Here is a 64,263-nt window from a genome sequence, read left to right as displayed (position 1 = left end):
ATAGCAGCTTCTCAGAGGTATCCTTGGGCACAGGAGACAAGGTTAGTCTCATCTTGGTTGTACCTTTAGCTGGCCTTCTTAGTTAAGCAAGCTTCACTTATTTCCTTCCAGGCAAACAGAAATAATTTATTATGACAGTTAATCCTCTGCTGAAGTACAGAAATTATCATTCACATTAACACTGTATTCAAAAGGCTACGGACTTACTATGAACTGTTTCACATTTTTCAGTGTTCAGTGTACCTTTGATTCTTTTCTCCACATTTAAAAATCTTATCAATGCTAGGAAATAAATCAGGCCAACTCTGTTTAAAAGGGAGTACCTTTTCAGAGTGAACGTGCATCTAGTTACATGGAGGGGAAATACAATTGGATGGATATTAGAGAGACAAATAGGATGCTCTGGTAATCAAGTCAAATGGAATACATGATGAGGCATATTAGCATTTTCACACCCCTTCACAGACTTGGTGACAGCATTAGTTTAATTAATAAGCATTTTGAAAGGACAAGAGAAGAAAATAAGATCTGCTGGAGAAGGTCTGGTGCCAAATAAGCCTACCCACACTAAGGTCAAGGGAGACTGACTCATTTATACTGGATGTGAATCTAGTCTGTTATTTTTAGAAATCCAGGGGCCCATTACAGTGAATTAGCTGTGTCTGTTACCTTTAAGAAGAAATACTTTTATTAGACTGATTTTCTGTCACAGTGGTGAGTTTTGTGTTGTCTGGGTTTCATGTTGCGCTTTTCTAGGCAGTGCTAGCATGAAATGGGGCATCGTCGACTTGTCACAGGAGGCAGACAGGATGTCAGCCAGTTGTGCCGATGGGCCAAAGTCGTGGCTGTGTCTGTCACATTGGCATTCTGCTATAAGGCTGGCAAGGCTGCCTTTTGTCCAAGCACCTGCTTCCTTTGAATCAGGTTTGATATGTTACTCTTTATTTTCTTGAAAACATGTTCTGTGAAAATTCCTCCTAAGGCCAATTTACAGGTGCTTTTTATTAGGAAAAGATTTTCTTTTTTAATGACAGTATTTGCCTCTAGTGTAAATCTTTCCTCAGCCCATAACGTTCACTTGCATCCCACAGCTCAAAAACTTCTGTACACTTCATTAATCTGCTCTTGTATGGAGGGTTCAGTGATAGCAGCACCTTAAGTGATGTTAACGTACAGACAGTTTTTAAAGGAAACTTTTGAAATATAATGCGCTTTGTCTTCTGTCTTGTAGAAGTAAGAATAAAACCTCTAGATGGCACCAGAAGAACAAGATAGAAATAAGCAGATCTTAAAAAATTCTGCCAGCTATAGCATATCCGTCATTTTGATGCAAACACATCACTTAGGGAATGGGAGATTATTAAAAGCATTACACTTATGCCAGTGACAAGGACAGGTCCAGCAAATGGCTGTTTCCCGGAAATAGCAGGTGATTTTGCAAGCAATAACGCTGCCTCTTAATCTTTGCATGACACACATTAAGAGGTTAAGCATGCCTTGTAAAATATTGCAAGACTCATGTTACATCAAGTTTCTCCTTAGGATACGAAAACCCCAGCATATTGACTGTATTTACAAAGGGACATTTGAATTTGAGCTCTAAAGGCAAACCTCTCAGACTTAGCAGCTTCCATAGGTTTTCAAAACACTGTTTCTAATACTGCAAGGACCATGCCCTACAATTTCTGTTCAGTCTTTAAAGAGGGATGATTCCATTTGAAATTAACGGGAGGTCTGGGAGCAAAGAGTGCAGGGTCTGGCTCTCAGCGCTGCCACTGCAAGATTCAGTGATGTCGAGACCTGTAAGAAACTACCAGTAGCCTTCTATATTAATATTTAATTCCCCATTGAAGTGTGCCGTAACTCAGTACCAGCTTTGTCCTTGGGTATTAGCTCAAGGTTTATCAGATTGTTATATTTTAAAAATAGCACACTTGACCTCACATCATTTCCTTTATGAACATTTGAACTTTGTGTGGGTGCATTAAAGAACTGTTAACTTGTAATAAACTTGTCTCATTTTTTAAGTTAATGTAACTTCATTTTCTGTTATTGTTGCTCCTCTGTTACATTAATATTGTACAGCTGAGACTCTGATAGGAAAAAGAGACTTAGATATCCTGCTGCAATTAGAAGTAATATGGTTAACAGCTGCATCTAAAGCCTTTCCCGTGGTATCCTAAACTATCCATCAGGGTTGTCCCATGCAGATTTAACTGGGCACCAGTGTCCCCCAAGAGGGAATTTGCCCTCCACCCTGCCGCGGGCCTCTGCAGGAAGCCATTATCCATCCGATGATGTTGGTGCACACAGCGTGTAGAAGAAAGGCAGATGGAAAGAGCTCCAACTTCTGTTAAAGACAGAGCCAGTGTAGCTCTTTACCATTTTAAATCATGGTAAAAATGATGAACAAAATTGTAGTCTGCTGACTTAGTGATCTCCACTGGACCATTTTGAATGAAGTGCACTAAAAGCCAATCCAACAATTGTAAATCAACCCCAAAGCCAGCCCTCCTGATTGCAAGATAGTGTGTGAAAAAGAACCTCACATAGTCGTGTGCCACTTTTGCTGTCTGGGTAAAATGCCTTCCACATATGAAAATGGCAATCAACCTCCTGCATGGTGCTTAATGGGAGGTAAAACACAAGACAGCTCCCTGGCTGGGAGTTATGAGGCCACATGCAGATGTCTCCATCTGAGCTAATCACTGAAACTCCCTTCTTAGAAAATGGAGGGAAACAAGGACTAGTAGGGCACAAGTCATGTCATTCTAAAGCAGGTGTCTCAAATAAATGAGATGAATCATGTTTATTCTTTCCACTGACTGTAAAGAGAGCTTAGTACAACCAGATTGGATGGGAGACATCTACGTTGCTGATGTCTGAAGTTAGGTGTGATAAATTCTGCACCATGTTTCTCTAATTTAGTTATCTCTTTAGTTGAAAAATCTATTTACAGAGATGCTTCATAATAGTTGGAATTTTTGCTATGTTTTTACAAGCTGTCTTCCTCTACTGAACTCTTGTGTTTTGAAGTCTTTGCTGCCTTCTCTGACATACATGTTATTTTGAAATATCTGTGTAACCATTTGCTGACTTCCAGCAGCCACTTGGTCCCAACTCATAGCTGGTGCTTGTGATTTGGTCTTTACAAAGACATTGTGTTAGGCCTTATATTCTTTTAAATATGTAAGTCTTCATCACGGTTTTTAATTGGCTGTGATGCTGCTGTTAGTGTGGGACTTGCTTCTGCCTTTGCTTCTCTCAGTGCCATCGCTCTGTTTCAACATCTCAATCAATAGATGCTGTAAGCCTTTCATGGTCAGTTAGTGCCCTTTTGCTAAGCCCATAGGATATGACTTGCGCGGTTTCTCTGTTGTGCTGGCCGGGCACACCCTCTGGCTGCAGAAGCATGATTCCGTGGTTCTCATATGCCAGGCTTCTTCCAGTGTGCCCAAGGCAGCTCAGCGACTGGCCAAAGCTCTGAATCCTCCTGCTTTTGGGCTTGAACCTGTCTGCTTTTGTCTTCTGGTTGTCTCTAACTGGCTCCCAGTTATCTTTCTGTTCAGCTCTGTTACTCTCTAGACTTTGTGGTTTGTTGATATGATCTGTTTTCCTCTGTCATTCAGTCTGCTGTCTTTTGATACTGCTTTACTGGCAGAATTTCAGGCTTGATTATCTAGTCCTTAGGCCAACACCCTGTACTCATCACATTAACCTCTTCTAGCATCCACCACAAAGTGTAACGTCATCTGAATTGCCCACTGGAGACAGCACCTACCCACCCTAACTTCACAACAGGAGTGTGAGACCTGACCTGCACCAAAACTTGGCTAAGGTCAGTCTGAACAAATACAAGTACTAGCTAATTAAGTTCAGTGCCGATGCCTTAGCGCTGTTCAATTTACTAGAAGAGGTTGTAACTAAAGTGTCCAAGCACCAGTAGCCATATGAAATGTGTATGTGATAGCATCAAGACTTAGTGTCCTGTTAGTAAGTAAATAATAGAGCCTACGTAGCCTGCTGTCTCATAACCACTTTCAGCAAGGAAGCCTATCCTAATGAAAACAAAATGTTTGGTTCAGCAGCCTGTGTGTCTCTGTACTGTTGGTAGCTGAACCCAGCATTTCTGGATGTTGACCCTTTCCTGTTCATGATGCCTTTTTATCAGCATTTGCCACTGATTGTCTTCCCACTAATTTTAGGGTACCTTGGGGGAAAAAATGGGTTATGATTAACTGGCACATTAGCACTTGAACTCCTCTGTAATGCATACAGCACTTTGCAGGTTTGGACCTTAAACTTCCTGACTGGCTCTTTGATAGACCTCCAGGTCACGTACAGTAAACACTTCTGGCAGCTTTTGCTGTTAAAGGTTATGTTCTGACCTTTCAGGAACAGGTTGGACTCTCATGAGACCTTTCTTCTGATCTCCAGTCTGTTTGGCATTTGTGCCTGGTCAATGGGCTTCCAGGTTGCATCATACGTGTCTTTTTTCTCCAAGTGTGACATGTGGACCTATTTCACCAGGTCTTAAAACAGCTTTTGTGTTCCCTTTAAACACGATCGTGTTTTACATGCAAAGCCCTCCTTTTACTAGTTTCAGGGAGGTAAATTCCTACAGATCTTATTCTTTTCAGGCTTGTTCATCTGAAGGAAGTCTGTGTCCTATCCTGTGTGACTGTCTGAAGTGTCCCGTCGCAAATCAGAGGTCCTGCAGACCTCTCTGTTTCCTGCATCATCAAGTCACCTGTATTATAGTCCATTTAATTAAACGTGATTTCCCTTCTCAGAACCTTATCCTTACCTCATAGTACCAAAGATAAAAACATAATTTCCATCACTTTGAGAGCTTCACATGATAATTTCTGATGCACTCTGGTCAGGCCTCATGTCCATCCCATGCCAAAACATGAACTGATATGACTGTTCTATTCCAAAGAACACAGCTATTAATTCCCTTTCCATCTGAGCACAGTCTCTTTGGGCCTGACAGGCTTTAATTGAAAATGCCATGGGCCAATGACTTTGCAGTAGCTGTGCTCCCAAGTCTCCTCCTGAGACCTTGGGCTGTAATTACAGACACTCCACGGGCATTTCAAGATTGGCATCTTGCTTACATTAATCTTTATTCTTTCAGATGATCTTGTATTTTGATGTTCTGGTTGTTACATCATGGTTTCTTACGTATTCCTCAGCTTCACAAACATGTCATATCAAAGTGTAAAATGTAGAAAAACTGCCTTTTGCACCTGTACAACTGTAGACATTTCCTTGAAGGCTCTCAGTTCCTGAGATTCAGAGATGTAGAGGAGTTGGTAAGTGCTGACTGTAGAATGTTTGTTCCCAACATTTTCTTTGGAATTATTCTAATTTTATAACATGAACTTTTTTTTCAACAGTCTATAAAAATGATTTGGGACAGCAAAAACCTTGGCACATGGGCATCTCTTTATGTTTATTCTCTTTAAGCAGGAGTTGTCTCTAGACAGACAATTGAAAAAAAAAGGAAATATAAGGGATAGACAGACGACCTCTTTCATTGCCAATAAAGAAAGCACGTCCTTGTAGGAGGGCTTTGATTCTTATCATATGTTTGACTTGAAGTCACCCACATCGAGCTCACACCCAAACTTTGAAAATTATTTCAAACATTCCCAAGCCACAGTTGACTTCCTGTTCGATTTCTTTATTCTTTCAGGTGCTTTGTCTTTTCGCACATATTCAGCCACATGTATTCCTCAACCATCTCCTCCTTTGCTGAATCACAGATGTTGGCCATCAGTTATCACAATGGATCTGTTCTCAGGCTTGAACAGGTGTCTGAAAATCTAGGATAAATGCAGAGAACCCCATGGACCTGCTATAGGGTGAAGGAAAGCAGGATATAAGTCAGTTTACTCACAGACAGTAGGAAATGTAGTCACTGAATTTGAGGGAGGCATTCATGGATTTCTGGAGGACAGACTTTGGGCATTCATTGACCCAAGAAGAATACAAAAAATTAGCAGGAAAACAAAACTACTGTGCTGATATGGATGAAGGACTAACTTAAGTTTTTCTTTTTAACAGATTATAGTCTAATTCTTTGCCTTTACTCCATTGCCTTTGCTATTTAATGCACATAATTCTTGCCCTTCTCCACCCCCCTTTTAAGGAGATGGAAAGACGGGGTAGCAGAGGGAGTGGGAGCATCTATGTCCTAAACATCTCTGTGCTATTAATATTCATGGCAAGCTATTGTGAATAGACGGCTGTCAAATAGAAAATTCACATGCAGAATATTTTAATTTCAAATTCCTAATCAAAGAAGTACTGGAAATGAAAACTGAGTTTAAAACAAAACTGAAGATTCTGTTCATATCAAACATGCTTGAAATATGTGTTTCTTAATAATGTTTCCACAAAGTCTGCAAAATCTAAGACCACTGGTAGCATTCCTGTTCTCTGAACATTCCCAGTGCATTCAGGTATTTTGGATCAACAGATAAACAGATCTCTGCAGTGTTTGCAAGTGAAATAGTGCAAAACTGGGTTTGTGCCAAAGAAAGTAGAATTGACTAGAAACACAGACAAACAGAATACCAATTGGCTGGTCTATATTCATTGCCTGAACCAAGAGAAAGGGAAAAAAAGTAGTGAAATTGACAATTACATCTCTTCTTTCAATTCTTCATGCAGAATAATCTATGGTGTTACTATATACACAGGGAATACATATGTTTTATGAAAAAATCCACAAACCCCTGTTATTTTTATTGTTGCTAATATTTTAACTGTGTTAATTTAAAATGTCTTCCTTTTAAAAAAGCATTTTCATGCAATTTTTAGTTTTTATTTTTCTCTAAATGAGTCTATTTTATTAAGGAGAATAAGATAGAAAACACACATGGAACCACACAAACACAAAAGCATACAGTGTGTATAGTATTTGTGCTAACTGATAATAGAACCTCCACTCATTGTTTGAATACTGCCATCCTGATCCTACCTGCAATGCAATAAAATGCACACTGAAAACCAGGTTTAATGATCTTAACATTTTTTGAAATTATTTTAAGTACCAACATTGTGCAAGAGAAAATTTCTCTTTCACTGATCTGCTTATGTGAATAAACTTAAGCATATTTATTTCTCTTTGAAATCTACACTCCCACTGACTAAAGATGGTACATATGAAAGCTCACCAGCAATTCCTTTTTAAAAATCCTATTTGAAGTTGCTTATTTGTTTGACTAGCTATTATATTTTTTTTCTGACATGCTTTATGGTAGATCTCTGTCTTAAAATGTTTTTCTTTTAATATCTTATTTTGGGAGGAAAATGGTAATTTCTTTGAAAACATATCAGCTGTTCCTATGACTGAAATCACGAGGAATTATGTGAAGTACATTACATATATGCACATATGTAATACATGCACATATGTGCATGCATGTTATATATTATATAAAGTCTATCTTCAAAATGTGTTTATTAACCATCTTATGAAGACTAAAGCACTCTCAAAACTCTTTCTTTTCAATCTCCCAGGCATTTGGGACATGGTCTTGAAATTTTTCTTGAGACTGAATGGAGAGAAGCAGGAAAGGGGATCTGCAGAAGAAAATTGCCTCTTGCTGTCCTCTTGAAAACCTGTCTAAATTTGGCCAAGTTGGTAAATTGTAGTTTGCACATGAGTAGAGATTTCCTAGAGGTAAAAGTCTCTGAAGGTTCTGTGCGCACAGGTCAAGCTCCAGCTGACAGCAGCTTGCCCTTTCCCTGAGATGACTCCTCTGGGATGCTAGAGGCAGCGCCTGTTCTCCTAACTAGATGCTGCAGCAAAAAGCATCTCTTCTCTTCCTCCTGCTTCCCTGCAGGATTCAGGCAGGGTAGGAAGAGGGAGCTGGCTGATGCTGGTGCAGAGCAGGCAATGGGAGATGGTTGTGGGAAGACCAGGGAGGAGAGGGGAAGGGAGACCATGGACGTGCCGGGGGGCAGCTGACAGAGTGAGTGAACAGGACAGCTTCAGAGGGAATCTGATCATGGGGATACTGGCCTGGCTGCGGAAACAGACAACAGCAGGGAGAAAGGAGAGTTTTGAAACTACAAGGGGGACCACAAGCTAGAGGGGAAGGAGACTGCAATGAAGGGGACAGGCAGTCAGGCTGAGATGTGTACCCAGATTTGTGTATGGGAGTGGCAATAGTGAAACAGAATACATCTGGTTAGGAAGGCACAAAAGCAGCAAGGCCAAAAGCATGGGCTGGATGACATATATTTCTCTCCAGAGCCTGAGATCATGGACATCTCTGTGTATCTTAGATTAGTACCTTTTATGAAATCTGCTGTTGATTAGCCAAAATTATTGGTGGCAGCTTCTACGGAAACAAATCATGGCAGGTGAGTGCAGTAACAGGGCTGAAATTCTGGAGAATCAAAAGGTCTAAGCAGTAGGATAGGGTGACAGGAAGAGAGAATCTGGTGAGAAACTGAGGGCAAGATGCTGTTGTAACTGGGGAAGTCCATGTCAGACTACAAGCCAGAGTGATATGGAAAGGTACCAACTCTGAGATACTAAAGCAAGACTCAGCAATAACACCAGCCAGAGTATGCAGGGACGAAAGAGAGAAATTAAACACTCAACCAAGCTTGCAAGCTGAGGAGGAGATTGATAGTAGGTATATTCACGGCTATATGAGGATATTTGCAGTGGGAGTGTCAGAATTTCAGTTTGCTGAAAGTGTTAGGTGGCAGAAGTCACAGGCATCAGAAGCAGAGATGTGTGATTGAGCTGCACAAGAAGGTTCAAGCTAGTCAGATGAATGTAACAGTTGTTCTTTTAGTTATGACAGATGCATCCCTGTAAAGCTCTATTCTTCTACATGTGAAGACTACCCGGCTCACTAAGGGACTCAGCTACATGATTCTACATAAGTAAATGAAAGTCTGTGACCGGATCCTCAAGACAAACTTGCAAGATCTTGATCTGAAACTTCCTGGTAGTTAAACCTGTCTCCTTCTCAGATCCCTGTACAGCACCGGACCTGTATAGCTTAACACATAGAGTGATCTGAACATATTATTCTTGATGAGAAGTAGGACACTCTCTTCTGTCTGAGGGGATGCTGGTAGGGAATTCTTTAGTTTGGGGAGTATTTTCTCCTTACCAGCTGTCCAAAAGAAAGTTTATGTTTGGGCTACACAATCTGATTAAATGTTCCTTTCTGGCTGACTGGCAGTAGGATGGATCTCAAATAAGGCAGAGCAGGAACTGCACAGCTATCAGTATTCTCTCTACAGTGATTTAATCTGTCAAGCTGCATACAGTTTTATGCTATGGTTTTACAAAACAAAAATCTTTAATAGAAAAAAATCATAAGAGATACTGTGTCCTGCCAGTTTCACTGATGTGTCCCTGGTTCTCTGTACCCAGCTCCAGTGACACGTTGTGGCCATAACCTTAATGTTTATGACTCTCGTGCCCTTCTGGCATTGTACAAAACAAACCCCAAGAATCTAGCATGTATTTTTCTCACCTGCAGGAGTACTGAGTTTTCAAGGTTTTCTTTTGTTTTCATTACCTTGCCATCGTGGCCATGAGCTATTGTGCAGCACTGCATTTGCAGAAAACAAATTTGTATATTTTAGTTGCCATCTTCTGATTTTTAAACCCTGCCTTGTAGGATTTCTTTGTTTTCCTGAATGATAATAAATGCTTCAGTGATGAACCAACACCTAATTTGGAAGATAAATAGAAGCTACTTCATGTAGCTGTTATTTTCCTTCTTAAATTTTATTTTGGTGGCTAATCCCAGATGGGACATGAGTATCACATCCTTTTTATATAAGGACTTAATTGAGTGCATAAACTCTTATACAGTGTGAATCACATATGAGAAGCTTGATAACAACTGCTGCAATATTCCTATTCAACCCAGAATGGCAACGTCTTAGCTATAATTTACTGGAAGTACATTTTATAGTGAAAATCTTTAACAGACCACTGTTTAAACTCTTCCCAGAAAAACAAAATTATGAGGACAGGATAGCAGAAAAAGCTAGTGCACTTCAGGCATAAGAAATATCATGATAAGCATCATGGGCAAGTGAGACTCCTGGAAAAATTGAAGTTGTGAGCTGGAGTGGGAATGTAGGAAGCTCTGATGAAAATAGGTGTTATGTAGCTTGTCCCACCTGTTATAATTTAAAGTAGAAATTAATGGAAAAAATTAAAGAAGTTGAGCATATCTGCAGAGTGACTGATCCACCCTAAGTACTCAATTTCTCTCTGGGATATCCTTCCCTAGAGGGATAAGTTCTTCATAGGGGCTACAGCACATATACCTCTAGAAACAGATGATCACAGAATCACAGGTTGGAAGGGACCTCAGGGATCATCTAGTCCAACCTTTCTGGGAAGAGCACAGCCTAGACAAGATGGCCCAGCACCCTGTCCAGCCAGCTCTTGAAAGTGTCCAATGTGGCCAAGCCAACCACTTCCCTGGGGAGATTATTCCAACCATTGACTGTCCTCACTGTGAAAAATTTTCCTCTCGTGTCCAACTGGAATGTCCCCAAGAGCAACTGGTGCCTATTCCCCCTTGTCCTCTCCATGGGACTCCTTGTAAAAAGGGAGTCCCCACCATCTATGTAGCTGCCCCTTAAGTACTGGTACATGGTGATGAGATCCCCTCTGAGCCTCCTTTTCTCAAGGCTGAACAAACCCAGTTCTCCCAGCCTATCCTCATATGGCAGGCTTCCCAGTCCTCTGATCATCTTGGTGGCCCTTCTCTGGACCCCTTCCAGCGTGTCCACATCCTTTCTGTATAGAGGGGACCAGAACTGTGGACAGTACTCCAGGTGTGGCCTGACAAGCGCTGAGTAGAGTGGGATAATGGCTTCTTTATCCCTGCTGGTGATGCCCTTTTTGATGCAACCCAGCATCCTGTTGGCCTTCTTGGCTGCAGCAGCACACTGTTCACTCATGTTGAGCTTTCTGTTCACCAGCACCCCCAGGTCCCTTTCCACAGAGCTGCTCTCCAGCCAGGTGCATCCCAGTCTGAGCTGCACTCCTGGATTATGTTTTCCCAGATGCAGGACCTTACACTTCTCCTTGTTGAACTTCATAAGGTTCTTGCTGGCCCACTCTTCCAGCCTATCCAGATCTTCCTGCAGAGCAGCTCTCCCTTCTGGAGTGTCTACTTCCCCACTCAACTTGGTGTCATCAGCAAACTTCATCAGGCTACACTTGATGTGTTATCCAGATCACTTATGAAGATGTTGAATTACACTGGGCCCAGTATTGATCCCTGGGGGATCCACTTGTGACAGGTTGCCAGTTTGAAAAAGAGCTATTTACCACCACCCTTTGGGTGCGGCCTGTCAGCCAGTTCCCCACCCACTGCACAGACCACTTGTCTAGGCAATAACGCATTAATTTCTCCAGGAGGAGACTGTAGGAAACCATATCAAAAGCCTTGGAGAAGTCCAGGTAGATGATGTCCACCGCCTGCCCCATGTCAACCAGGCAAGTCACTTTGTCATAGAAGGCCACCAGGTTTGTCAAGCACGATCTGCCTTTAGTGAAGCCATGTTGGCTTTTCCCAATTGCATGCTTCGTTTGACTTGTGATGGCCCCAGGAGGATTCATTCCATAACTTTCTGTGTCTCGTATGATGCAACATTCATGAAACAATGTGTGAAAATATCAGCCGTACAAAGGTCCAGCCCTCGTTCTGTTGCTTAAACATGACTAACAGATAAACATTCAAACCCAGGTATTAGGAGGAAATAACCCTTCTTAAGGCTAGCAGGATTAAAATTGGAAGCAAGTAGCTGGTTTTCAGCAGTGAGAATCAATTAAGATATGGGGCAAAGCTTTCAGTAACAATTGAGATAGAGGGTCTTTCTGAAGAGTTACACATTAGTTAAATCACAAGTTATTTAATAAATACTGGTCAACATAGTTTGTGTTTTTTTGTTCAGGCTGGTCAATTATTTTCTCCCTGCCTTAAAAATCTATAAAGCAATTGCAGTAGTCCCATATAATCTTAACATATTAAGTGAAACCTTAATTCTTTTTTCACCTCATGGGTTTAGGGACAAGGTCTTGAACAAAAGAACAAGTGACTGTCATCATGAAGGGTGTACAACTCAATAACAATGAGAAGTAACTGAGAGGGGAAGGTCAGCTAGATGTTTCTGTGAGACACCTCCTCCTTTACTGGGGAGGAGAGATGAAGCTTTTCCGAGTGTAAAAGATATATGACAAGATACAGCTGTCTTTGCATTCAGAGATGGGGCTCATTAATGATCTTGAGTTGGGTGCAACTCCTTGTATATCATCAGGCTGAAATTTTGAGTCACAGGCTTGTCATATTATTGAAATAAATGGGGTCATACTAAGTGACATGTTCTTGGGCACTGGGAAGGTTTGGCCCCCAAGGACTTTATTTGCCTGTGCTAATTCTGCTTATCAATCAACTGGTCGTTCACATTTAATCCTGGCTCTAAAACATTCTTGCAGGAGAATCTTAATTTGTGAGCTCTTTGTGTTCTCTTGTGTCAAGAAGTTAAACTAATTTGATATTGCACTCCCTTGATAATGAAAAAGGCTGATGAGAATAAAAGAGAGTTTACAGTATTGTGTCTCATTAAATCATTTTGCATTTCAGTAGTAGGATGGTTTATCTGTCAAGTGGTGTTTGTGATACAGGACAGATTAAAAAAGCTGTCTAATCATACTGAAAATATGTGTTCATTATTTTTATTACAATAACATTCAAATTTCTGCTAAAAATCATGGCTGAATGGTGGTAGAAGTGGTACAAAATGCCTCAGATCCATCAATGAGATGTAAAGTTGCCAACGGCTGCAATTTCTGCTGCACCACCTCATAATTTAGGCTCGAAGTCCTAGTCTGATGTAAGTATCTCAGCTTTAATTTAAATCATAAGAATGCATTTCTAATCTTGTGGTGGTGCAGAAAAGCTTGAGAACACAAACTAGAAAGGGTTAGAAAAATGAGAAGGCAGCAAATAGAAGGATTTACCCTTCGGAGAAGAATAATGCCAAGTGCATTTAACACTTCTCAGGAGAACTGGGCTTATTGTGTCCACTCTAACCACATCTTTCACAAGCTGCCTCCCCAGATACACCCAAAGCAAAGCATCCAGGAGTGGGCTGCTGCCACTGGAGCAAGTTGGAGAACTATCTGCTATGGATCCTCTTTCCTTGGAGGTGGCATGGCGTGGGGAAAGCTCTCCTCAGGCCACAGGAACTGTCCTTGTTACAACTGCAACTGGCTCCTCATCACCATTTCTACTTGTGATCCTTCCCTCACGACACGACAAATGCAAATCAATTTATTAGACTTAACCCCTACTCCTTGGTTGCTGCTGAACTGCCTGAAGAAAGAGGGATGCTGAAAGCAGCTGTACGCTGGACTATTTTTTCTGATGGGCCATATGAAGCCCCACTGGATGTGAGGTGAGCATCCCAGGATTATAATTTTATCATAAACCTGAAGGCGTTTGGCTGATAGTTAATTATGTATGAACACAGTGAAATGAATTTTACCTTCACCTGCAATTAAAATGGTGTGACAATCAAGATTTATCAGAAAAGAACCTGCTTAAAACCAAACCCAAAGCTTTCCTTTGTACAGGAGTCTGATTTCTAGGCACAGCAATGTGCTTATCTGTGCAAGAAGCCTTCATGATCGTATTCACATAATAGTCTACTTACTGCAACGTACAATAATGCAGTGTATGATTCTAATGACAGAACTGTTATCTTCAGCTGTTAATTCATAAATAAGCGTCTTTACCCAACCAAATGTGCTGTCCTTTTCATTGTCGCATCTTGTGCTTGTGCTACTCTAAAGCAAATTTTTATATGCTTATTAACATAATTGTCACATAATATCTCTGCTCTTGACAAGAGAAATACAAGGCCTTATTTTTCGTACTTTTTGTATTAAAAAAATTCTAGAAGTACTTTTATAAAAATTAAGGTTAGTCTGAATTAAGCTCAAATTAAGGCAGATATTCAGTATTTTCTGTTTAGAGGGGAAAATAAAGGCCTAGGAGATACCTAGTCCTGAATGTGCTCATTAAAAAGATGCATAAATCAACAAATTTAACTCATGTTTATGGGTAAAAAGTCCAACTTACCAACATCTAAAATGATTATTTACGACTTCATGAAACAAATGTTCCTTTACCTTAAGGGTGAAGACAAAGAGGAGAAAGAGGAGCTGATTTCTTATCAGAATATGAGTAGAAAGACTCTCATGATGCCAAAGATATGTTAAATGTTACCATAACAATGAAAAGCAGGTCACGTACATAGCTGCCTAAATATGGGTTAATGAATATTTGGCCATGTGTAGCCTCTATGCAGTGCTGCAGTGCTCATGAATCAAAGAATGGCAGCATCTTTGCAGAGTGCTGAATCCTAGAAATGTTAATGAGGCAGTATGCAGAAGTCATAACTGTTGCCACTGTCAAGTGGCCATGAAAACGATTATCTGGTAAGATATTGGAGGCAGAGCTACTATCCCCTAAATTCTCATGGAACTCATCTGATTTACTAACTTCTCATTGCATCAAGATTTTTAGTTTGTCATGGCAACCTCGGAGCAGATAGAGGAGTAGGATGCCATCAGGCAGCAGTCATAATGCAAGCTTAAGTTAAATGACTCTAAAGTTAATGATCCAAATTCTTCACTGCAGCCGTGAGGCACACAGTGTAACTTGGGGGAGGTGCACAGATGCTGTAAATTACTTTGGATGCCATTACCATGACCCTGGGCCAGCTGTGTATCAGACCAGACCGGTGGCATAAGTTACAATATTCTAACTGCTGCTGTGAGTGGTCCTGAATGGCTGTTGTGGCAGCCATGTAATCCCAGTGTCATGCTGAGGCCCTGCCAGGCTTTATTTCCCTTTCCTTCCTTACTCTGGCTGTAGGGTTGAAGGTAACATGGGAACTGGTACACTTTTTCTGCCCCACTAGAAAATTACCCCACCCTGAATAATCCTTCCGTTGCTGATGGCCTTTTTAATTCAGTAAAATGCTGTAAGTCATCCTGAGCTCAAGGGACAAGCTAAGGCAATATGCTTTCCCTTGATTTGCATTTGTTTCTGTTTTACATTCTATTTTATCGTAATAGCAAGGATGTTAATTTTGCTTTAATTGTAAAGCTTAGATCCAAGAAAATGCTTTTAACAGTATCAAAAGACTATTCACCTGGGTGAATACCTGGGTGAATTACCATTTTTTAATGGTAACTGAAAAGCAATGTTATTGACAAAATTATCCATCAGTACAACAGCATCCTCTCTACAGTTTTCACAGTGTGATGATATTAGTGCATGTTAAAGCTGCCTGCCTGCTCTGCTGCCTGCTTTTTAGTGATAAGTATTATCTATTATATTGCAGGGGCTTTTGGTCAGATCCTTGCATATTTTGCAGTTTTCGGCGTATATTTCAAGATCTTCAAGTTTTATCATCTGCAGATAATCGTTACAGACAAACTAACAGAAATTAATCTAGTGGAAGAACAGGAAGAAACATCTGCAGCCAGGGATACCAACAAACAGAAGTTCGGAGGTAGCAACTGAATCATGTGAAACTAGGACAGAGCTGGCAGGGAACAGCCACTGTTCATCTATGCAATAAAATCCACACAGTTTAAGCCACAGCTATAAAATTAATGGGGTTTTGGTGAGCTGCCACTCCCTGGGGATAATAGTCAGCCTGCATGTCTAGATTTCTTACATGCTCCTTTTGTTATCCTGGCAACCTAGGCTGCTGAAGTCCTTTTTACACTGCCCTCCTCTCATTTTTTTTTCCTGTAGAGTATGCCAGGAACTCTCACAAAGCAGTCACTGTATTAGGAGACAGAAACTCCCAAAGCCTGGGTAAATATCAGCACCGTGGAGCAACTTTCACCCCTGAAAGGTCACAGACTGCAGCTCCAGCACATTGTGGGCCAGTCAGCAAGCAACCAGTCAAGCATATCAGTGCAGCATAATACCACATTATTACATTTATCTGGCCAGCATTAAATGAGCTGCAGTCCCATGCTTTGTTTTCCTTGACTTTGAATGAATGAAGCAGCTTTCATAGGCCATCCTAAAGCTGTTCATTCAAAGATTAGAAAAAGGCCACAGTGTCTGATGGGGGATTTAGACTAAATGGAAACACCTAACACCAAAACCATGATCGTCAAACCCTCACCCAGCTTCTGTGTAATCCTCACCATTTACATTTGCTAAATACCTAGTACAGAACATTAAAGTTACCCGGTAGCACCCCAGTTGTGATGGGGCCAGGGAGCTCTTGGGACAAGCTTGTATCTGTCTGAGCCTGCCTCTTCCTCCTGTGTCCTGAGCTAGTATTTGCAGAGATGAGTCTTGGACACTTCCTCCTACAAAAAGCAGTACCTTGAATAAAAGCGGTAATCCCTTCTCTCTTCTTTTTTGATGGGTTTTTTGTTTGGTTAGTTGGTTTGTTTTGAAGGTAGAGGGAAAAGGGTCTAAGAACTTTCCAGGTTACAAATCCCAAATGGACGACTGTGCTGCCTGGTAGTGCTGGGGCACTAACTCGGTGCAAGCTTCCGGGCTTCCCTTTGGGCTGCTCTGTGCTTGGTATACTGGTTTTTGTGGGTCTAGCTGTCTTGCAACGGGGTGCCTAAAGTTAGGTACCACATTGCTTAACATTTTGATTCCTAAATTTTTGTGGGATCTTGTATTTTGTTGATTATGACAGGCTGCTGTGCATATGGGGAATATTTTGGGAGTAACAATTTTCTAATCTATTTATCAAATCTGTCAGTTTGTCAGTTGAATTTGAAAAAGTATGCCAGGAACAGGTGCTTAGTTTCCTTGAATTTACGTATGTGTATATACATACACATATTTTTTTTAACCGTACAGCAGCACTAGGAAAACAGCAGTGGTGTATGCTACTAGACTTGTCACGCTCTTATCGATTATGTATCACAATACAGTAGAGGTTAAATGTTGATTCCATAATATTTTTAAAATATTATTTGAAGTCTTCACAATCACCATGACCAATTATTTAGAAGACTAGTGATAAATCACTCATCTGATGATTACTCACTGATAATGACTTCTTTTCCTTGGATGATTATTCTGTTGGAGATTATTGCACGACCTATAAAAGTTTCTAAAGCTGCTGTTTTGTGTGGGTGAGCCAACACTTTGTAGAAGGGCTCTGCATGTTACAACTTTGCCATTTGCCAGGGCAGGCTGCCTATCTCTGCCTTCACTTTTCTGAACATTATCAGAACATCTAGTTTCTATTCTGCTTTAGGGTCATGCTAAGTTACCGATTTGAAACAGTTGCTGTGATGTTGACAGTTTTAATTTGTTCCACTTGATATGCTAGTAGGCCTATTGTCTGTTCAAAGTAGATTTTGTGGTTCTGAAAGAGACAGTTTCTGTATTTTCTGAATGCAATGCAATTTGTACCCATATTGCAGCTTCAGACATCTCCTTGGGGGCAATTCTAATTGAAGTTGCTTGATTTCTGTTACCAATCACAGCCTTTTCAAACTGGGTTTCTTTTAATCTCTAATGCTTTAAGTTTCTCCTGTATTAGCAGGCCCACTCAGGTGTAACATTTTCTCTGAACCTGTCTGCTTGACCACAGCCCTCTGGTTTGCTTTAGTCACTGTCCCAGCTAACAGCTAAAAAGCACCTGATGAGCTCTGAGACCATCTGATACTTATGAGAATTTATTTGTCCTTTCTTAAAATGACTGCATGTAAATTAAGCCATAAATCTTACTCGGACTCACCTTTCAGCAAGTTGCACCTTAGCTGGACTCCCAACAGAGGCGGGCAGCATTCAGCGTGGATGCAAGGACCGCAATCTGGATCTCTGTCATTCAGCAGTCATTTAAGGCCTAATATTTCACAGTCCCTAAGCAAGTCACTTCAGGGGATCACCATGCAGAACTGTACGTGCATTTTTCTTGGGAAAAGAAGGATCTGTTGTCAGTTTAAACAGTACGCAGTGGCTTATGAAGGAGGAATCATAAGTTTGTATTCACTTGCATTGGAAGTAATGGTTTGTAAAAGAGAGGGTGAGGGTGGAAATTTCCACGGGAGTACATTTTCCCATGGAAAATATACAGATGTAACAAGTGCTGCTTTAGATATTAGGAAAAGCATGTAATGTATTACACGAGGGTTTTGCTTGCATCTTTGATTTCAGCAAGATGGCAAGTGCTTGACACTCGTGGATCTCTGTTATATCAAAGCCTTAAAAAAACCTGTTAAGTGTAATTATCTTCTCATTAATCAACTCATGATCTGGGGTTTTTCTGGACCTTAGTGTAACTTGCATTTTAAATACCCTTGGTTTATGATGAATTTGTGTTAGACTTGCATTGTAAGGATATATCAAAATGACTTTTTTTTTTCTTTCCAAGTAAATAGCTAATCATACAAAGCTTTTTTCTCAGCAACCGATGAGCTGTTTTTTTTCCATTTGGTTTTCCATCCACACACAAGGTTTATCATCCCTCCATTTCCTCTTTCAACATTTGATTTTTTTTTTATTTTACAAACAAATGTTTGAAGTTGGATGTGCCTTTAACTGAATAGCTGTCAGGAAGAAAACCAATGAAGGAGGAGAGGCAGGAAAGACTGACAGGAGAACCAGGATGTGTGTACCAGTGTCTTCAACTCCCCTTAGCTTGAGCAGCCTTTGCAGTTCAGGAAACCTCTGCCCCTGGCTTCCCGTTCTCTCCCCTCAAATGCCAGCTTTTTCCCATTAGGAAAGGTACTTAATGAAGAATTCAGGCAAGGTATTTTGGTCACATAGAAGAAGGGGGACGATGGAGTCTATGAGAGGAGACACTCAGGGTGGTTGGCAGGAGAGTTGTTTATTGCAGTCTCAGCATGGTGGCATGTTCTAGCTGCAAAATACTACCAGGGCAGAACAATACTTGCCTCTTACTCTAGGCTTTTGGTCCAGTAGATTAAATACTTACCGATCCTCTCTGTTGTGTAATCTCCATATGCCAAAACATTGGCCTGGCTATAGAGTGTGTAAGGCAGGAGGCAACTGCAAGCTTCCTGCAAAATGTACAAGGTATGTTTTATCATCCTTGATTTGGAGATGGGGAAACAGGACACAGAAAATTAAGTGGTTTTCTTGTGGCAACAAGCACAGCTGGAGCTAGTAACAGTTGCAGAATTAAAGCACTCCCACTGCCCAGTTTTGTCTCTGTTTCATTTATATTTTGTCGTGTCACTGCATACAGAGAGTTAAATATTAATTTTGCTTGTGAAATAACTTAGGATACTACTCAGGCCTTTACTAGGTTAGTGCATTGCAAAACCTTCACAAATATTTTAGGGTGGCTCAGCAGCAGCTAGATCATTGATTATGAATTAGCTGATGCTTAGACATTATGAACACAGCCTAGACCCAGATCCAGGGCTAATAGAGACCCAGTGAAATCACATCCATTGAAATCACAGTCTCTGAGCAAGTTCAGTGTTACAATATTTCTCTAAGTAGTAATATATACTAGGTAGAATATCTCAGAAATTACAATATGGATATTATGGACAAAACTGCCATGCAAAGAATCATTATTGTTAATCTTTAATAAGATATTAAATGCACAAGGGTCCAACTGTACACCATAACAAATTTTTTATTTCGAAAGTCTTTTTTAATGTACAGTGTTTTTATCCCATATGTAACATTATAAAAGTTTCCAATTAAATAAAATTATATGTAAGGAAAATCTCATTTTTATACAAGATCTAAACTTATAATACCAAAAAGACACAGATTGAGAAAGGCTATTATTTTTGTTGCTGGTAAATATAACAGTATGTAGGGAAAGCTTTTCCCCACGGGGTTGATGACCTTTCAATGTGTTATTAACGGAAAGTGAATTCTTCAATAGAAAATCAGCATTCAGGCTATGGTCCTGAGGATCTTTTTGGATCCTGGTAAATCTTTGCTGATAGAATTCTATCTATTGCATTGTTACCCAAAATAATGATGCTCCATTTAGATTTCCAGGTTAAATCATAGTGCACTAGAAATGCATGGAACTGGTGCAGTTTACTAAATCGTGCTATGAAAGGTTAGAATTGTTCTGCATAAGCCTCAGAAGGCTTGAGGTAGTCCATGAAGCTTTTGTTAAGCTTTTTCTCTTGAATTTGTCACACCATTAACTGATAAAATAGATGTACTGACAGATTTCCAACTATGTTAGAACCCCCCAAATCTAGCCATCTGAGGGAGAACTGTTGTATACTAGTTTTCTTGATACAAAAGTTTTCAGAAGGTTCAGCTTTCTCATTTAAATCAGCTTCTAGCAAAGAAGAATACTTCCATAATGAGTATTTTATACTTTCAACGTGTGGTGGCTATACTAATCCTGCCAGTACCATGGACAGGGAGAACAGTGAACATCATCCATCAAATATCAGACACTGGAAAAGTAGATTTTTTTTCTTACATTCAGCGGAACTTAATAAATTGTTTCAAGGAAGGTTCTTTGCCATTAATATGTAGTTTACATATACTACAGCTGTTTTAAGCCACTGAAACTATTCATGATACAGATATTCATTACTGTATGGTAATCAGCATGGCTTTATTGGGTCAGCACACCAAATTGCAATGTATATTAGTTTGCTTTTAAGAGAGCTTGGAATGGAGATTTTATAGTTAGAGATACTAGTTATAATGTAATTGATTAGGGTTTACATCATCTGTTGACATTTTAAATCTATAGTCCACATTTATTAATTGAGCTTAGCAGCACAGCATCATATTCAGATTACTATTGACTCCTACAATTTATTGAAAAATGATCTTGTTTCACCTTACATATCAGAATCAGTTTGCAGAGAACCTTTCTGCTGCAGAGGTATCTGTATTAAATTAGTACCACAGATTAAAAGAGAACGAAAGGTTTGAAATGTCATTAAAATTGAACAGTAAATTTCTCACTTTAAAAAAAGAGGAGAATGTCTCATTTCTCATCAAAGGTAGGCAACTAATTAGTCTCACTCCAATTAATACTTGGGTTATACAGAAGATGGTTGATTCTGTCTAGATTTTTATCCTTTGAACATATGACAACAAGGAACATGGAAAGTTTTCAACTTTCATGTTTGTGCTGGTACCTTGAAGTGTGAAGGTATGGGTTATGCACAGGCAGTGGTGTGTTATTTTGGCTGCAGAGACAAATGCATGCTATTTAATCACTTTTATTTCCACTGTTTACAACTGATAAAGAACAGATCTTGGCCAAGCAGAAAGCGTGTTAACCTTTCTGTATGGTCTACAGATGGCTTTTGAAAGTGTATCCAGACTGGTGATTCCAGAGAACGTAAAGATAATGGCAACACCTAAAATATAGGCTCGAGGTAAAATGCAGAGTCTGGGCCTAAGATGGCCTTCCGAAAGAACATCTAGCCAGTCTCAGTTTCCTACAGCCAATCCCGTAAGGCTGCCTACTCCCCCAGCTACCGCTTGTTCCCCTTCTTTTAAGTCTGCTCCCACGCACAGCAGGCCTTAACATAGGCTCAACCAGGGAATGCTTTGGAGCTCCAACCTGCTTCCTCAAACAGGAACAGCTTCCATGCACTCTGCAGAAATTGCTTGCCCACAGGCTAGCATAATACAAATTTGCCTTGAGTTGTGTGAAAGGAGACCCAAGGGGAAACAGGTAGAACAAAATTGCTTGCTGAAGACAGTATGTGGGATGATGGAGGAGAACCGTAATGGGTCAAGCTCAGAGCCCAGTGTTTTTAAGCAATCTCTTGGACTGCTCATGGCTATAGCTGGGTCTGTCAATGGTAGGAGGGGTACCGGAGAAACAGTTGTGCAGCTAAAAGTGCTCTAGTTGTGGCTTGTGCTGTTTCTAACACAGACCAATTACTAGTCTCTCCATTTTGGGGAAAATTTTACTCCCCTTTCCATCCCCCCAGCCCCTCATTAGAGATACAGTGATTTAGAAAGAAAGTCTGCTAAGTTGAGGGTTAATTTGTCTTAGAAAAAAAAATAAACGTGATTAGCTTGAACAGGTACATATTTTAAGCTCTGTCATCTTCATTATGGGTTGGAATTCTCCTGGTTGCAGACAAGCTTTTGCCAGGAATAGAGGACAGATCTCTGACAAGAAGGATGCACAACCAAGTTCCCTAAGTAAATTAATGCTGATCTTAGCATGCTGCTCTCTTTCGCTTTCAGGTGCTTTCTATGAGCTCTCTGACTTCTGCATCTGACTTCCTCTGCATCTCTCCAGTGTCCTTTATGCCATTTTTCTTTTTTTCCTTAAACAAAAAAGGGGAGATGGGACTGTTTTCCAAGGAACTGGGTAGAAATCAAGTACAAATACTTATACACAGACTTTCTAGACGGTGAGGTGATGCAGGCAAATGCAAATTTCTCAATGTCCCCGAACACTGGTCTAGTGCAGACTGCTACAAGCACCAGGCCACCTGCCTCATTGGCTTTCTGCATTTCTGCTGTTCAGAAGTGTTTCCTGGCACAGGTCACAGCAGCACATACTGCAGATCTTCGCTGACTGCTACTGTGCTGGCCTGCTACGAAAGAAGAGGATTGCTAAAATGTGGACTTACAACAGGCAGACTTCTTTCCTGTTCTGCACATTCTCCTCTTCCACATGTACGTGGCATGTGGAGGTAGTATAGAGGGAGGCTGTTAAACATGGCTGCTCTTTGAGCCAGCAAAACTGCTGTTAGGCAATAGTACTTAGTGACCCCCCGTTCAGTGCCATCTTTCCAAAATCTAACCTGTCTCAACGTCTCCTGTGTAGCATGAATCAGGCCCATGATGTTTAAGAGTGCACAGAAAATGAGGCAAAAAAATTAATTCATCCTGGAAAAAAAATAAACAGCATAATTTGAATAGTATATAATTGAACAGTGTTACTTCTGTAAGCATTTTCTGGCCTTAGCTTGTAAATTAAATCAATTCCTGATAAATAAATATGTGGAAATCCAATATCATTACTTCACTTGTTCATATTCCTTGCTAGAGAATTATTTCTCTGTAACAAAGCATATTTTCTGCACTGTTGAACTACATCCATCTTAACGGGATCTGCCTCTTTTGGATTTATACATTTACTTGAGTGGGTGGCTTGCCTGCCTGAGAAAGGGAGTTTCCTGAATTATGAAAACAAGAAAATCTCATATCCACAATCCACTCTACAATTTTTATGACACTATATAAATGTTAACAGAAGAGTTATTAATTTTCAAACATAATCATCAGTAACTATTCAGGTTTTTGCTTTCCCAGTAGTTTATGAACTGGCAGTAAATCTTACAGTGCTTTGGTGATTCACTTGAATCTGGGAAGTGAGTATGTCAGTGAACTGGGTATGAAACCACTGTCCTTTCTTTTTTCCCCAGTATTTCCAAAGTACTTCTGCTTTTGCAAACTGCTTCTTGAATGGCACCAACTGTGAGCAGTTTGTTGCTCTGTGATGAGGCACTTTGTTTTCTTGGACTGAAAGGGAGCTTCAGGAGCCAGATCCTCAGCTGGTGTGAATATATGAATAGTGCTGAAGTAAATACACTGCCATTTAGGCTGCCTCCTGATGTTCCCTTTCATTCCCTTAGAGTGGTGTGCGTCATTCCACTCACCCAAACCTAGCATGGCTGACATTATTCAAGATGTTATTTGCAAAGCAGAAGGGCTTTGCTCACTGTAAGGCTAAAGGGGCAGTGGTTCTGTATCCAATTCATTCTCTCTGCTGCTGAAAAGCTGTTCACAGGCTATTGGCTCAAGCAAATCACAACATATTTACTTCCAAAGCAGAAAGCAATAAGCAGTTACTCAAGGGTACATCAGCAAACTGAAGACAATGGAATTGTGGTCGTTTACTCTGGTTGAAGGTCTGCCCTAGTTTTTAAGAGCATATTTTTAATACCTGACCAAGGCTTCATTTTTCATACACTGGTTTCTATTGCCAATAACTTGTTTTCCTGGTGCCTACCAAATAAGTTCAGGCATCATCATGTACCATACATAACACTGTGCAATAATTCTGTTATGTTGAATCTAGAGACTGTGGAGCAAAGACAGCATTGCATAATGAGTTGGAGGGAGGTAAAAAGAAAGAGGGGTCAATAAATAACATGCAGCGGAAAGATACTGACAGAAGCCCCAAGAGAGTTCTTCAAGAAAAACAAAAGTAGAGTAGAAGACAAACAGAAATGGTGAAAGATGAGGAAAGAAGGGACAGGAAAAAGGTGTTTACACTTGTTTAGCACTAGCCGTGGGAAGGCAAACTTTTTTTTTTTTTTTTTTTTTTTGCTTTTTATGGTCAGTGGTACCACCACTCTAACATGAATGTTTTAGTTCAGCAAATCAATCTAGTTTAAGAAAACTTTTGTAGGTCTTCTGGATGTATTCCATGTAATTATTAGTGATACATTTGATTAATAAATAGTCATACTACAAATATTATTTTATTGTGGTGGGTTAATAATAAATTCTTTGCATTGCTTTTAAAGCTATCAAATGGCTTGCACATTGAAAAAATATTAATTTCTTTGTCTATAATGGGCACTTCAGATTACTATCTCAAGTGTAGATGTCTGAGCTGCAGGCGTCAGATTAAGTGAATAGATCATCACTTCCCCTCTGCATCAAAACTGGAAGAAGGTGGTTTGTGTTCTGGACAGTAGTGTAGATGTCAGTGTCTGAGGATAGATGAGAGGAAAGACATGTGAGGTCTCCCATTACCTTTGAAAATTTGGGATCTCCTACCTCCTATAGGTCTTCTGAGTATGAATTTGTTACATATACATAAGACATGCATATGTATAAAAAAACATTGAAGAAACCTGTATATAAGTTTGGTCTGAGCACCAGCACAGGTTGCCCAGAAAGGCTGAAGAGTCTCCCGCCTTGAAGATATGCAAAAGCCATCTGGATGTGGTCCTGGGCAACCAGCTCTAGGTGCGCCTGCTTGCTCACTATGTGGCCTCCTAAGGCCCCTTACAACCTCAAATATTCTGTGTGTAAATGACATATTCAATGTTCAGGAATTAACAAATGTATGTCACTATTCTACTGAACAAAACACCACCAAGTATATTCTTGCTGCTAGGGATGAAGAAAGACTGAAGTGACAACAGCCATGACATGCATTCCTATCACAGTTATAGAAATAAGTATATACAATCAATTACATTTTCCTGGCTGAAGGACGAATTGAAAGAATATCCTATATTATAAAAAAGCCTTGGGTTACAGCTAGTGGTCATACATAAATGTGGTAAAAATAAAACTGTTTTTTTAATTTCTTTTTTTCTTTTCAGTCTTTGAATCATGTAGCTAATAACACATTCAAAAAGTATTAAAAGTTTAATGGAATTTACTATAAGTTACATGCAGACTTTTTTATTCCTAAAGGATAATTATAATTATTTGAATTCTTCTCTTCATTAAAGATGTCTAAAGTGAAGTTAAAGAAAGCATGTGAATTTTCTTCCAAGGCTCAATTCAGATATGAATACAACATTGCTGCCTTGGAAAAATTTGTTTAGTGAAACAGAACATTTGCCTTTTTTTTTTTTTTTTTAAAAAAAAGCTAATTCCTCTGTTCTTCACTGGATTATGCATTTTTATTGGCTGTATTGATATGATTAGGGGAATAATTGCTGGAGTTTAATTTTTTTCAGTGGTTTGGTAGGTATTCTGCATCTCTGTCAATTGCTCAGAAGAGAATACCCCCTGCAGCTAATTAGAAGAGGTAAAATAAACCTACAAGCAGCCTGGTTCCATCTCAATTGTTATCATAGGGGTTAGAGTCTGGTACAAAGCCTGATAAATCTACCATAGTAAAATAGGTGTTGGTAAACCACAGTTTGATTATAACAATATCAAATGTAAATTTGTAGAGGTGTAGGAAATACAGTCATAAATTTACAATAAAAGATATCAAAGCCTACCTCCTCTGAATCTTTTTACAGAAGAAAATCTTTGCAATACACCATATTATAAAAAGCAAAAATAGCTTTGTACTTTAATACATTGATATTGTAACAGAGAGGAATCAAATACATAAACAGACGCTGTGTGCAAACAGGGCACAGAATAGTTGACCTTATGTCGCAGAATTGACAGTTCGGAGTCAGCAGAGAGAGAGGAACAGATGGGTGTGTAGAAGACAATGACAGAATCCTGCTTAGCCCTGCACACAAACAGGTGCTATGCGGTCTAGGTTCTTGCAGCCACTGTGGCAAAGGAAGACTTTAAAGAGTATTTGAAGGAAGATAATACAAGAATGAGATGATTTCTGCATCATTTTCTATACTGATTTTAATCAGTCACAGCAAACTAAACTCTCAGACCTGTGCTTTCCTCTCTCCTAGGGCTGTGATCTCCCATCATAGCTAAATGCTGTCTGTGTACCTCAGCATTTCATGCCATTGTACCAAAATCATGTGATTGCCAGGCATATTCACGGAGCAATGATTTTCCTGTGGTTTTAATTTCAGAAGTATTTTTTTCCCTATGTATCTGTGCATCTGCATACAGTAAGGAATACTACACATTCTTGCCCCTTCAGCATATCCCTCACACAACCAGGCAGATTTGTTTAAAAGTCCCAGGCCCCAAACTTATGACATGAACAAATCCGCTGTGACTGAGTCTTCCTATGGAGGACTGTTGTGGTTCCTGTGGTCCAAGTGGGTTCCATAACTTTCCCTTTCTTTGGTCTCATTGTTATGCTCTGTAGGCTCTGATTTGATCTTCACAGCACTTCCAATTTTGTGATCTAGCAACCCTACCGCCTGGTACCAATGCTCACCTTGGCTGCTGCTGTGGGTATCTGTCATCAGACAAATCTTTTTGTGGTTGATCTGTAGTACAACCACGAAACAGAAGGACTGCCAAAAGGTTTATAGGACAACTACTCTTTAATTTTGATGGCACAAATGATGCATAGGTCTGGATACAAGAAATAAACCACCTATACATATTGCTTATTAGACTCAACACCTAGAAATAATCTCTGGCATATGGTCTGAGCCTTCCAGAGTGTTTTTTTCCTAAATATGCCTTCTTTTTCAGTTGTAAACTCACAGAGTGCCACTCTTCTTTCTTCTGTTTGTCCACTTGTGTTTGTTCATTCATAGCTGATCAAATAAGAGAAATTCTCTTGGCATCAAGAGCATGCTCTTATAGTTTCCTTCCCAGTTCTGTGGTTTTAAAGTCTGCACTCATATTTAGTTTCTATGGGATATCTAAATTGCAGGATTAAGCAGAGATAAAACAAACTGCTTGGAAGCAAGACACAGAGCTAAATGAAGGCTAATTTACTCAAATGTTGTGGATGATATCTGAGCTTAATTTTATCTGCTTTTAATCTTTTGATCAAGTTTAGACAAGAACAGTATAATTTGCTTCACTTACCTCGTATACGTTAGTTTTAACAGGTAGGCACGTTCAAAAATGCACAAGTTCTCACAGTCTGCTCAGCCTAAACAGACACAATGATACGATGCACAGAACATGTGCATGCTGTTTGCCACTTGTAGGGAGCATCTGGTGAGACAAATTATTTCCCTACATTACGCCCTGCCCTTTCCCCCCACATCAAATTAAACAGGAAAACCCAGTCACTAGACCTCATAGAAGCAATACAGAATTACATAGTATTTTCATAATGCTTTTAAATATATGATGATATTTCACAGTTTATTTTGTCTGCTCTTAGCAACATCACAGATACAGTGTTATTTTTGTGGTAGAATGTACTGTTTTTATAGGAGCCTTTTGGATAGAGAACATATGTTTGTCTTTTTACCTGTTGGACAGGTCTGATTATCAAATATTTATTCTTATTTAAGCTTGTAGCACTTTTAGTTTATAGTCATTATTTCAGTTATATGCACTTTCCTGCTTTTGTGTTTTTGCCTTGTGACAAAGCCCTGTGAAATACTTTTACATTAATTACAGAGCTAAGTAAGTTTGGATGTTTATGATAAAATATTCAGAAGACAATGGGAACTTGGCCCTATGTGCTGTAGTTTTTACTCCACATCTTAACACAATTAGATGTTCTCATTCCTAATGCAGTGTTCATTATTTGTTATCACCACTTTCTTGAGTTGACTAGCTGTTTTACTGAATGTGTTTCTGAATCAGCAGCTGTCAATAAGCCTTGAAAGAGGTGTTTCTGTATAAGGAGTCTTAATATTTTTGAAGACAGTAAGTCTTAGGACCTTTGAGACCTCTCTGGTTTTGCAGAAATATTTTTGTCCCTTAGGAACACTGTGTAAAATTGAGGACTAGGTTACTATACTTCTGGAAGCCAATGTAACACAAGCAAAGAACAGTAACAACAGTGACTTCACTGTAAATGCACTGCAAAACAAAGAAAGCTAACTTTTCCATTCACATAGATGGTACTTTAATAAATAATCTCTTCAGAAATTTCTTGAGCATTACTGAGGCTTCAATGCACACTAATTTTTGCAGTCAAACTAAAGGTCAGCTTTACACCCAGACCCACAGGCAATCTCCAGGAAGAACTTCTGAGCTGCAGTTCAAGAAGATGATGGGAAGGTCACGGTCGAAGGCAAAGCTTTGCCTCCAACTCATCCTGCCCCACTCCTTAAACTCTAAGCACTACAGTGCTAAGTTACAAGCAGCAGATTTCTTGTTCCTATTCTCTTTATAGCCCATGACTATCTGCTTAGCTGAAAGTAGAAGACTGATCCTTAGAACAGTACCGTGAGAAGAAAAGGAGCCAATGTTTATAGATAAAATATATATATGAATTAAGATATAACTTAATGGGAGGCTGATTGAACCCTCCACCACTGTATCTACTTTCAGGGGAAGTTAGACATCTACCATCCCAGGCCTTTATTTGTGCTAACATGCTGTGAAAAGATAACATCAGCTGCAATTTCATTACACTTTTTAGAACCTATTTTCTATTTTGAGTAACAAACAAAAAGAACTTAAACTTAAACTTAAAACTGTGTCTCCCAACATTGTTACTGATACTATCCCCAACAAACTCTGTTCCAGTGAATACACAAAGTTAAATCACTGATCAAATGTGCCCTTACTGCAACTCTGGAAGATGTGAGGTTTCAAGAATCTAGTTGGGTGTCAGAAGCCTCTGGTCTGTGGCAGGTTGGTCTCAGCTGGCAGCCAAAGCCCCATGCAGCCACTGGCTCCCTCCCTCCCCTCAATGGGATCGGGGGGGGGGAGGGGGGGAATTGGAAAAATGAGACTGAGAAGACTCATGGGTTGAAGTACTGACAGGGAGATACTTTATCAATTACTCTTGTGGGAAAAACAGACTTGATTTGGGGAAATTAATTTATTGCCAATTAATATAAATATTTAATTACTAATTTAATTACTAATTAGGATATTGGGAAATAACAACAAAACCAAGACACAAACATTAAAACAGATAGGGAAAACATACCCTTTCTCCTTCCCCAGGCTCAACAGACACCTCTCCTCCCCCTTGTTACCGCAGCAGCAACGCTCTGTCCCCTCTGTGACGGAGTGGGGTGGTGCAGAGCAGGCCTGGATCTTTTGGATTTTTTCTGCTGCTCTATCCTTCTCAGACTTTCTTCTGCCCCTGCAGGGGTCCTGCATGGCTGCAGTGCCTTTGGGAATCCATGCTCTGGTGCCTGGAGCACCTCCTTCCCTCCCTCTCCTCTTGTGACTGGCTCACAGGGTTGTTTCACTTTTTTTCCCTCACTCCTCACCGCCTGTGCAGTGATTTTTGCCCTTTCTTAATTAAACTATCCCTGAGGCAGCACCACCGTGGCTGCGGGGCTCGGCCGTGCCCTGGGGTGGGGGGGTTGGAGCCGGCTGGAACCGGCTGTGCCCGGCGCGGGGCAGCCCCGGCCGCTCCTCACAGAGCCCGCCCTGCAGCGCCGGCAGTGCCTGGGCCTGCAGCCCAGTACATAGTTATCTTAAAACTCAGTGTGAGTATCCTGTTTGCATTTCAGTGGAGGACATTAAGATGCTGGGTACAGGATGAATGAACTTCTACTCCAGTTTTAAAAATAGAAATGCATAGAAGTTGAATACTTCAGTGTTTGCCAGTTATCTTGAAATCACTGTAATACAACTTCATGTGAAGGTATGTTGGGATGCACTGAGATCAGAGCGGAACTTCAAAGTGAACGCACCAAAAGGTATCAGTATATTCCAAGCTTGAAATCAGTGCTTTAAAAGCCTATTAAAACGGAACAAAGTAAATTTAAACACGGGAAAATTCAGATACGATGGGCATTCATTATTAAATAGAAAGCTTGAAAACTTTTCTCCTATTAGTTGCGTCCTTTCTTGTCAGATCCCTTCTCCCACTCTTCTTTCCAGCTACTTTTTATCAGAGGCTTTCTTGAAGAAAAACCCAAACAATATCCTGTGGATTTTTAAGAAAATATTTCCATCAGCTCAGAGTCTTGGATGTTGCACCCTCCTGCTGGCAGGCCCCTGCTCCTTTCAGTCAGTCTGCACAAACTTGTCAGCTTCTGCAAAAAATAGAACAGATAGTAAATTCAGGTAAGTTATGTATTATTATTCTCATTGGCTAAAAAAAAGAAACTGAAAGACTCAGAGAAATATTAGAGTATGATAGACTAATACTAAACCAGTACAATGTGTTTATGGAATCACAGAAGCACAGAATGTTTGAGTTGGAAGGGACTTCGGGAGATCATCGACTCCAAGCTCCCTGCTCAAGCAGGGCCAGAGCTGGTTATCCAGGACTATGTCCAGTTGGGTTTTAAACACAACCAAGAATCAAAACTCCACAACCTCCCTGGGCAACCTGTTCTGGTGTTTGACTACCTACCCTTACAGTAAGAAGGGATTTTGTTGTGCTCAGATGTAATCTCAGGTGTTTCAGTTTGTGCCCATTTGCCTCTCCTGCCAGTGGACACTTGAGAAGAGTCTTTGTTCCCTCCCATCAGGTATTTAAACAAGATGATAAGATCCCCCCTGAGCCTTCTCTTGACAGTCCCATCTCTCTCAGCCTCTCCTTATACGTCAGATGTTCCTTATACATCAGATGTTCCTTATATGCCAGATGCTCCAATCACTTAATCATCTTCACAACTCTGTGCTGGACTTGGTCCAGCATGTCCATACCTTTCTTGTACTGGGGAGCCCAGCACTGGACAATCCAGATGTGGCTTCACCAGTGATGAGTAGAGAGGAAGGATCACCTCAGTTGTGTGTCAGCAGCACTCTTTCTGATGCAGACTAGGATGCTTTTGGCCTTCTTTGCTGCACGGGTGCATTGCTGGCTTATGGTTGACTTGCTGCCCAGGACCCCGAAGTCCATCTCTGCAGAGCTGCTTTCCAGCCAGTTGGCCCCTAATATATACTGGTGCATGGGGTTATTCCTCCCCAGGTGCAGTACTTTTCAATTCTCCTTGTTGAACTTAATGAGATTCCTCCCTGCCCAGTTTTCAACCTGTCCGGGTCCCTCTGAACGGCAGCACAATCATATGGTGCATCAGCTACTCCTTCCAGTTTTATATCATCTGTGAACTTGCCAAAGGTATGCTCTGTCCCAGAATTTGGATTAGATGTCAAGTAGTATTGGCTCCAGTTCTGATCCCTGGGGTACACCACCAGTTATTGGCCTCCAGCAGGACTTTGTGCCACTGATTACAACTCTCTGGGCCCAGCTGTTCAGCCAGTTTTTAATATACCTCACTGTCCACTTATCTAACCCATACTTTGTCAGCTTGTCTATGATGATACTATGGGAGACAGTGTCAAAAGCCTTGCTAAACTCAAGGTAAACAACATCCACTGCTCTTCCCTCCTCCCCCAAGCTGATCACCTCCTTTTAGAAAGCTGTTAGGTTGGGTAAACAGGATTTCCCCTTTGCCAGCTTAGGGACAAGTTGATCCTTGAATCCCTGTCAGCTACTCCCAATCACCTTGTGGGTGCAACCTGTTGGGGCCCATAGAGTTATGTTTCTCCAGTTTCCGTGTGGACCTTGGATTTCTAATCCCACCCGTGCACAATCAGACAGCATCTCTATATTCCATGCGGACCTCCTGCTGCATTTGCTTGATTTCCTTTTTGTTGGGATGGACCATACTTGAGTTTGGAGAAGGTGATCCTTAAATATCAACTATTTGGATTTAGATACATCTTAGGAATAAACTTTTTAAAAACCATATCTTCAGCTAGTGGCAGATAATAAAACCATCAACAGTGATACAAACAAGGTAGGGAAGTTTGATGTATTTGGAATTTTTTGTATCAAAATGAGTTTAAAAGAAGCATCCTGTAATCGGTAGAATAGATATTAAAAGTTTGTAAGAATATCAGTGGGGATAGATATTGTATGCAAGAATGTTAAAGAAATTATTTAAGGAGATTTCTTTAATTAATTAAAATATTGACTTAAGTCATATTGGAACTTTGAAAGAAATGGACGGCTGTGACTGTGATTTTCAGAGTTAAAGAAATTAAAGTGGGCCAGTGTGTGGACATTGATCCTCAGAAAAAAATTTATTGGGATTTAGAAGTTAGTGAAGAATTTTAATGCCTATAATTATAATGACATAGTAATAGCTGCTGTTGGATGCATTATGGATATTTATATTGATAATTGTGTAGTATAATATGGTATCTAACGTGTTACTAATTAAAAGTTTGACCTATAGAAATAACAGGAGCTCTATCATATGAATTAAAGGCTTGTCTACTGCAAAGCTCTAGATTTACTCTTTATTTGTTGCAAATAGCAAAAGTCTCTCCTTGGACTAACATATTAGTATTTATTTTTGTAGCAATTTTATTTATGATGATGAAGCAATTTACCAGGCAAATCCAGCCATGACATGATTATTGATGGAAGAATAAACAATGATGACTGCATGTTCTCATATAGTGATATAAATCATAGAATCATAGAATTTTTAAGGTTGGAAAAGACCTCTAGGAACATCAAGTCCAACCGTCAACCCAACATTAACATGTCTCCTAAACCATGCCCTGAAGTGCCATGTCTACACGTCTTTTAAATACTACCAGGGATGGTGACTCCACCACCCCTCTAGGCAGCCTCTTCCAATGCCTGACCACTCTTTCACTAAAGAAATTTTTCCTAACATCCAATCTAAACCTCCCCTGACACAGCTTGAGGCCATTTCCTCTTGTCCTATCGCTAGTTACTTGGGAGAAGAGACCAACACCCACGTCGCTACAACCTCCTTTCAGGTAGTTGTAGAGAGCGATAAGGTCTCCCCTCAGCCTCCTCTTCTCCAGGCTAAACAACCCCAGTTCCCTCAGGCGCTCCTCACAAGACCTGCTCTCCAGATCCTTCACCAGCTTCGTTGTCCTATGAACAGGACGGCTCGTAAATGATGGAGAGCGGCTTGGCAAGCTCCTCTGCCAGCTCCCTCAGTACTCTCGGGTGATCCCATCTGGTCCCATAGACTTGTGAGTGTCCAGGTGGCACAGCAGGTTGTAAACTGCTTCCTCCTGGATTATGGGGTGTTTATTCTGGTCCCTGTCCCTCCCTTTCAGCTCAGGAGGCTGAATGCCCCAGGGATAACTGGTCTGACTATCAAAATCTGAGGCAAGTTGCCAAGGGAAGTGGTCAGATGCCAACAAAATACACTTTAATGCTGAAAAATATGTTAGTTTAGCTAAGAAACGCAGACAGCCTACAGGAGGAGAATGTAAATCTTGGAAAATAGGGCTTCAAGATACCAGGAATAGCCAGCTCCCCATGTCCCCCATAATGTAATGCTGGGGGCAAGAAGAGGTAATGTGGTCCTTGTAGAGGTAAAGAGTAGAAATAGGGTCATGAGCTTGCTTCTGGCTGCACCACTGTTAAGGTTGAAATGATAATCCACTGCATCTGATTCCATAATTTAAGGAGATGTATGGAGACAGCTTGAAGGAAGACACTCAAAATGATCTATGAATTGCAAAACAATGTGAGACTTAAGGTGCTTAACCTAACAGAGCTTATTGAAAAGCAGGTTGAAAGATTGTTTCACACATAAGTGAATCTGATGGGTGGAAACTTTCTAACATTCCTAGAAAAAGTCAGAACAGGATTCAATCACTGGAAGTTAATGTTAAACAAAACCAGCTTTAAGATAAGATGAATTTTACCTGCAGGGCAGGTAGTTAAACACCGGGGAGGTGATGGACATACCATAGTTCAGAGAAATATAAACAAGTTTCGACAGAAAAAAAAAAAGAAGAAAAAAGCTTTAATTTATCTTCTGACAGCATTCATATTGTCCAGAGAGGTGCAGCTCAGCATTAGGACAAACTGGATTAAAAAATATAATTTCTAATATTTTATGCAGTGTTTGAAGGAAAGTTTTCCTCTAGGCACAATTAAGCATATTTGTTTATATATTTTATTTTGTTTTGTTTTGTTCTCTTACCACCTCAGAAGTGACCAAGACAGTGTAAGGCAGTGCCCTGATGTGGACCGCATCACCTGTCTGGGGAATAAAATAATTATGTTTGTTCAGAAAAATACAGTCTGAGCAACTGTCAGAGCTGGAGTTGGAAGGAAATAGTCCTGCCTTTCAGATTCACAGGGCTGCAGAGTTCCTCCTTTTTTTCTCCTTGGCAACCTGAAGTGGAGAGCACCCGAAGGATTATAGAGGTGTATATCCTCTATTTAGTTCTCTAATATTCTGGAGCCCTGAAGTGCTGCTGTACCCTGAGCTTCTCTGCTTGTGCTATGCAACAGTCCCTGTTTCTGTGCTGTGAAATGCTTTAACATTAGGCAGTTGGTGGGGTTTTTTGTACTAATAAAAGGGTTGCTGGGTGAAAATAAATGGTCTGTGATATCCAGGAAGTCAGCCTAGATGATCTGAAGATCCCTGAAGCCTCAAATTCTATGAAGTGATGGAAGGTTAATCAAAGTAGTATATAAAAGCACAATAAGGCCCATTCCTTTAAAAGGGTTATGAAACACAGGATCCAAATATAAATTCTGAGTAGCTCTTGTTCCCCCTTCCCCAGTAGAGGGCAATGTTTATGTAGGCAAAATTTCCATTAAAGTCATCATCATCCATTTGCATATGTATTCACAGGACTAAAACACTAGTGGCTCGTTTATCAGGTTAAACCATCAACCCACGTCTGCTCAATGGTTGTTCAAATGACATTGAAACAAAGGAGCTTGCATAAGAACAGGCAATCAATGATATTAATACCAACTTCTCCCACACCAGTAGATACAAGTGTTTAAAAGTTGTGCTGTTTGGGTGTTTGTCAGTGAGCAGGGAGATCACTGTAAAGCAACAACGTCAATAAGTTTAGAAACTAAGGTTTCTAATTAAATGTTAACTTTGTTTGCCTTGGGCTTGGAAAAGAGATAAGAAGCTGCCTCATGCCGATAAACAAATATGCATGCAACACAAAGGGACAATGAGATCACTAACTTTGTTTTGCAATATGTGGAATTATTACTTTTTCACTTTATTTAAATAAGAATTATAATACTTAACAGAATGTCTGTTTACACACGTCTAGGGCATGCTTGGTATTACACTGATGAAAATGAAAATCGAACTTGATAAGGTGGTCTGTTTGTTGGTTGGCAAGTGGTGACAGATAATCACTACCATATTTTCAGATGAATGACCTGTAAATTATCTGTAAATCTCTCTGTTTCATGAGCACTACAGGTGATGTATGTGTATGGGCAATGTAAAGAGCTTTGAGAGCTGACACGTCCCTCCTCTTAAAAGCTTGCCGCCTCCTCACTAGTACTACCCTTGTATCTGAATCTCCTCATGTTACTTCTCCCTTATTATTGCAGTCTTGTGCAGATTATTTAAGGATATGGGTGTCCTGAAGACTTATTTACAAGGGTGCTGACTTTATGTCTATATGCTGAAATTCATACTTCCTTCACACCAGAATTCAAAATTGGAAACTTCCTAGTGCTTGCAAGTGGTTGATCTTTTTGTTTGTGTTTTTGACTGTGTTTGGAGTAGATTTTGGAGAACTAAAGCTTACAGTCCCCAGGTGAAATTATGTAAGTGACCTGCAAACATTCAGTGTCTTTTTTGTTGAGAAGTGTGGTTCAGCAATGGAAAAGAAAACAAGAACAAAAGTCAAACACTGAATAAAAAAACATCACTTTGTTCTTTTATTTATGTTGCTCTAGGCAGTCACTAATGCTTTTTCAGCTCAGTTTGATCCAAGAAACTATTTCACTTGAATGGTTTGCACATTATTAAAGCTACACAGAAAATAGAATATGTAAGTGGAGGAAATTATTTTGTTTCCTATCCTTCTATGTGTTTATAGATGACTTGTTTGGGGAACGGAGTTTTAAAGCATGTGAATTTATCTGTAAGGCTGGTAATTGGACTTAAGAAAGAAGAATCACTTCTTTTCATTTGTTTCCTTTCTTTCTCCAGCCAAAGGTTATGGTATCAAACTGTGATGAAAGAATGTATAAAAGAAAGTGTAAAAGAAGTGGAATTTGATGCTACATGATACTCCAGGTTGACTGAGCAGCCTATCCCATCTGTAAACCCACTGAAGATATAGAAATAAATTATTTTTTCCAAACAAGTCTATAGAAATATGGTTCAGGCTGAATTTTCAGAATATGTCTCAACTCACACCAACAGTATCTGTTACCTCACAAAATACACCTGCAGTTACCACTTTCTTTTGCAGTTCTTCCAAACCAATTTAATTCCCTTCTCAGCTTGTGTGTTCCTGCCCATGTTCCTCATGACAGTGTTTGAGCCACGAGGAAATGGCCTTTTCTGGGCAGAACTACGTTGCAGCTTTTCCATGGAATTGTACTTTCTGCACTGCTGTGCACATGTGGTGACAAGATTTGCTGGTTTATTAGAACATGCAAGAATATGTATGACTCTGTAAGGCAGGAAAATCCTGTTGGATGGATGACATGGCTCCTTTTCCCTGCTCACAGGATTATTCCTGGATTTTATTGGAAAACTAGGTAACATCAAATACAGCTTCAGAAATGAGAGATGGAGCAAGGAACTTGGACCTATCTGAGGTTCAGGCCCACATTACTGACATTGTAGTTGAATGTAGCTCTTTCTGGAGACACATACTTAGGCACGCTCTTGTTTGCCATATATCTCACAAGGTATTGACCATGGGTCCTTACAGCCAGATACTTTCTGAGATGCTTAATCCTTCTCTCAGACCATATAGAAAATAATAGCTGTCTAACCAAAGCTGAATCCTGCTGAAAGGCATAAAAGTTGTAAAATGTGACTACGTTTTTTTGCTACTTTGACTAGAAAATGTGATAATGCTCAGGAACATTTCTGCTTGCTGAAACTTCATCATGTGAGTTGCCAGAGCAGTTCCTGGCATGTTTTTGAGCTAACACTTTCCCAAATGATTCCTTGGCATGGTTCTGTGTTAACATGGGCCATGGACCACTCTCACGAGACAACCTGCAGTCAGCTCTTATAGTGGAGGATGATTTAGTAAAATGGATGAAAGTGGTTTTGCCTAGATAGGTCTCTCTTAAAAATTGTTGCCCGGTGCATCTTGTGTACTAGTAAAGTCATGGTCTCAGGTGTTCTCTGTGCGTCAAGTCCTGTTGTCTACAAAAACCTCTTATAGTAAGAAAGGTTTTTGGACTCTAATATTCCTCTTCTAAGATTAACTCTTGGAAAGAGAAGACAAATAGACAATCACCAGCTATTTGGAAGCTCCAAATAGTGCAGAACATGACAGCAGACTCCCCTAAAGTAAAGGAAATCTGCCTGCTGGTCTTCACACCACCTTTCTATAGAATAGACTCAAAGCACTTCATTGCATCTCTTTGGTTGCCCTATTCAGCCGAATTAAATGAAGGTCCTGTTTTATCCTATAAACATAATCACAGAGAATTTTTTAATGGATTCTTCCTTATTTCAGTTCCTCTGTTATAGATACATATCTGGTACCAAGAAAGCTTTGGAATATCTGGATTTAAAAATTATTCTACTTAGTTTACACATAGATGTAGGCTTTCTACAGAGAGCTGTTGATCCTTTATTGTTCCGAGACTTTTCTTGTCAAATATCAAAGGTTTATTGCAAAACACAGATATTAAATTTATTCTAAAATGTTTAAATAATGATAGAAGAGTATTTATTTTGCTCCCTGTACTTAAAAATTGCTGCAGTGTTTTCACCCATGTCACACAAAAATGCCTCAGGCAGAAAGCTGAGGCAGAAAATGCCATTATGAAAGTTTGAAATTTGGTAAATTTGAGTGTAAGTATAAACAAATAATTTTCAAACATAAAATCATGTGGCCTTAGCTACTGAGGTTACTACATAATGCTGTTTCAGTAATAGGTGGACTTATCAAAGAGATTTTCTACCTTTTAAGACAATCTTAGCATAGATGAGTCCTAAACAGCGGAGCTCATTGCTGTTTCATGCCACTGAAAACAGAATAATAAGAAGGTGCATTCGTTAACAGCAGGATGACTAGAAGCAACCGCTGTGATGTAGCTCTGAAAAAAATAAATATGATCATGGGCATTATTGGGTGATGCTTTTTTCCATGAACACTAAAGAAGTATTATTACTAAAATGCACTAGTAAAATGCATTTGATAGAGAAGATTCAAGGATTCTGAGATGGTAAAAGGGATGAAAAGATATTTTATGAGAGGAAGGTAAAAGAGCAAAAGTGCTCGTGTTTAGACAATATTGATATAGGGACAAAGAGGTGTAAAGGAACTATAAATATGTTTAGGCTGGGAATTAGAAGGAGTCTTGTCACCACAAGACTGAGACTGTCAGAAGCTCAGTTATGAATAGTGAGTGGAATCTGTGTTAGATGGATCTTGGTCGATTTATCAGTTTATCACAGTTATCACTATCTGAGGTAATGGGAGAACAGATTTAACCTAGGAGATCTCTTCCACTCCTATACACCTTTCCCCTGGTGCAACTTCAGTGTTCAGGGGGAATATTCCTTGCAAACCCTCAGTATGTACAAGCTATGAAACAAAATGAAGCTGTTGCAAGAGTTTATCTTGTTTCCTTCATGTATTTTCTTAAAGGAACCCCTTTCATCACAGGTGACATGTTGACTACTAAATGCAATAGCACGAGCATCAATTGCTTGAATGTGTTATTAAACACCTTGCATTTTTCCCTCCAGTCCCTAAAGGACCTGAAGTGATCCAGCTCAGTTAGTATCATCAGGGTTCATCGTCTGTGCAGAAGGATGAAAGGACCCATGAGGAGTAGAAACTTCCCAAATAACGCTCCTTACACGTGCTGCTTACTGAGTGCAGGCTTTCTAAAATGAGAAAGGCTATTGGAGTTGCAGTGAATGTCAAAATAGAAATCACAACTCATAAACAGTGTATACAGATATATAAAGGTATTTAAAAGAAAGTGATAGCTACAGGAAACTGGGAATTGACAAATATTCAGAACTGAGGTATGTCTTCAGTAATTTTTTAATTTTTTCCTTTACCCTAAATGTACATTCAGAGGAACATGAGTGAGTGGTTTGATCTTCCCAAAAATAAGGCTAAGAAGTTGTGGGCCAGAGGGTAATGGGAATGGATATGCAAGTGTTGAGAAAAAGGAAGGTTGCAAGAAGGGCCGAGATAATCAGCTGCATAAGAATTTTTAAGGATTGGTGCTTTACTTCCTGCAGCCTCCAGGTGCATCGCCTGGTGTGTTAATTTTGAGTGAAGATGAAGAAGAACCTGTTTTGTAGTATGACTTATGGGGATGTCAGGTGCCTTCACAGTGAGAGGTGATTCTCCCCAGCTCTCCTAAATGCTGGTAAGCCAGAAGCACTTCCCTTAGAACCTACTGTACAATCCCATCACTTAGAATAGTAGGTGTGTCTATACTAGTAAATTAAATAGTGTTCAAGTAGGCACTTGAACTGAATTGTTTTTCCTGCTAAATGTCTGCAGTGCTCCCTGGCACAGTGTTTGGCCTGGCCCAGCTAGTACTGTCCCGGTCATTTGGGCATGCCATAGGTTTGGCACAAGCCATAGAGTACCCTCAGTAGGTAACCTGCATGTGACCATTTTGTTTTAAGGCTAAGGGATCACCCCACTCTACTCAGTGCTTGTCAGGCTGCACCTGGAGTACTGTGTCCAGTTCTGGTCCCCACAATTCAAGGAAGGTGAGGACAGACTGGAGAGGGTCCAAAGGAGTGCTGTGAAGATGATCTGAGGGCTGGAGAAACTCCCTGTGAGGAAAGACTGAAGGAGGTAAGTCTCTTCTCGCTTAAGAAGAGGAAGCTCAGGCTGGGACCTCATCACAATATTCCAGTACTTAAAGAGTGCCCACAAAGAGGACAGAGCCTCTCTCTTCACAGGGAGCCACATGGAGAAGACAAAGAGGCAATCGGTTCAAGTTGCACTGGGAGAGGTTTCATCCCAGTATAAGAAAAAATTTTTTTACAATAAGAACAATCAGTCACTGGAACAACCTCCCCAGGGACATGGTAGAGTCCCCATCGCTGGAGGTTTTCAAGATGTGATTGGACAGGTTACTAGGTAACCTCATCTACGCTCCATTTCCCATGAAAGGTTGAACCAGATGATCTTTCAAGGTCACTTCCAACCTGGGCTGTTCTGTGATTCTATGATTTAATAGTAAAGAAGTTGCCTGACTGTGTGGCCCTGTCAACATTTGCTTTTACAAGCACAGCTGTAGTCCCAGAGGTCCTTGCCAGGCTGGTGGGATTGCCTTGAGAATGGCTGGTGTCTCTCCCTGCACACAAAAGACAAAACAAGCTTGTGATGTTTCAGGAGTGCCAGGCTTCTGGGCAGTCCCTGGTGTCCTCACTGGCCTGGCGCTTGGTGCCCGCTGCTGACTGTGGAAGAGACAGGCACCGCGCAAACCAGACACACTGCTTTTCTACCTGCATGTACTACAGCTGGCTCCTGACAGCCTCCGTGCCTGGAGTTTGGGAACAGAGTGCTCACCTAGCGGACTTCCATTTGCTGAAGAGCCAGGAAGTAACTTGGACATAGCTGGGAGGTGGTTCTGAAAGTGCCGTTCTCTATTTCCCAAAGGTGTGACCATCTTATCCTAAGACAAGGCAAAATGTGGTGCTGGGACAGAAGCGACACTCCATTTTCTGAGTTGCTAACATTTTTGTGCAGTCTTTCCTCTCTCCATAGCACCAGCATTGCTGGTCAGGGCTGGGGAAGGTCTGAAATAAAAGAGTTTGATTTGGACTTGTGGACTCTGAATGTACAGTGCAGGTGACAGAAAAAGGCAGAGCACATTGCAACTCTTCTGCTGTGTAAAAGGAAAAGAAATGTACCTAGGAGGCATCAGATATTGTCATGTGTGGTAGATGCTCTAAGTCAAAATGGACTCTAGGATGCGTATGGTACTGGGTAGCAGCACACCTTTTTTTCCACCAGGGGCACAGAAGAGTTTCATTGCTAGAAAGATTTATTTTGCCCAGCAAAATAAAAGCAGGCATTTAATCTGCAACATCAAGCAGGCTTTCTGGATGTTAGCCTGAGGTGTGAGACTGCCTGGAGCCCTTCCCACTCCTAACTATGAGGGTGATGTGGGTGGGTGGCAAAAGGAGAGATTTCCTTCAGTGAAAAGAAATTACTGAGAGTCCTGTGAAGCTTAATGAGATTTTTAAATCTTTCTCAGCTCTGTGCCTGTATTTCTAACAAGACCTCAGGTGCTTTTTTGTTGTAGCCTGATGGTCCAGGTGAATGAGAGGACTAGGCATCTTATATGTGAAGGCAAGCAAACACCAGTGTGTGATCTACAGATACAGAATATTGTTTTTTTTTCCTGTGCTGCCTAATGATTATGGACCTGTTCCTGGTTGGGAAGGTGCTGGGAGGCCAGACTAAGGTTGGGCATTGCTGAGTTTGACTCTCACGCAGCATAAACACTGTTGTGCTGATCTTGAGAACAGGCAAGGAATTAGAGCTCTGGAGCACAGCTGAGACTGTCCTTATGAGTGAGTCCAGCAGCAGCCTGCATGACCGATAAACGTTTTTTCAAAGCTGCAGAATATACCAGCAGAAATCTACATATCCTCACTGCTTCACAGCCCTCCCTCAGCTGAGGTCAAATGCTGGAATACAAAGCATGCAGGTTTTTTTTCTTTAAAACCTGCCATTTTCATTGCTCCAGCAAAATAATGAATAAATGCATCGAAAACTGATTATAAACAAAACAAAGAATTTCATCTGATCTGCAAGAAAAACAGTTTCCTGGTATTTTCAGGGTCTAGTGAAGTTTAATTAAATGCAGGTGAATTTGGTCTTAAAGTCTTCTTTTCAAACCAAAAAAATTGGAAGCAAGTACTTTTTACCAAAATAAAAGGTTTTATTTGTTGCTTTTCTCAAAATGTTATGTATTCTTTAGAAGTTTTCTTCCTAAATTTGGCATAGATTTATAACTGTTAACAACCAATTTCTGATTTTTTTCCTAAACTTTAGTAAAGATCTACCAAAATAACACAAATCTCTGCAGACATCAAGAATATAAATAATCTGCTTTTGTATGAGAATATCTTGCTTCTGAAATCTTTCTCCTCACTTCATCAGTTCATTAAATACATGAGAGTGTTCAGTTCCAGTCCCAAACTGTAAGAACAGGTAATGTTTGTTGTTTCAGTGTTTGCTATGCTAAAAACTAGCTGTTCAATTTCTCTGTGATGTTTGCAGTTAGGCACACACATTTAGAATCAGACAAAGCAGTAATAGCTCAAGGTACAACTGTAAAGTAACTGCAGATACATATTTATTTTAATTATAATTACTGAAAAATTACTGTAATGGCAGGTAATTAACATATGTGTTTACACCACACAGAAATTAAAAATGATCACAAGGTGCTGAATGTTGACATTTGTCACTCTCTGAAAATAGATTTTTCTTATTTTTCTTTTTTTTTTCCCCTCCACAAAAAGCATAAATTACAGCCTGAGCTGGTATGCTCGGTATGATGTAGTAGCATATAACCACTTCATCAATAATTTCTATATCACATATTCAATAAGGAGAGAAGAGAAAGAAATGAATCATCTACGGGTTTGATAGATTGGAATGTTACTAATTCAGCGGCATTTCAGTTCTAAACTCACTATCAAAGCTATCTGAGGAAGAAGTGGAAATTTCCTCCAAGCTAATGTACAGCCTGCAGTCCATAGCCCCACTGCAGGATTCTGTTGGATATGGTTCTGAAACACACTGCAGTAAAGCTCATTAAATGAGATTTGTAAATCAGTTTGATTTTTTTTTTAATTTTGGAAAGGATCTCTCATTTCCACCTACTCACTATCATTAAAAAAACAAAACCAAAACCAACCTCTGAACAATGCAACCAAGTCTACTAAAAATGTTTAAACCAAAAATTGCTTGCTATGTAATTCAGTTAATGTTGTGGCACTTTATTGTGCACTTGGGAGAGATTTTTATTAGTTCATATAACCTGAGACAATGGTGATTACTGATTATCACATAATTAGAGCATAAAAGTTGAATGTTGATTAGGTTACACTTCTTTTAAAATCCTTAATGAACTGTAAGACCATTTTCAAATTTTAATATTCTTTTGCAACCAGATGACTTCCTTATACCTTGACCACCTGTATCAGTGTGATAGAAAATAGATTAATATATAAGTGAGAATGTACAATATTATTTGTATAATTACATCCATTTTCCCCTTAAAAGGTTTCTATTAGGAATGAAGACGACTGTTTTTTAAGTACCAAGCACTTTGCTTATTAAAACAATCATGAGTTAATTTAACTGTCAGGGTATTGCAGAATATGTGCACAGTATGTACTTTCCCCAGAATTTAAGGAAGTTTAGAAGGACAAAAAACATTTTTATACTGTAGCTATTGCTCTACTATTTTTTATGTCAAATATTGCTTCTCCTGTATTTTTACTCGGGCACCAGACAAGATGCTTCAGAAGAGATTGCACACATTGGAGCAACAGTAGGTGCTGATCATACTACTGATGCTGATGCTGAATTTGCTCATATCAACTGTATCTATGACTAGAGCTCTTTTATTTTTTTTTTCCTTAACAAGAAGATAATTTACTGTGGCATACTATGAGGTGATTAAAAGGAATTCCTCAAAACATTTCTTTATTGTGTGGTCCTTGTGGTCTTTCATAGATTGGATTCTCCTGGCTGGGGCCCAGAACCTCAGAAAAGTGTGTAACAGTTCACTTGTCTCAAAAGAAAAACATGATTTTATTAGATGCTCCTTTAGTTTGGGCATACTGATTGCCTATGTTGAGCCAGAACATCAAAACCAACATCCCAACATGTGTGGGGATGGAGTTCTTGGTTCCAGTGGTAAACCACCTTCACCCATTGGAAGGGTGTCTGACAATGCAGCAGAAAAGATGCAGCAGACAAGATGCAGCAGACATCTTTCCCATCACCAAGAAGCAGAGGTCTGTGGATCACTGAATCAGAGAACAGTTTAGGTTGGAAGGCCACAATGTTGGCCATGACTTCTAACCCATTTCTTAGATTAATGTTAGAATATGAGGTAATACATGAAACCTAATGAAGTGAGAGTGAAAAATAAAAAAAACAACCCTCAATGTCAGCAATATTTATTTTACTTAAAGTAAAATGGGAAGAGATGCAAAATATTTTATGTCTTATAACTCATGTTTATCAGCAAATTCTTCTACAGCAGATAACTGGCATACTGTTATTCCAGGTCTGATATCTAAGATGCTGGAAACTATATTGCTCAATGCTTAAATTTAAGCCTTTAGATTTCTTTTTTTCAGCTCTAAGTATTTGACTGAATTTTTGTGTTTATAGTAACTTCTGAATTACAGTATCAGTTTATAGTTGTTGAGAGCTTTCTTTCTAGATCAGATATTTTTTCATCTGAATCCATTTTTGATTAAGATTATTCCTCCTAAATTTCAATTCCACTTGCGTCATTGTAGCAGGGAATCATGTCCCAATGTGTGACTTTAATGTTTTTGCTTATATTGTGGTATCAAATATTTCTTTCATATTGCCATAAAATCTTTAGGTTTTTGACAAGCATTTTAGGATGTTTTGATTTGCAGAAGTGCTTTTAGGAAGTTTATGCTTATATCATGTAACTTTAAAGGTTATTTAAATATGCCTTTCAACATTTCTCTCCTTTGAGGTACTATGTGGGATGTAAAGTGATAAGAGAGTTTCTGGCTGGCCTTATAACAGGCAGAAAAAACAAATACTAATAATGTAAATTTAAGAAAATCTCTATCTTAAAAAATCCAGCAATGTAGAATTCACTCTAATGCCATGTGGCATAGCTAAAAAAAATAAACCCCAATTTTTTAATAAGAAATTTATTTAAGATTAAGTACAGCAACTTGTATCACTAGTAGTGATAGGAACTGAAAGGTAATCAGATATAGCAAACACAGAAAAAAGCCAGAGTTGCACAATATAAAAGCTTATTTTCTTCAAGAATTTAAAAAAATTTGGCCATGATTCTTCAGTTACACAACTCTTAAGATCTCAGTAGATATTAATACTCTTTTTAACTGCCAGTCAGGAACTTTTGGTGTTAAATACAAATGGTAAAGGACAGTAAAGAGAAGTGGCTGCAAACTGTACTGACGTGTTATGTTTAACTAGTATTGCTGTTCAGATAAAATTATATGCTGTTATCTGCAAGATGTTGTAATGCAGTCTTAGAGCTTGCTGCTACTTTGAAATGCTCCACAAAGCATAATGTGGATGTATTTGCTTTAACTGAAGATGGGTAAATGTACTGGTCAGTGACCTGATTTAAAAGTCATTGAACTAAAATTAAAAATAGATCCAAATCAAATAGCATACTCAAGTTTTGAGCAATACTATAGACTCATTAAACTGAATTTAATAGACCAAGCTGTTATTTACAAGCATTATTCATCTTTTTTTCTTTTTTCCCAGCTAATGATAAGTAAAGTATTTAAGACTGAAGAAAAGCAAAGTTAAAAACATAACACAGAGCAGTGTACTGTTTGTGAGGAATACGCTTGGGTTGTTTTTAATATTTTGCACTGACAGTACATATCAATGTTCCTCTGTTTTTTAATCTTTTACATCAGATTATTCCTGCACACTCAGGGGTTCTCAGGCATCTAACACCTATGGATTTAGAAGATAAGTATTTAAATACCTTCAGGATCCTGGGCTTTGATCCCAGCACTGATTTGGGGAAAGCTGTGTCTATGTATTCATGTTGTGTGGTGCAATCAGAGGACAGAGATGGTTGAATGACTGGTGCTGAGGATCTGATATCCACACTGCTCTTTGAGGGTTTTCTTCTTGAGCAGCTCGAGAGTGCTCCTGTGAACTGCATACCCATTAGCAACTGGAAGATGTTATGTGCACTCATGAAGTTTAGTTTCTTCCAAAAGTAATTGAGTTTGCATGTTCCAGGACTCCTCAGAGCATGAAAAAAAAAGTGTAGTAATTGGGGGATATTGAGAAATCTGGTTTGAAAGCTTGTTCAGTCTGTTAAATGAAAAATATACTATATCCTATAGACAATTATTATTACAACGGTGACACTCTCCATGGTATGGTGAGGTGAGTTTTCCAGGGAATGCAGGGATTTTTCTCTCTTAATCAAGTTTACTTTTGTGTAGTTGTCTTTATACATGAAACTGACTAGAAAGTGAAGAATCATTCTTTAGAAAAATACTTTGAAATTTCTTCCTGTTAACCACATTTTTACTGAAAATATGAAACAAACAAACTGTCACAACTGGAAAAATCTCAAAAGTCTAGCTGCAGTTCTCCCCTCTTGGTTCTGGATTCTTACTGCTGTGAGGTATCATAACAAAACAATTGGGAATTATGAAAACCAAAATTGTAACTTTAAAAAGGTTTGATTTTCATCTTCAGCATCTCATGGGCTAATACTTGAACCTGTTCATTCTTCTGCGCCTTGCAGTGGTCAGTGCACATACAGGGGGTCAGGCTGGATAGCTCTGGTGGTTGTTTTTGTCTTCAGAGTTTAATAAGCTACAAATCATCCTATTTGACCCTTCTTTCATGGGGAGAATATGAACCACTACACTAACCTCAACACACAACAGTTTTAGCTCTGCCTTAATGTACCTGTTCCCATCTCCAGGTTTTAATTTTATGCAGACTTTCAGGCAGATGGTGCCCTCTAAAATGCCATAGGTTGGCCCATCTGCCTTCTGCACTGTGTCCAGTTCTAGGAGAAATGGAGCTTCCCCTGACCATGGGGCTGCCAGGTCTTGTTTGGCTCTAGCAGCCTGAGCAGTTAGTGGACCTGGGGTTGAGAAGGAAGTTCAGGGAGGTTGGATAGAAGTTAACTGCATGTTGGTTTGTGGAAGGCTACTTTTTTGTTGTTGTTGTTATTCCTCACCAAATTAGCCTTTCTGTATCATAAATACTGCTAAAGTGGCTTGATCTCACTGTGCTGCATATGAGTTCCCAGTAATGGAAAATTTTTATCTTAATATTATTAGACTAAATTTAGTTTAATCAAGATAAAAATGAAGGGTCTGTGACAAATAGGTCGATTTAATGTTTCCTTTTTGCATCAAACTCCTTGAAAGTAGAAGGATAAGTTCATCCATTTACACAGGGTTGTTTAGCATTTAATTTAGACAGCTTTTCTAGAATTTTTTTACTGTTGACAATATTTCAATTTTCTTTTAAGAATATGTTATACATGGGGCATGTTTTAGGTTTACCTGGGATTTTTTTCAGTATTTCTATTTCTATGATTTCTATTTTTATTTGTATTTAATTTTTATTTCTAATTTATTTGGGTTTTCCTTTAATGCATAAAGCTTTCTTCATCACTTTTTGAATGTCTGTATTGGTCTTGTCAAAATGGCTTCTCCTGTGGCAGGTTCAGACCTCAGTTTCTTCCATGGAAATGTAAATTCCTTGAGTACTGCTTGAATCAGTTCTGGATACCAATTTACCATATGAGTAAATTTACCTATGCCAAAATCAAATTATGCCTTTGATAGCATATTTAAATTTTCATTATAAATCTGCTAATAAATAATTTCCATAATTCAAACAGTAAGTTTCTGGGATTTTAAGAAGTCCTTTCGGTTCTACTCTTTGGGAATTTTTACTCTTTTTGATTGAACCTGGGCCTTTGATTTATGAGTTATATATTAAAATAACCAATGGGTTAGGCAAGTTCCCACTGGAATGTACAGACTGACAGCATAATTTTACTAAAGGATATAAATCTTCAGTATCAGATAATATGCTGAAAGTATTTTATCAAATTGGTGTCAACTATTTTGTAACTTTCTATCAAACTTTCGTCTTCCACTAGAAGTATATTGTAGAAAAAGTATATGTAATTTTTCTTGGCAAAAAAGTTGAGTCAGTGAAGATATCTTCCCATCATAAAAATGGCAGTGAAACCTAAACATAATTTTGTTGCTTATCTGTCCCTCCTTTTTGCTAGGTTATATGTTCTCTTTATTTGTTTCTTTAAAATTATTCCACAGGATAATACTTTTTCTCATGTCATTCCTGAAATAAGACAGAAATACCTCCTTAAAATAGTGGTGAAAATGTGATCACACTTTTGGAACGCTATATTTTGTGCTTTCTTCTAACTCATACACATGAGCATTGACATCTGCTTCATCCTTTTTCTTCACCTTAACTTAAAATTGTATATTAAAGTCTAGGAACTAAAGACAAACATGGTTTTATCCAAGTCTTACTATGCTGTGCTTTGTAGTGTTTTAGGTTTGCATGAGGTATCTCCCCAAACAAAGGGTCTAATTCAGAAGCATGGACATTTGGCTTGTTCCCTAAAGGGACAGAAGATAAGGAAACTTTGTTCCTACTTATTCTGTGCAAGTGTCACTAAAAATATTTTTTGATTCAAAGCTGTTCTCTGATCATCCATAAACAGCAAATGTTGAAGGAAGAAAGGAGAACGGGCACACATAGACCTTCTGTCATGGCCAAGGCAGGTCACACAGAGGTCCTAGAACAGGAAAGTGAAATGGTAGGAGCGGGGAAGTGGGAGGAAAGGCAAAGGCAGTATAAAGAGGCTTGTGGGGAGAAATGGTGCTTATGAATGAAAGGAAAATATGGAACTCCTGAGGAAGACGGTATGTGGGGTCAAGAAAGGCAATAGAAAGAGGGAGAGAGGACTTGCAAACCATACTGCTACCATATACAAACCATAATAAGCCAGAGACCATCCTTTGGTCCTGAGACCAGGTGATACATCCCAGCTTGCATTTACATGCCCAACATCTCTATTCTTCCAGACCTATTCACTCCAGACTGTCTCCTGGGAATAGTGTCTATAACATTTAACAGCCCAAGCACTTTATAGACTTACGTAACTCCATTATAAAACTGTTGGCACTACTGTATCTAAAGGAAGGATGTTCCAGAATCTTGTAGTTTAATATTATAGTTGAAAAAAGTCTATCGAGTTTCAGCCTGCATTCATTCATTGTTATACTAGGCCAATTTACTTTAATCTTAAAAGTTGGAATTTGTTTAGCTTCCTGTTTCAGGCTCCCCGTAACATATTCAGAGACAGCAGTCCTATTCCAGTCTTCATTTACTGAATTAATCCAGCAAGTTCTTAAAAAGGTGTTAAAGTGTGAATCCTTTAAAGAACCATCTTTCTTTTAGTATTTAAGCAATGTATAGCTCAGTGAAGTCCTGCTTCATACCTGCAATCTCTTGGCACAGTTACAGTACTAATAGGTAATAGCTGCAGCAAGGATAATTTTCTGTTTTGAATCTGCACATTTTTTTATTCCAAGCAGTGTCATGAGAGCTATGAACCAGCTGCGTTGTATTGTATTATATGTGTATCTGTATGTGATTTATTCATCATATACAACATTAAAATGAAAATTCATCTGAAAAGGCATGCAAAGCCACAGACATATTCAAAGACCCAAGTCTGGAATCACAGCCCAAAGGAGGCATCTAATTTCTTTTTCTTAGTCTCAGGGAGATGTGCATCAACTCTGAAAGAAACACATCAAATGAAAAGAGATGGGAAAAGTCAATATGAATGTAGTTGAAATAGAGTGGAAAAATGAATAAAATATGTGTGGTTAGGTCATGTCTGAAAAGATCACCATGAATCCCATTCATGATATTTTCATTGGAAATCAGGTGGTCTAAATCCTTAGTGCTGAAGTATTGTTAACTGGCTGATGTCAAATGCTTTCTTAAATTGTACATTTCCACCTTTCCAAGGGGAGGGACATTCCAGTGGATTAGCTGTATGGCCCAGGTTTCTTTTGAATTATTTGTGAATCTTCCCAATCTCTGGGTTCTTGGAGAACAAACTGAATGCATTGAGATAACCCTGGCTGATATCTACCGATATGCTTGTCCTTATGAATCAGTAGAGATAGCTGCAACTGGTAATGGCAACTGGAAAAAAGTATTACTAGTAGGAAAAGCAGAGCATGTGTCTAAATAGGAAAAAAAAAAAAGAAAAAGGCAGGACTAAATCACAGTCTCTGGGATTTTGGACACAGGATATAGTTTTATGGAGGTATGCCCAACTGCAGCTAAGTATTTAGTTGGAATAACGCTCCCACCACCACCTATACAGACACTAGCAAATATAAAAGTAGAAAACTGAAGTTGTCCCCTAGCTGGGATAAGCACTTTAATGAATTCCACTCCATCTTAATGTTCACAATTCTGCCCCATAAGCCTGTGATTGCCTAAGGAGTCCATGTTTTTACTTTCTGAATACGGCCCACGGTGTGATCTGTTCAGCTGCAACACTTCTAAAAATTTTTTAGCTGAAGAATACACAAGAGATATATCAGCAAAATCAGCCTCATATCTATGTGTCACAGTTCTAATGCTCCCTCTCTGTCTCAATTGCCCGAGCATCATTACACTGGATGTCCATTCTAAAAACATTTTATATCCCATGATATTAATATAATCTTATTGTTACCTTCTAGCAAAGTTCCAGTTAGGCTTATAGTTTCACACATTTATCTGTATGCAGATAGCTGGATGGGCTTCAAAAATCCTCTGTTAATGAGCTTATGTCCATCTTTATTAGTCTCCATAAATCCAAATTTAATCTCTTATTTAGCTCATTTCTAGCTTGAGTGCACTTTGGTTTTATCTTTATTTCTGTCAGCCTCTCCTTACACAATTCTTCCTTTGCTTTATACTGCCGTTTGCCTTTTTGTGCTCTGTTCTACTTTGAAAAATGTTTTTCATTTTTTAAAACCACTCCACTAACAAAGGGCCATCCCGTGTTCAAATTCCTTCAGTATATGACCCGTTCAATTCCAAATAACACCTTATGGCTATATAAAACTTGTTTCTTTCTGTCATTGTATCAAAGATTTATAAATCAAATGTATCCTGGATGATTTCTGTTCCAAACTCTTCCTTATTTGACACTAGCATTATCTCCTTCTCTACTTTCATGATGCTAAACACACCTTCTCCTCTGAGAGCTCTGTCTTTCCAGTTCCTCAGTCTCCTAACTATTTTATTCCAGAAAAGAGAATGGACCAAGGCCCACTAGGCTGACCTCAGAATGAGCAGCATGGCACAGCTAACAGGCTAAACTCCTTCCCTGGCCCCACAGAGGGGAAAAACATCATGGCCTCTACTGCTTGCTGGGAACTGCCTATACTGCCTGAACTACACCTGGGCATTTTAAGGGGGAAAATCTTGGTCTGAGTGGAAACCCTGTCAAGAAATGTGCTGATAAATAGTATGGATGTGCCAACTTAACCTGTTGTCTACAGAAGTTTGCTGCTTGCCAGTGGCCCAGACTTGGGATATTGTGCAAAGACTGCTGAGTCCTGTCCAGCCCTCTGACTATTACCCCATGCTGGTTTTTTTTCGTGTGGACACCAGTGGTACTGCCAGGGGCAACCTGGAGAGTATCAGAAGTGACTACAGTGGTCTGAGAGCAATGGTCGGGGGTATGGAAGACAGGTAGCGTTCTCCAAAATTCTTCTGGTGAGGGTAAAATGTGTAAGGAGGAGGGCACTGATTCTAAGTGTCAACAGATGGTTGCAGAGCTGGTGCTGGCAGCAGGATTTTGGTTTCTATGACTGTAGGACTCTTCAGATCAGTGTCTGATTGGGAGAGATGGGAACCACCTCACTAAGCATGGCAAAGTTATCTTTGGCAGCAGGATGGCTGACCTGCTAAGGAGGGCTTTAAGCTAGGAATTCTGGGGGAGGTAGAGAGACCCCAGCAGCATTGCTGGGGAAAGTGAAAGGGAAGTTTGATGAGCAAAGGTCCTGGGGTGATGTGAATGAAAAGGAAGACAAAATCAACAAAGCAGGGCTGAAGTGGGGTAACCTTAAACATTTTAATGTAAGCAAATAAGTGCCTACAAGGCATGGCTATGAAACACCTACCCTTGATCCCTTCTGGGAAATCAGCATGCTGGGATGTCTCCCTGAGGCAGCTGTACACTAACACACACAGTTTTTGAGATAAAAAAGAGGAATTAGTGAACTGTGTGCAGTTGCAGGGCTATGATCTTGCTGCGATCATGGAGACCTGGTGGGATGACTCTTATGACTGGAGTGCTGCAATGGTGGGATACAAGATCTTTAGGAAGCACAGGCCAGGAAGACAAAGAGGGGTAGTTGCCCTTTATTTGAGAGGACAGCTGGAGTGTGTGGAGATCTGCCTGGGGATGGATGGTGAGCCAACTAAGAGCTTAGGAGTAAGGGTTAAAGAGCAGACCAGTACGGGTGACATATGGGCAATCCAAGAGGTTCCTGAAATGCATCAATGACAACTTCCTGACCCAAGCAATAAAGGAGCCAACGATGAGGGGTGCTTTGCTGGAACTTCACCAAGATGATCAAAGGACTGGGGAGCCTGCCATACAAGGATAGGCTGGGAGAATTGGGTTTGTTCAGCCTTGAGAAAAGGAGGCTCAGAGGGGATCTCATCACCATGTACCAGTACTTAAGGGGCAGCTACATAGAAGGTGGAGACTCCCTTTTTACAAGCAGTCCCATGGAGAGGAGAAGGGGAAATGGGCACAAGTTGCTCTTGGGGACATTCCAATTGGACATGAGAGGAAAATTTTTCACAGTGAGGACAGTCAATGGTTGGAATAATCTCCCCAGGGAGGTGGTTGACTTGGCCACATTGGACACTTTCAAGACTCAGCTGGACAGGGTGCTGGGCCATCTTGTCTAGGCTGTGCTCTTCCTAGAAAGGTTGGACTAGATGATCCCTGAGGTCCCTTCCAACCTGTGATTCTGTGATTCTGTGATTCTGTGATTCTGTGATTCAACTCATACTCATAAACAAGGAAGGTCTTGTTGGGGATGTAATGCTTTAACATAGTATTGAGTGTAGGGATCATGAGATGGTGGAGTTCAGGATCCTGAAAGGAGGGAGCAGCCCAAAAGGCAAGAACACAACCCTGGACTTCAGAAGTGTGGATTTTGGCCACTTCAGGCATATGCTTGGTGGAGTCCCTTGGGATATGGCCCTGGAGGGAAGAGGATCCCAAAAATGTTAGTTTGTATTCAATGTTCATCTCCTTCAAGCTCAAGAACAGTCCATCCCAATGAGCGGGAAGTCAAGTAATAATGGAGGAGGCCTGCATGGATGAACAAGGAGATCCCAGCAAAACTCAAACATAAAAAGGAACTATACAGGGGGCGGAAGCAGGGACAGGAAACCTGGAGGGAATATAAAGACACTGTCTGAGCATGCAGAGACACAGTTAGGAAAGCCAAAGCCCATCTGGAGTTGAATCTGGTGAGGGATGTCAAAGACAATAAGATGGGCTTCTCTAAGTACATAAATGGCAAAAAGAAGACTAGGGAAAATGTGGAGCAAGTGTTGAATGGGACAGGTACACTGGTGATAGAGAGCTTGGAAAATATCTGAGATATTAAATGTCTTTGTGTCCTCAGTCTTTACTAGTAATACTGGTTTTCAGATACTCAAGGAACTGGAGACCAGGGAGAAAGTCTGGACCATGGAAGGTGTACCCTTAGTGGAAGGGGATCAGTTTAGAGCCTACTTAAGCAAACTCGACATATGTATGTCCATGGCCCTGACTGAATTCACCCACGAGTGAGGGATTTGACTGATGTAATTTTGAGGACACTTTTGAATATTGTGAATGAAAATGGCAATTAGGAGAGGTGCCTGAGAACTGGAGGAAAGCAGATGCCACTCCTATCTTCAAAAAGGACAAGAAGGAGGACTCACGGAACTACAGGTTAGTCAGCAACACCCTGATTCCTGGGAAGCTAATGGAACAGCTAATCCTGGAAGCCATTTCCAGGCACATGAAGGACAGGAATGTGATCAGGAGTCATCAGCGTGAGTTCAAAATGGGGACGTAATGCTTGACCAACCTGATAACCTTCTATGATGAAATGACTGGCTTGATATTTGCGGAGTAAGAAGTGGATATTGTCTACCTAGACTTGAGTAAGGCTTTCAGCCCTGTCTCCCATAGATCCTCATAGAGAAACTGATGGTATATGGGCTGGATGATCAGACAATGAGGTGGAATGAAAATTGGCTGAATGGCTAGAGTCAGTCTAGTTGGAAGACAGTAACTAGTAGTGTACCCCAATGGTCAATACCGGTCCAAACCTCTTTAACATCAGCATTAATGACCTGGACAATGGAATAGAGTTCGCTCTGAGCAAGTTCACAGATGGTACAAAACTGGGAGGAGTGGCTGGTAAACTATGTGGTTGTACTGTCTTTCACCTGGACAGGCTGGAGAATTGGGCAGATAGGAACATCCTGAAATTAGACAAAAAACAATGCCAATTCTTACGCCTGGGGAAGAATAGCACCATGGACCAATACATGCCAGATGCCATCCAGCTGTAAAGTAGCTCTGCAGAGATGGACCTGGAGGTTCTGGTGGACACAAGTTGATCATGAGACAAAAACATGCCCTTGCAGCAAAGGCGGCTAATGGCATCCTGGGCTGCATTAGGCAAAGCGCTGCCAGCAGTTCAAGGGAGATGATCCTTCCCTTCTACTCAGCACTGGTAAGGCCACAGCTGAAGCGCTGTGTCAACTTTTGGACTCTCCAGTAAGAGAGAGATATGGAGCTCCTGGGGGGAGTCTAGCACAGGGCCATTCAGATCATGAAGGGACTGGAATATATCTCATGAGGAAAAGCTGAGATTCCTGGGACTTTTTAGGCTGGAGAATACAAGACTCAGGGGGGGATCTTAGCAATGTATATGAATACCTGAATGGAGGATGCAAAGAGGATGGAACCAGGCTCCTTTCAATGGTGCCCAGTGACAGGACAAGAGGCAATGGACACAAACTGAAATGCAGAAAGTTCCATCTGAACACAGGGAAAAAAGTTTTTACTGTGACCAAGCACTGGCACAGGTTGCCCAGAGATAGGTTGTGGAGTGTACATGCATAGGGATATTAAAAACCTGATGTCCACAGCCCTGAGCAACCTGCTTTGGCTGACCCTTTTTTGAGTAGGGGCATTGGACTAGATGATCTCCGAAGTTTCCTTCCAATATTAACCAGTCTGAGAATCTGTGGTAATTCTGGACCAGTGATGAAGCCCATGCCCTTGCCCTGGTCATTTACTATCATAGTAAGAAGTAAGTTCTCACTGAGGTATTTGAAAGCATTTATTTAGATTGCCTTACATCAGATCCTGTCTTCTGTATTGCTATTAGATAAAGAGATACATTATAATTTAATGGAAGTCAGAAAATAAGCTAAGATTGGTCTCAATGTATTTTTAATTGTAATTACATTTTGAATATATCTCCAGTAGCTTCAGGTGTCCTGGACTTTTCTTTTAGACTCTCCTTTTTGGATTTTGATTTCTTGTGAGTGTGTACTTATGTAACTGTCTCCTTCCCCAGTGACTGGAGATTATAACTAATTCACTCTCCAGGCCCAGAATCTAGTTTTAGTTACTGAAACTATATTACAATTCATGAAGACATGTTCCTTAGTCAGATTGTCACTCTCAGCCAAGTTCCATATGTTAGAAACCAGAGCTGAATGTTCTTTTGATTAGCTTTTTTAATTAATTTAATAGAGCTGATGTTTTACAGATCAGCAACTTGATAATAAACACAGCAGAGCTTTATTGATATAAGCAATATCTTTTTACACGTACCACGGAGTTAAAGCTCTCCAAACTGTATTTTACCTGCCCACTAAATACAAGTAATGGGAATACTACAGAACCTACAGTATTAAAGATAATCTTCTCTTCATCAAGTCCAACAACAGACCTCAATGTTATTAAGCTCCTTGTATTACTTGTGTGGGCAGCAGTATTTAAAAATACAGACAAAAACCCAAACAAAATAAAAGTGGTCCTTTTGAAGGAAACAATTTCCATAACTTAGCTCTGTACTAAGCTCACTGCTAGAAAGATAAATTGTGTCTTAAGTATATTGCATATCACCAAAACAGTCTGAAATGCTGAGTTACAACCAATTTCTGCCATTGTCAAAATAGGCTTGATTCTCAATTCTCCTAAGCTTTGTAAAAATCATAAAATCATGCTAGCGGTGGCTCTTCTAAATGGCAGGAAAGTAAAAAAGAGTCCCCTATGTTAAAAGAACATTACGTCCAGTCAAGGACTGTGTACAATCACTAGACGGGCTTTGGCCTGTCCTCCTAGGCAGATGCAACAGCATGATACAATCTACACCTTTACCTTTCTAACAAGCAGCACAAGACTATGGCAAAGTAACACAGGTCAAAGAAGAATTCACCTGGTCCTTTATTGGCATAGAAGAGGTTGTTAAAATTATTCCTTTGGTTCTGAGCTAGAGTTTACACTGCAGAGGGTGGGGGGGAGGGTGGGGGATGTTTGGGGTGTGTGTTTGTTGCTGGTTTTTTTTTCCCCTGCAGAATAATCTCAGTGCCAGTTTCAAAGCCAAATCTGCTAACTGTCCATGCCACTTACTTTCATAAGTCTGCCTGGGTCTGAGGTGGAGGTAAACCAGTTTGTACTCTTTCTTAGGGAAGAGATCTTCAGGTATACTTTTAGCTGTAAAGCACACCTATTTGGATACTTTATTATTGCATTAGTTAATGTTTTACTGTGTTGAAGGGGCAAAGCACATTGGGACTGCTGTGTTCCTTTACCTCTCTGAGGTGATGTTGAGTTGGCTGATTTAGAGTAGACAAGATGGCCTTGGTACTGTCTGCTGCAGAGTCAGCTGGAGCCTGGACTGCTCACAAATGCAGTGAAGATACATGGAGTTGGGCTCTGCTAACCTTCAGGCAACACCTGTGACCTTCTAGCAAAATTATAGTGTAGATGTTGCCATACAATCTGGAAAGCGGGATGTTTTGTCCCAGCTATTTCTCTCAGCTGGATAAGATATCACCTTCACAATACCGAAAACTGAGTTCAGAGACCTGAGCATGGATCAGAACAGCAAAATTCCAGATGTGACCAAGCAAGCCAGGAGAAATACTACCGCAAAATCCAGAAACACTTCTGACCACCTTATCTTTGTTAGAAACAAATCTGCTCAACGGACAGGGAGACACCGAAGAGGTTCCTCAGCTGTTTGGCTCATCAAGTCAATGTTGTAACTACGTTCAGAAAATACAGGAGTGGTTCAGGACATTTCACATGAAGGAGTGTCTTTAAAGATAGAAGGCCAAGTAGGCAGAGAGATCAAGGAGCGTAGTTCTCCTTGACTGGCCCAAGTGGTGGTCCTGTAACGTGAGGTCTCTGGACCTTCTTTCTCTAAGGAAAAGTATAGGATGTCAGGAGAGAGAATGGGGGAGACACTGTCCCTTCTGTACTTGCCAGAAAGATGGCAACTAAACCCATCAGAAACCTGTAGGAAGAAAGAACAGCTGAGGATGCCAAAAAAAGGATCATGTGGAGTTAATATAGAAATATTTGTGTACCCCGAAACATGAAATTAAAGTGGAAAGGTGAGCTTGGAACACTGCTGATTTTCCTTAGAAAGGCACATCTAATTTTCATGTTTTGATTGCTGAATCAGTGAGGTCTAATGTCTGCAAAAGAAGGCTGCTCACCACTCATGACAACATCAGTGTAAAAACCATGGAACCTAATATGAAGAAAAGTGGAGAATATCCACAGAGTACAGCATTCGGGAAAATCATATGGGATGCTTGCTTCAAAGAGGATCAAAAGATTAATGAATTTGAAACAAATAATCTAATAATTTCTGTTTCTTTTCTCATCAAAGTAGTTTTCACCAGAGATTAATTTTGCTTAGCACACTGCACTCTTGTTGCAGAATATGAGTCTTAATGCAATCTCAGTTATACTCTCTACATTACATGGTTTCGTTTTCTATAACAGTGGAAACATTCATATGATTAAATAAGACAACTTCACATGGGGTATGCTGTGTATGCACATTCAGGTGCTGTGCATTAATAGGCCTCTGATTTCTATAAGAAAGTAACCAAACCTTTTTAAGGATGTGCAAATTTTAAGTAGAGAGGGCTTACACTTGTGAGTAATGATTTTTGTCTGTCTTTGAAGCTAACTTTAAGTACAGCACACCTAAAATCGGGCATAGAAAGAACATGCTTAACTTTTTCAGTCTATTAATTGCAGATACAAAAGTCCTGTAAACATATATAAAAAATAAGCCCTTATCCATATAAACAGTTTTCAGGACTGAGGATTTAATGGTTTTAATAGTAAACTTTCTACAATACCTTTAGCTCCTCCCCCAATGGCAAAACATTAACATAATTTTAGCTCATGATTATCTTAGGAAGACTTTTATAAATGCATCCTAAACTGTTTGCAATTGAAATGTATATGTGCTGTGATTAATAGTTTTGCATGGTAATTTGGTCACATTTTACTGCTTGATGAAAATTATGATTTAATTATGATAACTTGATGAGGCATGCATTTAAAAACCTCTCCAGAGTTGTTTCTTTTTCCTAAATTCTTGATTAGGACCAAGGTCACTGTTGAAATGCAAGGTTATGTGTGAGTAATTTATAGTACAGTTATTCTGGTTTGAATATTCAGATTTCCCCTAATTATGATCTGTTTCAAATGTTCAAGTCTTATATGTATAGTGATTTTGTAGTGCTCAGTTTTACAGCATATGGAATCTGTCATTAGAAGCCACAAAGCTTTTTGAAAATTAATTACATCAAAGCAATAGAAATTGCTCTATTCTCTACCATTTTGAAAACATGTGCTGCCCCTGTGGCACTGACTGACTTTTCTTCCCTCAGAGAGGTAAAGATTCTATTAAGTCAATATGAGGTCAGGGTGAAACATAAGGTAAAAAGGCAATATTTATCGGTGTTACAGCTTTGTGTTTCCTCAGGGGAAAAACGGTTGCAGAGCTAGTGATAATTTCTGCCAGTGGATATTCTAAATATCTGTGTTGAAGTCAAAGAATAATGGAAGACTTGCCACTTGCCATTTTAAGAGTGTAGGAGAAAATTATCAGTGCTTTTCAGAGGTGGGTTGAATAAAGCAAATTAGAGTGCCATGCATGACCCTTCCTGGGAGTAGCTAATAAATTGATGAAGGAACTTTGATGAAAGCTGAACATGGCAAAATAACTTGGGGGGACTCAGTTACACATATCTGCACAGAAAGAACAACGACATAGAAAAGCTTACATCAATGAGGAGCTGAGAGAAAGAATGTAGACAGTCAATTTCCTCATATGCTGAGCTTTCCCATAAGCTTGAATTAATTGGAAAAAAAACCCAACCTTTTGAAGAATGTCATTGAGATTTTAACTTTTTTTTTTTTTAAGGAACCATTTAAGTTCTCTGGGAATTTTAAAAAGATTTAAAAAATACATGTATTTCATGTAGAAGATGGATAAATTTCTGCAGGAGGATCATTGTACCAGAGGGATATAATTTCCAGATATGATCCCACAGTCCTATTCTAAAATTTCAAAAATGCCCACAGTCTCATTGCGCTGCATTCCCACTGGCTTGTGGCTGTCACTAAGAACTGCTTTTGTCCATTCAAAAAACAAAGTTTTTTTTTTTCTGTTATGGAATACCCATCTCTCACAATCTCTGCTGAGCTTTCAGCTTACATTTAAGTTTAGCATCTTTCTCTTCTCTTTATTTTCCCTCTGCTCTCACATCTGTTCCTGATCGGGTTCTCCACCACTTCATTCAACTGCTACCATTTTCTCACATCTTTTTTTTTTTCTGCATTTCACACATTCCCGCACACAGTGGAATATTTTCTGAAGGGCTTGTGAAGTCAGTCTCTTTTCACTACAAACCTGCTTTTTCTGTTCAGTTCTACCGCATGTCTACCAAAATAGCTATTTCCCAACTACTTTAAATCTCCATAGTCCCATCTGCTTTTTCCCACCATTGGCTCAGACTTCAAACCCTTCTTTGTCTTCTCCTTCTCTCTGCCTCCCTCTATCCCTTTACCTTTTCCTCCCTCCCTCCCTCCCTCTTCCCCTCTCCCCCACATGGTACCCTGCCAGTTTTTTGCAAGATGACATTGTTGACATGCAGAATGACTTTCTTCTCACCTTCCTTTCCCTTCTTGTTTTCTTCCTGAAATTCAGTTCTCTTCCTTTCTTGCTGCTGATCTGCATATTATCTAACAGTTCTTCCCAACTTTGCTCTTGTTCTTGTGACCTCTCTTAATCTCTGAAAGACTTCTACAGCACTCTTACCCTTGCCTGTATTTTCCACACAACTTTTCACTATTTTCTGGATCTTTTACTTCACAGTACGAAAAGGGCAGTCTTCGCTTTTCAAAAAATATCCCACCTTTATCTCAACCTTTCTTCTCATTTATTGTCCTCCCTTCTACTTCAAGCTAATTAAACACAGCATTTACTGCTGCAGCCTGGATTTTCCCATCTATTTATACTCAATTTCTGCCTTGAATTCCAAAGGAACTACTTTTGCCAAAATCTTTAGTGACATTTTAGCAAATTCTCAGACTTCTCCAATATATCTTTGTCGTCCTTGACCTCTATACTGCCTTTTATTTCATTTGAAATCTTTTTCTGTCTTTGCTTCTGTGACTGATCTCACCTGTGTCTCTCTTTCTGCCTGTCTAATCATCCCTTTGACATATCTTTTAGAAGCCCTTCCATATGTCTGCTTCCTGTGGGTGCCCCATAGGTCATGTCCTCCATTCTCTTCCTTTATTTAAACTTTTTCTCTAAATAACCTTATTTATGTATCTACTGTCTTTGCTCATCTATTATCTTTGTGCTAACCTCTAGATTTAGGTTTCTATGCCAGTAGATCTTTCCTTCTGTGCAAACTAAAGCTAGATAAACTACAGCCTCAATCAAAAGGCTAAGAGTATTTTAAGGTATTTCTTGCTTATAGATACATTGATATGAGGAAAAAATCCAGCAGCACACAAAGAAGTTTCTACAGCGTAAATAAAATATGTAATCACTTGAGTAAAACGAGTAGCAAACAGAGCTTTTATTATGTTGGAGTTTCTTGTTTTTACAGAAGTAAAAGATCCTCAGAAAAATGGGTAAGAAAAAGAATCTGAAAAATGAATAACCTAGAAAATAAAACTGTTACAGCACATAGATGAAGTGAAGTTTTGCTCCAAAGTTAGAAGACTCAACCTGGACCCACCTCTCGCTCCCAAAGCTTCCACTGAAATGCACGTCCCCATGGTTTATTGAGTTGCGAACCATGAACCATGGAATTACAATCAGGAGCTCACGAGACAGGAAATGCAAACATCACAGTCCTGGTCATAAATTTTACATAGTGATGAAAGGAGATTATTATGTCATTTTTAGGTTACACATTAGGAATTATTATGAGAGATAGAAAAGTTCTGTTAATCTCTTTTCATAGGTCATAAACTGTTAATTTCGTAGTATTCACAGCCACTCTAATCATCAGAGCTCAGGTCTCTTTTACTGATGTTAAGTGTGATAACTGATATCTCAGCATCCAAAAATAAGCTGGATGCTTCAAAGAAGGCTCTGAAACAAATGGCTGCTCTACAAAAAATTGACAGAGAGCAGAGAGCAGATGGGAGGCAAATGTATACAGCAACAGAGTGGCATAGTTTAGGCATATAAATATTTTTGCTGATTCATGATTTTTCTTTCTCTTTTTTTTCTGCTGATAAAAATAAAGAAGATGAAGGTATGAGATAGTATGGATGGAAAATGGAAATACATAGCTGTTTTCATAGCAAGTCCTTGCCACACATAGTTTAAAGATGTATTAAATTTTCTTTGAAGATTTGAAACTGCATTTATTTTCAGAAAATAACAGACTACATAAATCTTTTATTGTCCAGTCTCTTTATTCTTAAATCACAAGTCACTAACAGTACTTTTGGTGAGACAGGGTCAGGACTGCTGAGAGACATTACCAAGTTTTTAGTAGGTACAGTGTTATGCATATTCTTTTAAGAGTTACTAAGTGAGGTTGTGACTAAAATGTTTAAATCAAACCCTACAAAGTTCAGTCAGATAGCAGAGAAAGATACTCAGTAATTCCCAGCTCAAGAATTAAAAAAATTATGACTGGCCTGTAGATTTCTTAAAAAATGGGACCATGAACTGCACTTAATAGTGGCAGTTTCAGTAACAATATTAGTAAGATCAGGCGTAAAAAAAAAGCAAGGCTCAAATACAGTCTATGATCTAAAACATACAGAGTTTCAGAACAGCAAACATAGCACTTAACAGAAGTTCCATAAAATGATTTGGCTTAACAACATAAGATGCTCAAAATAAAATGCTATTATTAGTTTAACTACTTTAACATCAGGTTCTTGCTAATGATGTCCTCAGCTTGTACTCAAATCACAACAGCTGAGGACTATCCAAAATAAGGTATAATACAATGACATCTTCTTCTTAATATTTTTTTTAAACAAGAGAGGAAAGAAATAACATTGATGTAAACTGTTAACTATAAGTGTACATCTGTTCATTTATATATTTAATTTCTACTGCAATATTATTATAGCAACAATTTTTTTGGTACCAGATATTTATGTAGAGGCCCCAAAGCTTTATTAGATCACCGGTTTTAGGCTGTCTTCTGAAAGTAAGTTAGGGTAGTCATCAAATAGTACTGTTAACGTCTGCCTATAAGCAGCATTTAAACATTTATGATCAACTTTAGTGGAAACCCATGCCTAAATCTAGATATGTCTTAATGTCACCCAAAATATGTTTTTACTGAAACTCTGCTTTTGAGAATTGTCCCTTTGTAGCAATATTAGAATATGTGTGACAAACATGTAAGGGAGTGACACTTTCTGCTTGTCTGTAATGCAAGCTGATTTGTTACTCCTTTACCATTAATGTGAATACAATATGTGCATATGAAGGTATCTCTGAACATTTAGGTGCATGTCTCAAACACACAAATACTGAAAAAAGATGCCAGATGGCATATTGTTCCTTCCCTTGTAGAGTTTTTTTTCCCCTCACTGATCTCTGAGAGCTACCTGGGGAAGCTGGTTTAAGAAGTTCAAGTGAATGATCAAATTTCTGCTGAGAAAAAAAAGAGTGAGAGAGAAGCTGTTAGGTGTTTCAGCTTTCTTTGTGCATTCAAGATTTTTTTGTTGAGCACAGATCTTGAAAATCAATATGGGTATTGTTTTTCTTCTTTGTATTTCATGTAACTTAAATGAACATTCAGCTCAATATAATTAATCAAAGCGTGTACTTTCTAGTTTTACAAAACTTAAAATAATCACCATATTAACCGTCACACAATTTTTCTTTGTGTTATAATAAAGAGATAGTAGAATCCTCTTCATTCTATCTCTTTTGTATTCCAGTACTTATACTTGGGCACTTTGCAAGTAATGATCCCCAAACCGGCCAGTGTTCCAGTTCCTGCTTTTATTTCTATTGTATTCTGTTGAGCTTGGTGCCCCATCTCAGTGCACAGAGAGAAGAAATCATTGATCAGGTGAACAGAGCAGAGAGCAAGGCTATGCATCTGCCTAGTCCTAGGGCAGCAGTCCAAGTCCTGGACAAACTTTATGGAGAGACAGCAGGAATCCCCTGGAATATTTCTAAACTGGGATACACACATTAAGTTTAAAATAAAAACCTGACACAGAAAACAATCGACAGTTTGATGAAGGAAAGATCAAGTAATAGATTTCCTTCCAAGTTCTCTATTTAGATCTAAATTACCTACTGATTCTGATCTTTTCCTGCTTAACAAACTGGTCTTTTAGTATGTGTTTAGAGTTCTAATGGGACATTGCCCTTATGGGAATATTTGACTTTTCGTT

At 39.5% G+C, this 64,263-nt stretch overlaps 2 long non-coding RNA genes across 3 annotated transcripts; one reads left to right on the top strand and one right to left on the bottom strand.

Moving 5' to 3' along the window:
• Positions 1-5,437: 5,437 nt before the first annotated feature.
• On the bottom strand, positions 5,438-29,871 carry LOC135312663 (uncharacterized). Of its 2 annotated transcripts, none has more exons than XR_010372326.1 (6): positions 29,491-29,871; positions 27,456-27,522; positions 26,851-26,902; positions 19,015-19,099; positions 17,815-17,990; positions 5,438-5,863 (listed from the first exon to the last, which is right to left on the bottom strand). It is a non-coding gene; the product is annotated as an uncharacterized LOC135312663 (long non-coding RNA). The 2 variants fall into 2 exon arrangements; XR_010372327.1 differs by lacking the exon at positions 26,851-26,902 and adding an exon at positions 22,814-22,898.
• Positions 29,872-29,974: 103 nt separating this feature from the next.
• Positions 29,975-34,950, top strand: LOC135312889 (uncharacterized). The gene is made up of 3 exons (XR_010372510.1): positions 29,975-30,214; positions 30,399-30,584; positions 34,462-34,950. It is a non-coding gene; the product is annotated as an uncharacterized LOC135312889 (long non-coding RNA).
• The last annotated feature ends 29,313 nt before the right edge of the window (positions 34,951-64,263 follow it).

Source organism: Phalacrocorax carbo, chromosome 3 (assembly GCF_963921805.1).
Source record: "Phalacrocorax carbo chromosome 3, bPhaCar2.1, whole genome shotgun sequence".
Lineage (NCBI taxonomy): Eukaryota > Metazoa > Chordata > Aves > Suliformes > Phalacrocoracidae > Phalacrocorax > Phalacrocorax carbo.
This window is presented reverse-complemented; position numbering and strand designations above follow the sequence as displayed.